The sequence below is a fragment of the Petromyzon marinus genome, unplaced genomic scaffold, assembly GCF_048934315.1.
Source record: "Petromyzon marinus isolate PM22_M1 ecotype Great Lakes invasive population unplaced genomic scaffold, UKy_Petmar_22M1.pri1.0 PM_G_Scaffold_24, whole genome shotgun sequence".
NCBI classification, from domain to species: domain Eukaryota; kingdom Metazoa; phylum Chordata; class Hyperoartia; order Petromyzontiformes; family Petromyzontidae; genus Petromyzon; species Petromyzon marinus.
The window spans coordinates 1,441,861-1,513,949 of record NW_027422806.1 but is presented as its reverse complement, the minus strand read 5'-3'; the positions used below and the strand labels follow the sequence as shown (position 1 = coordinate 1,513,949).

Genomic DNA, 72,089 nt, shown 5'->3' with positions numbered 1-72,089 from the left:
GCATTCACTATGTTATAATAATAATTGCATTTACACGGTGCTTGCTTAACCGCCTCAGCAACTCAGAGTTTTGTGTCGTACCTCGTCTGAAACATCCCCAAGTAGCAGCTGCCCCTGTGGGGCACAAGGTGGTGGCCCTGCACTGGCAAGAGCCTGTCAGTAGGGGGCGATGATTGATGCGTCATCTCATTTGTGTAGTTTGTAGGCAATCTTGATTCGAAGCTTTCGTGACTGCAGGAATCCACACTCTTGAATTCTTTCAGTAAAGTCACCACGTAGTAGAAACATAACAGATCACGGCGTTTAGATCACAACACAAGCAATCGTCATCAGGTGGGACAACCACAGCAAGAGAAACTGCTGAAGTAGTAGGCGCCTACTCCAGCAGTTTCTTCTTCTTGCTGCTGTGCTTGTCCCACCTGATGACGATTGCTTGTGTTGCCATCGAAGTGCCGTGATCTATTATTTGTAGCGTAATGGTTTGAATTTGCTACATTTTGACCCAGGCGCCAGGATGCAACGGCCTACTCGTTTTGAATGACGCAACAATAGTACGTTGTACATACACGGTTAAGCAGACGGTGCGTATTTGTAAAATAACTTCTTGTTAATACGATGTAACGTGATGCAGTCAATTTCGCTGCAGAAATTCAATTTTGTTAATATGCCTGTCAATGATTTAGAATGAATACTTGTCTGATTGTGCGCGTGCATGTAACATTTTGTCTGAGGGTCAAACATTGAATAAGTGATGTTAGGACAAAGTGTGTGTGTGTTTTGGAAGTAACCTGTACAGAGAACTCAGTTGAGATCCGTTGTTCTTGTGATACAGGTCAAAGGGTATTTTTGTGTTCCACGAAGCGTCTGCCTCTGGAGCAACTCATTGTCTTTGAAATAGGGAGCACGCTCGGATCATTCATCAGTTACAAGGCATACCACTTGAAAGTTACACGTATAGGAGGAGGTACATTCTCTACAACACGAATTGTAGTTTTGTCTTACGTGTCGACATAGATTTTGTCTAACTAGGACTAGAAGTGCTCCTTGCTGATTGATGTCTGGATGTTCGTACCTATCGGTTGAAGCAAACCACACTGCTGTTGTTGAGACGCTGTCCACCAATAAGGGTCCAACACATTGACGGCTTTCAGGCCAGGAAAGTCACAACATTTGCACACGAAGGACGCATTCACGCAAGTACCCCATGCTCCATTTTGAAGTTTTAAAATGAAACATCTTTGAATTGTGTTGTGTTTTGAATTAGATGATTTTATTTCTTCATTAAAAGCTTGTCTCAATTTACATCTGGAAGACTTCATTGAAAAGGACATTTCGTGTGAATTTTCTCTCAACGTTAAGTAGACGGCCTTGCCGGGGGTTCGGTTCGATGCGGACTTTCACCTGTTTGGGATTGCGGGATCGAGATAAGGCGACACGGAGCTGCTGGCCGTGCGAGAAGACCGCCGTCTGCAGATCGATTCCAACGTAATCGAACGTCTGTCCCTGCGCCTCTGTCGTCCATGCAGGGGGTGCGTAGGTTTGCAGCGCCCCCTGCATGAAAACAACGGAAGGTGCAGTGCTCATCACAGATAGATAAAGTTGTGCGCTTATATTTAAAATGTTATTCTTTTATAAGGTGATGTTGAAATCGAAAAGTGTTTGGCCAGTTGATGATTTCAATCAGATTGATTCATTTATTATGAACCACATCCGAGCTTTTGTGGTCCTGTTGAGCTAAAGTTGGAAAAAGTCCGTGACTATAACTTCGCTCAATATTGTAAACGTGTTTCTATTATTTAATTATTGTTTAATACGAACTACTTCAGATAATGGGTTTCAAGATGAATTTGAATGGCACGTTCGTTGTTCCGGTGTTTAATGGCTTGGACGTCATGGCAAATGGCTTCCATCGATGTGGAAGTCAATGGTGGATGATAATTTGACATTTCGGTCTTGATTTGGAGTAGATTGTTTAACTGTTGCATACCGGGTGGTGAAATGCTTTGCCGAGTACCTGAACTGTTTGACCAAGTGAATTCATGAAGAGTTCGATACGAGTTTGAGCGTTAATATTCTTGCGGAACGACAAAGATCTGATATTTTAAAGATTCCTGATCGTACGTTTATTGCGACAATGTTCAAGGGGAACACGTGTGGAGGCGGGTTCCGGGTGAAGTCTCCCCTTACCTGGCAACCATGGTGGCTGTCCGCTGATCACTCTCACTCCGTCACAGCTACGAGCTGTAGGGACAGGATTCTCCACCCTGGCGCTGTTTTAATTCACAGCACCAAGAGTGGAGAGCCTCATCCCTGTAGTGCCCTCCTGTTGTGCCGCATCATTTACCGCGTAACGAGGCAACGTTTTCATTTGTGCGTTCCACTACACACCCACACGAGCGAACCATGTGCAACAGTGTGCGTACATACAGACACGAACAAACACGCGGGTGCACATACACACACTAGCGCTTACTTGCAAACACGGACGAGTGGAGACGCAAACACGGGTGTGGTCACCACCTGACTAGCTACACTAGTCACGTGATAACTAGTCTACTAAACTATACACTACACTATACACTACTATACACTACACTATACACTACACTACTATACACTACACTATACACCACACTATACACTGCAACTATACACTACACTAAACACTATTACTGGTAGGAACGAAGTTGTAAACTGAGTGTACCAGCCTGCAATAGATTAATGTGTCCGTCCGTCCCCTTTCAATACTTTAACGAAGCGAAATCTCGTGCTGTTGGGTGTAAAATCAGCAATAGACAGCGCAGAGACTTGTCCTACCAGCCCACCCTGCAGGGACCTGTTATACACTACACTATACACTACACTATACACTACTGGACACTACACTATACACTACACACTACACTATACATTACTATACACTACACTATACACTACACTACTATACACTACACTATACACTACACTATACACTACAATATACACTACACTATACACTACTATACAATACACTATTATACACTACACTATTATACACTACACTAGTATACTACAATATACACTACAATATGTACTACTATACACTACACCATAAACTACACTACACACTACACTATGCACTACTATACACTACTATACACTACACTATACACTACTATATACACTACACTATACACTACACACTATACACTACACTACTATACACTACACTATACACTACTATACAATACAATATACACTACACTATACACACTACTATACACTACACTATACACTACACTATACACTACTATACACTCCTATACACTACACTATACACTACACTATACACTACACTACTATACACTACACTATATACTACACTATACACTACACTACTATACACTACACTATACACTACACTATACACTACACTACTTTATTTTCTAGCTAACTTTAATTTTTGGATAATATGAAAACTCAATCTCGGGATGTTGGAATTTCAACACAGCGTTACATGATACCATCACGATTGCGTTGTTTCACCTCGATAGCGGCACCTGTGGTTAATTCCCGACGCGTAACGCAATCGATCGGTTGTTGAGAGAGAGATTAAAAACAAGCGAACTATTCTATCAAAACCTTAACCTTATAATATGCAAACTCGTATTCTTGAATGATTACACAACACGGCACTCGGTTTTTGATTCGTATCCAATCCTTAACACATTCTGATATGCGAAATTATTATGCTTGAAATCGTCAGCACAGTACCACGGCGATGTTCGTTCATTGATTCATCAACGATTATGCAATTAAAGCGTTCGACTGAAGTAATTCTGATTGCCTCATCAACGTAACTCAATGGGTGGCGATGTTTTTCGTTATCAGCTAATAGTTGACGCAGTTATCATGAGTCTTGTATGTTTAATGGGAGGGTTGTTGATATCTTGCGTTGAGCAAACGCCTAGGTTGATTTCCTTGTAAAAAATGTTTGTTCGTTGTGTAGCGGTGGGGGAGTGAGGAGGGAGTGTGGGGGAGGGGCATACGAACGACTGCCAGTTTCTGTCCACCGCTGGCTGGATGAGTCAGCACGACGCTCGCCGTCGTCGCTCCGATGGGTGTTGAGTGCGGGGCCGCTTCCCTCTCAGCCCTGGTGACGCGAAGTTGCACGCTGTAGCACGCTGGTGGCACGCTGTTGGCACGCGCTGGTGCTGGTGGCATGCTGGTGGCGCGCTGTTGGCACGCGCTGGTGCTGATGCTGGTGCTGATGGCACGCTGGTGGCGCGCGCTCCCTCTCCTTGAAGATGCGCGAACGCGCCCGTGCTGGTTCGCTGATAGCAGTTTCTCTCCACTGCTGGCTGAGCTGCTGCACGCTCTTGCTTGGCGTTGCTGGCCGCGCTCTTTCTCCTTGAAGATGCGCGAACGCGCCCGTGCTGATTCGCTGACAGCAGTTTCCTCCACTGCTGGATGAGCTGCGCCGGTGCGCGCTCTTTCCGCTGCTGTAGTATCTGATGCTGCGCTCGCGGGCAACAGGTCAAGTTCTTCTTCTGCTGAGTGAGCCGAGTCGCACGCGCTCTCTTTGTTGAGGTTGTTGGCGGCTCTCTGACAGCAGGTTTCCTCCACTGCTGTATGACTCAAGTCGCACGCGCTTGGTCACTGGTTTGCTGAAGTTGTTGGCGGCTGCTCGTGCTTTTCCGCTGCTGGTTGAGCCACGTTGCACGTGCTTTCTTTGTGGAGATGCTCGAGCGCTCTCAGCGCTGATTCGCTGATACTTTGTTGGTGGCTGGCCAACCTTTTTCTTCAGTTGAGTGAGTTGAGTCGCACGTGCTTTCTCTGTTGAAGTGCGCGAACGCGCCCGTGCTGGTTCGCTGACAGCAGGTTTCCTCCACTGCTGTATGACTCACTTTTGTTGATACATCGCGACTCAGCGATCCTCACTACTCAGCGAGGCTCGGAGCCAGCCGCTCCATGCGACTGCTCGTCCTGTGGACGTCTTGACTCGCTGATGTCTTGACTCTTGACTTAACTTCTCTGACAGCAGGTTTCACTGAACTTTTGAAAATGCGGCTGACCGTTATATTCAAAGACAATTCTCTCTGCGCAGTGGAAAAGGGGGAGGGCGGGGTCTGTGTGTGTGAGTTCGTGTGTGTACAGATGGCTCCTGCGATAACGATCTGTTTGCCCTGGCGTGAAATTCCTCTCTCGCGCTCTTCGGGAGAGACAAAGGTGGTCGGGAGTACCTATCTCTTTATACTTTCGACTTATTTTTCTCAAATACCATTTGGTCCCATGTTCGCCAAGACTCGTGTTTGTAACTACGTCCTCCCGACACCTCTCGGTTTTACCGAGGTTCGAATTGTTATGATGGAATTATTAAAAAGAAAAATAATTATCATCCTGAGTTTAAGAGGTCCATTTCTTGATTGTTGGAATCCATATCCCTTGGTTCTGTAAGGTTCTATAATGGAATGTCGTGTAAGGTGAACACGTTATTATTAATGTTATATTGCAATTTCTTTAAAACTTTGTTTGCCTGGTTGCCGTGTGTGGGGTGGGGTGTGTCTCCTCATCAAACCCGGCTGGCTTTTCCAGATGGCCCCTTGTGATAAGGTGTAATTCCTGCTTCCCCGCGAGCGAGAGAGGCAAAGGTGGTCGGGGTTGCTTGGGATATTGTTTAAACTCTTTCGCAAGTTTGCCCGTTGTCTCATTCCTTCTCGAAAACCTTTGATGTGACTGTATTTTGTCTCCAAGCTTTGTTTTAACAGTAAGTATTAAAGGTGAAAATCATTTGATAGCGAATTAATCATTGGATAATAATTCACTGATGTGTCTGGTGGCCTGTTCTTAATTGGAGTGAGCGTTAGGACCGCTAATTTCATCTTATTCTTGTTGTTGCCTTTTAATTTTTTTGTTGTTTTACTGGCAAATAAGGAAAAAAATATGTATACGATTTACCCTGTTGGCGTCTCCGTGTCTAGTCTCTTGGTGTTCTGACCTCGGAGGGACCTTTCCTAAGGGGCCCATCAAACTCTTGTTCATCTGGAGATTTTCGCCGATAGCTGTTACATCCTCGCCTTGAGAGTTTTATTATTTCTTTATTTATTTATGGCCTGTTTATGATCTCCATCTGTGTTTGCGGGTTTTTGGGTTTGTGTGTTTTTATGCATTATTTCCTTTATTATTAAAATATATATCGGCAGATATTATTGTTAATATCAATTTTGGAAAAGGCTCATATACAACAAGAGAGAGAGACACGGAGAGAGAGAGAGACACACGGGGAGAGAGACACACGGAGAGAGACACAGGGAGAGAGGGACACGGGGAGAGAGAGACACGGAGAGAGAGAGACACACGGGGAGAGAGACACGGGGAGAGAGAGACACGGGGAGTGAGAGACACGGGGAGAGAGACGGGGAGAGAGACACATGGGGAGAGAGACACACGGGGAGAGAGACACACGGGGAGAGAGACACATGGGGAGAGAGACACATGGGGAGAGAGACACATGGGGAGAGAGACACACGGGGAGTGAGAGACACATGGGGAGAGAGAGACACGGGGAGAGAGACACACGGGTAGAGAGACACACGGGGATAGAGAGACACACACAGAGACTTACACACTCACATGGAGCCATGAACACACATTGACTAACACACACACATCGACTAACACACACAAAGCAACTGACACACACATATGGACTGACACGCACACTTGGACTTACACACATGGATGTACACACACAGACATCTGGCATTGCCCGGGCAAAAAAGACATAGACACACATCGACTTACACACACACACGGACCTAAATGCACAGACATGGACTCAAAGACACACACATCGACTCACACAGCAATCCCCGATGATGCCACAGCTAGACCAATTTTCTCTCTCTGGCGAACCTTAGCGAGGAGCAGTTTGAAAACAAAAGTCTTCCTAGTACTGGCAGGTGCATCAAGGAAACAGAAAAGACTCGATTTGTAGTCTCAATGTCTCCCAAGATTTTCGTTTAGGCTTCTATTTGTGCATCCATAAGCTTTGGTTAATTTTCCTAAGTAAATTTAAGAAGCTGTAAAGCATAACAGCCTATTTAACGTAGGATCTCTTAAGCAAGGGGCATGCAGGTTGTCCCTGTGGGGGCGTTGGTAGTCCCGTAGACGTGAGGTCTTTTCCACCAATGGAGTGCAGTTTTGTCCTGAAGGAGGATGCGGGCCCAGTCTGAAGGTGACATCAGAAAAGTTGACGTCGAGGTTCATCTTCATTGGTTCTTTCGGTAAAGTCACCGCCGTGTAGAGTGAGAATAAAATAATAAAATAACGCGATAAAATTCTCACGACGTTTCGGCCACAACGCAAGCGGCCGTCTTCAGGTGAAAGGTACAGAAACTGTCGGGACGACGTGAGAATTTTATCGCGTTATTTTATTATTTTATTCTCATTCTACGTGGTGGTGACTTTACCGAAAGAACCAAAGAAGATGAATCCTTGCAGTCGCGAAAGCTTCAAGTCGAGGTTTGTCTTTTGCCATCGAGCTCCGTGGAGGATGTCCTCGCTCATTGCCCTCTTTGTATTTTGTGCCAGAGTCCCGCGGGTTTAGATCACAGACTGCCGGGGCAAGCGCTGTTAGCGCCTATCGAGGCCGGCAACGGCACACGCGAGGGGGTTGAATGGCCAACGCGACGCCCGGGCTGTTGATGTCTGCACACGGCACCGGTTACTCAGCCAAGGCCGAGTTTGGTCGCTCGATCTAGGGAAGAATTAGAACCGCCTTTAGATAATCGACGGCGATGTTGGCCAGGAGTGGGAACTAACCTTGGGTGGGCGTGTAGCACGGCGCGCTCACCGCCGCTCCACCGCTGCTCCCCCCAAGCACCAAGGCTTCGGGGATCTGTCGGGGCAGCCGCGGGCTCCTCGCTGTCGAGGTGGGGAGAGAAAAAACTCAACCAGAGGAGCCAGCACTGAGCAAGGTGCCTGCGTGCCCGTCTTTGTGTGGGAGCGTGACGTCTGTCTTTGTGTGCGTGACGTGCCTTTGTGTGCGAGCGTGACGTCTGTCTTTGTGTGCGTGACGTCTGTCTTTGTGTGCGAGCGTGACGTCTGTCTTTGTGTGCGTGACGTCTGTCTTTGTGTACGTGACGTCTGTCTTTGTGTGTGTGACGTCTGTCTTTGTGTGCGAGCGTGACTTCTGTCTTTGTGTGTGAGCATGACGTCTGTCTTTGTGTACGAGCGTGACGTCTGTCTTTGTGTGTGTGACGTCTGTCTTTGTGTGCGAGCGTGACGTCTGTCTTTGTGTGCGAGCGTGACGTCTGTCTTTGTGTGCGAGCGTGACGTCTGTCTTCTTTGGTTCTTTCGGTAAAGTCACCACCACGTAGAATGAGAATAAAATAATAAATTGATAAAACAAAATAACACAATAAAATTCTCACGAATTTTCGGCCACAACACAAGCGGGCCTTCATCAGGCGAAGGGACGAGACTGTCTGATGAAGGCCGCTTGTGTTGTGGCCGAAACGTCGTGAGAATTGTATTGTGTTATTTTATTTTATCAATTTGTTATTTTATTCTCATTCTACGTGGTGGTGACTTTACCGAAAGAACCAAAGAAAATGAATCCTTGCAGTCACGAAAGCTTCAAATCGAAATGTGACGTCTGTCTTTGTGCGCGTGGCCGTGGTGGGGGGGGGGGGGGCGGGGGAGCCACGCCGACAGTATGAGAGGGAACTGGGGGGGCCGTCCGTTTGGAGCAGCGAGGTCTCCGTTGTGCCGCTGGAGTCTTCGCCACCGTCTCGGCGTCGCCGGCCAGGCGGTCTACCGGCTGCCCTGACCGGGAACCGTAGCGAGCAAGTGTGAACTGTTAAGGCCGTTTTAATAAACAGAGCGCCTCCTGCTCTTAGTGTCTCTCCGAGTCAGTTAGTACACCTGCATCGGGAAAGATAAGGCATCGTTTTCCTTTAGCCAGGCGAGGTTTGCGTGTCACGGTCGTGTATTGCAGCACAGTTATTTTGGATTTTGTGTTTGTTTTTGCTGTTGGCCAAGTGTAGATATTCGGCGGAAATCATGCACACCCAGAATGTGTGTGGCCTATAGATGGTCTAAAAAAAGTAGTCCACTCACACCGCAGGCTGAGTCTCCTGTCATTACCCCCCATGGTCACTAGTCCACTCACACTGCAGGCTGACTCTCCTGTCATTACCCCCCATGGCCACTAGTCCACTCACACTACAGGCTGATTCTCCTGTCATTACCTCCTGTGGCCACGAGTCCACTCACACTGCAGGCTGATTCTCCTGTCATTACCTCCCATGGTCACTAGTCCACTCACACTGCAGGCTGACTCTCCTGTCATTACCCCCCGTGGCTCTAGTCCACTCACACTGCAGGCTGACTCTCCTGTCATTACCTCCCATGGCCACTAGTCCACTCACACTGCAGGCTGACTCTCCTGTCATTAACCCCCGTGGCCACTAGTCCACTCACACTGCAGGCTGACTTTCCTGTACCTCCCATGGTCACTAGTCCACTCACTCACACTGCAGGCTGACTCTCCTGTCATTACCCCCCTGTGGCCACTAGTCCACTCACACTGCAGGCTGACTCTCCTGTCATTACCTCCCGTGGCCACTAGTCCACTCACACTGCAGGCTGACTCTCCTGTCATTACCTCCCGTGGCCACTAGTCCACTCACTGCAGGATGACTCTCCTGTCATTACCTCCTGTGGCCACTAGTCCATGCATGGGTGAATGAGTGGGTGTGTGACTGAGTGGGTGAGTGGGTAAATGAGTGGGTGGGTGAGTGAGTGGGTGTGTGACTGAGTGGGTGGGTAAATGAGTGGGTGGGTGGGTGGGAGAGTTGGTGGGTGAGTGGCTAAGTGGGTTGGTCAGTAGGTCCGAGCGTCTGCGTGAGTTACACGCCTGGACATGTGACCAAGTCCAGAGACATGGTCACAATGCCGCTGTCGTGTGTGGCGATTTTGTAACATGCAACCCAAACTGTGGAAGTGCGGAGTGGAACAACAACAACATCAGTTTAACACGTATTTATTCATAATGAGGATTTCTGGGTACGATCGCGTAAGTAAAAATGTGTCGCAAACCTCACACCACCCGACACGGCCAATCGGTAAAAAAAATTGTGACGTTGAAGAGTGAATTAATATTTAAAATTTGAGTGCGACGCATCGCTGGAAATTCCCAATCAACATCATAAACAACGCGATTATATTCTTTGGGTTTTTTGGTAAAGTCGCACAGAACAATAAAATCATAAAGTGAATACAAAAATAATTTAAAATATCACGTTTCGATCGCAACACAAGCGGTCGACATCAGGAAAAGGGTGGCAGGGGAGATCGAAACTTCGTGGGTTTTTTGTATTTTATTGTTCTATCTGCGTGACTTTACCCAAAGAATATGAATTCCTGCGGGCACGAAAGCTTTTAAATCAACAACATTATAAACACCATCAACAACATCAACACCATCAACACCATCAACATCATCATTATCAACAACACCATCAACAACATCAACACCATCAACATCATTATCAACAACACCATCAACATCATCAACACCATCAACAACATCATCATCAACAACATCATCAACAACATCAACATCATCAACATCTCTTCTAGATTTAAAGCTTTCGTGACTGCTAGGATCCATACTCTTTGGTTCTATTGGGTAAAGTCACGTAGGTGAAAATAAAATAACAAAAAATCACGACGTTTCGGCCACAACACAAGCGGCCTTCATCAGGTGAAGGGACGAGACTGTCTGGAGGACAGCGCTGGAGTGGAAGAAGCCACACTTAGATCACGACCTTTAAGCTGTGTGAGAAGAAAAAGACCACGCGCCTTGACAAAGGAATTAGCATATAATTTAGCATTGAAATGGCTCATTGAAATAGCTAAGTTAAAGTATACACATCCGCAGAGGTACCCCTTGACAAAGGAATTAGCGCTGGAGTGGAAGAAGCCACGCTTAGATCACGACCTTTAAGCTGTGTGAGAAGAAAAAGGCCAAGTGCCTTGACAAAGGAATTAGCATATAATTTAGCATTGAAATGGCTCATTGAAATAGCTAAGTTAAAGTATACACATCCGCAGAGGTACCCCTTGACCAAGGAATTAGCATCAAATTTAGCATTGAAATAGCTGAGTAATTAGCTTGTAACTGGTCACAGAAATAGCTATGTTAAAGTTAGAGCATATACATTCACCGAGGCACCTAGTACTCATCAAACAGGATAATTTAGCGAAACACAACCATGCTCAGACATCGTACCTGTGTGCGAGCAAACAAGGTGTTCTGACAAAGAAATTAGCATAAAAATTAGCATTTGATTGGCGGATTTTAGGAAAGAGGTGGTGTACATGCCGGTGGACTTGCAGTTTGGCGTGGGGGGGGGGGAAAGGGGGGATGGGGAGTTTACCTATTGATGGTGTGAAAAGGGGGAATTTATAAGAGCTGCGAAATTTTGGGGTACCACTACTTGAAAAATATACTGTACCACTGAAATTAGTTTAATGTTTAGTTCGATTTAGAACATCTTTCCAATGGTTGCTTAATTTGAAACCATCCTCTCGGTTGAAAACGAATTCTTCGGCCGTAGCTGATCACTGTTACAACGCTGTGGGGGATCACGATATAATTTTCTCCGATACCAAGGTTCTTTGTAAACCCATGGGCTTTTGAGAGATTTGTTCATGAAGCAATTCAGATCTACAAACACAGACACAATTTAAACTGAGAGGATGGTTTCAAATTAAGCAACCATTGGAAAGATGTTCTAAATCGAACTAAACATTAAACTAATTTCAATGGTACAGTATATTTTTCAAGTAGTGGTACCCCAAACTTTCGCAGCTCTTATAAATTCCCCCTTTTCACACCATCAATAGGTAAACTCCCCCTCCCCCCTTTCCCCCCCCCGCCCCGCGCCAAACTGCAAGTCCACCGGCACGTACACCACCTCTTTCCTAAAATCCGCCAATCAAATGCTAATTTTTATGCTAATTTCTTTGTCAGAACACTTTGTTTGCTCGCACACAGGTCCGATGTCTGAGCGTGGTTGTGTTTCGCTAAATTCTCCTGTTTGATGAGTACTAGGTGCCTCGGTGAATGTATATGCTCTAACTTTAACATAGCTGTTTCTGTGACCAGTTACAAGCTAATCACTCAGCTATTTCAATGCTAAATTCTATGCTAATTCCTTGGTCAAGGGGTACCTCTGCGGATGTGTATACTTTAACTTAGCTATTTCAATGAGCCATTTCAATGCTAAATTATATGCTAATTCCTTTGTCAAGGCACTTGGCCTTTTTCTTCTCACACAGCTTAAAGGTCGTGATCTAAGCGTGGCTTCTTCCACTCCTGCGTTAATTCCTTTGTCAAGGGGTACCTCTGCGGATGTGTATACTTTCACTTAGCTATTTCAATGAGCCATTTCAATGCTAAATTATATGCTAATTCCTTTGTCAAGGCAATTTGTGTTTTTCTTCTCACACAGCTTAAAGGTCGTGATCTAAGCGTGGCTTCTTCCACTCCAGCGCTGTCCTCCAGACAGTCTCGTCCCTTCACCTTATGAAGGCCGCTTGTGTTCTGGCCGAAACGTCGTGACACTATACACTACACTATACACTACACTATATACTACTATACACTACACTACTATACACTACACTATACACTACTATACACTACACTACTATACACTACTATACACTATACACTACACTAGTAGACACTACACTACACACTACTACACTACACTATACACTACACTATACACTACATTATACACTACACTACACACTAGTGCTGTACTAGTGACGAATTGGCCACGTTCTGTTTACGTGACAACCCTTACTAGGTGGCTGTGTCGGGTGGTGGTGGGTTTTAACGACACAACATTTATATATTTACGTGATCTAACCCAAAAAAACTCTATTATGTACACTATACACGACTATACACTAACTATACATTACACTACACACGACACGAATATACACTACACTGTACACTACACTGTACACTACACTACACAGAGAGAAGTAGGCGCGCAGTTTCAGGACTCACTGTGAGGAGGAGGGAGGGGTATGAGGAGGGGGGTGAGGGGGAGAAGAGTGAGAAGGAGGGGGTGAAGGAGGGGGAGGAGGAGGTCGAGGAGGGGGAGTAGGGGGGGAGGAGGATGAGCAGGAGGTGGAGGAGGAGGCGAGGATGAGAAGGAGGAAGGGAAGGAGGCTGCTGCTGTATCTGTGAGTGCTGCGACTCAGGACTGACCGCGGGGAGGAGGGAGGGGGAAGGGAGGGGGGAGGGAGGGGGAGAGGGGGTGAGTGAGGGTGTGAGTGAGGGTGTGAGTGAGGGTGTGAGTGAGTGAGTGTGTGTGAGTGAGGGTGTGAGTGAGGGTGTGAGTGAGGGTGTGAGTGAGTGAGTGAGGGTGTGAGTGAGGGTGTGAGAGGGGTGTGAGTGAGTGAGGGTGTGAGTGAGGGTGTGAGTGAGGGTGTGAGAGGGGTGTGAGTGAGTGAGGGAGTGAGTGAGGGTGTGAGTGAGGGTGTGAATGAGGGTGTGAGAGGGGTGTAAGTGAGTGAGAGGGGAGTGAGTGAGTGAGGGAGTGAGTGAGGGAGTGAGGGAGTGAGTGAGGGAGTGAGTGAGAGGGGAGTGAGTAAGGGAGTGAGTGAGGGTGTGAGTGAGAGGGGAGTGAGTGAGGGAGTGAGAGGGGAGTGAGTGAGGGTGTGAGAGGGGAGTGAGGGTGTGAGTGAGGGTGTGAGTGAGGGGGGGTGACAGTGGCCACCTGTTTTACGGGTCGTGATGTGCACGCTCAGCTGGTGCATGATGCAGACTGCATCCTCCACCGCCTGCGGACACAGACAGACCACGGCAGATGAAGGCAAAGATCCCCCGTGTAGCCCGTGGCAGACCGTAGGGGACAGTGCTGTTAGTTGCTCATGAGGGGGTGGATGGCCAGCGCCGCGGACATTACACACACACACGCACACGCAGACATACACACACACATACATACACACACGCACACATACACACACACATACATACACACACATACACACATACATACACACACGCATACATACACACCTACACACACGTGGACATACACACACGCATACATACACACGCGCACACATACATACATACACACATACACACACGTACACATACACACATACACACGCGCACACACACATACACACATGCACACACAAGCACCTTGGTGTGGGGGTCACCTGAGTCTCGGTGTTGTGCCCTTTGAGTGCCGAGCGGATGAAGTGCAGCACGCAGTCCACCAGCCCCTCGCACTGCCGCACGCTCAGCCACATGTTCGAGCTCAACTCCCTGGAACGTCACGAACGTCACGTCAACCACGACGTCACCGCCATGACGTCAACCCTGACGTCACTGCCGTGACGTCAACCCTGACGTCACCACCGTGACGTCAACCCTGATGTCACCGCCGTCACGTCAACCCTGACGTCACCGATGTCACATCAACCACGACGTCACCGCCGTGATATCCGACGTCACCGCCGTGACGTCAACCACGACGTCACAGACGTCACAACAACCACGACGTCACCGCCGTGACGTCAACCCTGACGTCACTGACGTCACATCAACCACGACGTCACCGACGTCACATCAACCACGTCACTCCCATGACGTCGTGGTTGACGTCACCGCCGTGACGTCAACCCTGACGTCACTGACGTCACATCAACCACGACGTCACCGACGTCACATCAACCACGTCACTCCCGTGACGTCGTGGTTGACGTCACCGCCGTGACGTCACCGCCGTGACGTCAACCCTGACGTCACCGACGTCACATCAACCACGACGTCACCGCCGTGACGTCGTGGTTGACGTCACCGCCGTGACGTTAACCACGACGTCACAACAACCATGACGTCACCGCTGTGACGTTGTGGTTGACGTCACCGCCGTGACGTCAACCACGACGTCACCGACGTCACATCAACCACGACGTCACCGACGTCACATCAACCACGACGTCACCGCCGTGACGTCTGCCTCGGCGCGCCTTACCGCAGGCACTTCAGGGTGTTGCAGAATGCCGCGGAGGGCGAGGAAGGCGAGCAGGGCAAGGCGGGCGAGGTGAGCGAGGTGAGCGAGGTGGATGAGGTGGGCGAGGTGGATGAGGTGAACGAGGTGGATGAGGTGAGCGAGGTGGATGAGGTGAACGAGGTGGGTGAGGTGGGCGAGGTGAGCGAGGTGGGTGAGGTGAGCAAGGTGGATGAGGTGAGCGAGGTGGATGAGGTGAACGAGGTGGATGAGGTGAGCGAGGTGGATGAGGTGAACGAGGTGGGTGAGGTGGGCGAAGTGGATGAGGTGAACGAGGTGGATGAGGTGAGCGAGGTGGATGAGGTAAGCGAGGTGGATGAGGTGAATGAGGTGGGTGAGGTGGGCGAGGCTCCCCGGTTGCTGATCCAGCCGCTCTCCGGCACCATCACGAGCTCCACCAGTGCCGGCAGGCAGCACACCAGTGCCACCCTCAGAGACTCGTGGTACGTCAGGTTGCACAGCGTGCCTGGGGCATCATCATCACTGGATCATCATCATCACCATATTATCATCATCATCATTATCAGATCATCATCATCACCAGATCATCATCATCATATCATCATCATCACCAGATCATCATCATCATCATCACCAGATCATCACCACCACCAGCAGGTCACCACGAAGGCTGGTGCGTTGTTACCGGTGATCCTCTCCAGGGCGTGAGGGTTTCGAGTGCGTCCCAGCAGGCTGGCGAGGGCGGCAACGCCGCCCTTGTTGCAAAGCGCCAACGCACCAACACGGCTGGAGCTGAGGGCTTGCAACGCCTCGCACACGAACACACACACCTGTGGGGGCACGCGGAGGTGAGGAGATGCACACACAAGACACACACACATACACACAGACACACACACACACGAACACACACACACCTGTGGCGGCACGCGGAGGTGAGGAGATACACACACAAGACACACACAGACACAACAATAACAACCGCCATTCGCCACTAAGTGGCGGTGACGTCACCACGACGCTTGTGCCAGGCTATGTGCACCCTGAGGCCACGTGAAGTGTCGAACGCCCGCTGGCAGGAGGTCACGGGACAACCCAGGTGCCACGGGTCGACTGACTGAGATGACTGGCTGATGCACCACCTGTGCCCCCTACTGTGCCAACCTGCTGAGCTTTAGCCACCCGGCGCTCCGCTCGCTGTTGTGAGCGTCGCTCCTCCGCCCTCCGTTGTTGTTGGAGGGCGACTACCTCCAACTGCCCAGTAGCATCCTTCACGAGCCTCCTCCACAGAGGCCGATCTTGACACCGCTGGTACCAGTCATCGGCAAGTCCACTCAGCTCCACGTTCCTCCTGGACCATATCACTCCATCTCTTCTCTAGCCCGTGCAGCGCCCGCTTAGCCCCCTCAATCCGGCCGAACAAAAGCTGTTTCGGCATGCGGTGGCTGGGCATGCGGGCTACATGACCCAGCCATCGCAGCCTTGCCCGCCGGAGGAGCTCACCGATGGGACCTTGCCCAGATCTTTCAAGGATTTGTGAGCTCCTCACACAATCCAGTCTGGTTCAACCCGGTATGGATCGTAGGCAGGCCAGCCTAAATGTTTCTAACCGGCGAAGATGTTCCATTAGGGGGGTCCACGTTTCGCAAGCGCAGAGGAGGGAATGACCGTGGCCGAGAAGACCTGAAGCTTAGTGCAGAGCGACAGACCAGGTAGCTTCCACACAGCGTTACGCAACCGATGAAAGGATATTGCCGCTCGACTGATTCGGAGTGAGACCTCTGCTGTTAAACTGGAGCCAGTCATAAGCACACTGCCCAGGTATGGGAAACTCTCCACTTTCTCCACAACTGCCCCATCACCGATTGGGAGTTGTTGGGGGTGGAGTGTCCGATGGTACAAAATACCCAGGCAGGTGCTTAGTTTTGGTGGGGCTGATGGTAAGGCCCCACCTCTTAGTGGCATGCTCCAGTCTCAGCAGCAGCGTCTCCAACTCCTCCTCTGACTGAGCAGCTATTACCAAATCATCAGCATACATAACGTGTTTGAGCAATAGGGAGCCATCCCTTGACCGCACCCGGGCATCGATCAGCCTCCCATTATATCTGTACCATATGGAGATTCCCCCGGTAGAGCTATTGAAGGCTTCACGAACTACGTGGTCAAAATAGATGTTAAATAATGTGGGAGCCAGAGGACATCCCTGTCGCACCCCAAGGTGTACAGGGAATGGCTCTGACTCCCGGCCACGTAGTTTTACCCGGGCCCGCTCACCATCATGAAGGTCCTTAATGATCGTGAGCAGAGGGTCAGGTACTCCAAAAGCACGAAGAACGACCCAGAGCCCAGGCCTACTGATGGTATCATAGGCCTTGACCAGGTCAATAAAGCAGAGATGTCGGTCTTGTTGGAATTCCCTACACCTCTGCTGTAGCAGACGGACAGAAAATATGGCATCTGTGCAGGACCGCCCTTTCCTGAAACCACATTGGGGCTCCGCAAGCCTCTCCTCAGCGTGCCTGGCAAGGCGATGCTGAATAATCCTTGCCAGGACCTTTCCTGGCACACTGAGGAGTGAGATGCCCCTGTAGTTGTTACAGTCTGTGCGGTCCCCCTTCTTAAAAAGGGGGACGACCAGGGCATCCTTCCAATCCTGCAGAACCCGTCCAGTGGTCCAGACTGTTGTTATGATGTCATATAGGGCAGTCTGTGCACAAACGCCACCCTCCCTCAGCATTTCGCTTAGGAGATCATCTCTGCCCGCTGCCTTTCCTGGTCTCAGACTCCGGATCGCCTTCAGTACTTCCTCAGCAGATGTCACCTCAGCCAGCCACTCACAGGGGGTGACTTCTTCCAATATTTGAGGCACCGCAGCCTCAGCAGGGTCATCCTCACTTTGTGCCACGATGTTTTCCTGGCTGAGGGATTTTCCCTCCCCCAGGACCTCACAGAAATGCTCAGCAAATCTGCAAACCTGTTCCTGGGGGTCGGAGATTAGATCACCGTTTTTTCCCCTAATGATGGTAATAGGTGTGGCGCTGCAGGTTACTTTTTTGATGGAGTTAAATAGAGATTTGTGATCACGGGCCACTGAGGCAGACTCCATCTCCTCAGCAACCCACGACCACCACCCATCCTTGCAGCGCCTCACGGCTCTCCGAACCTCCGAGCGAAGGCTGCGGTAAGCCTCCTCATTCTCTGATGTGGGATTCTGTAGCCGATGACAGTGGGCCTGTCGCTTTTTCTCAACCATCCTGAACACATCCTCTGTCAGCCAGGGTCTCTGGGGAGGTCTGGACCGCGTACCTAAAGCAGCCATTGCAGCTGCATGAGTCACAGTCCTAAACCTCGCCCATTTACCCTCGACATCAGGAGGAGTCGGGGACGATGCCAATTCCAGCCGCAAGCGATGATGAAATTCTCGCTTGCAACTTTCATCAGATAACTGAGACCAGGCCACTTTAGGTCGGAATGGGGTCCTGGGTGTACACCCACCACCGGAGTGGAAGAATGGCAGGCACATCTTACAGATGACTAGTCGATGGTCAGAGGGCAGATCAGCTCCACGGTAGGTCCTGGTGTCAAGAACATGGGCTCGCATTCGCTGGTCCGTCACTATGTAGTCCAGCAGATGTTCTTGCTTGGACCCGGCATGCATCCATGATGTTGTGTGGATGCGCCGATGCCGGAACAGCGTGTTGGTAATTACAAGCCCATGGGCTGCACAAAAATCTAGCAGCCTCTTACCGTTGTTATTGAGCTGATCTGGCCCATGCCCTCCAATCACTCCAGACCAGGTGCCAGTATCATGACCAACTCGGGCATTGAAGTCACCCAACATGATGACTCTATCCTGAGGGGCCACTTTAGCCAGCACCTGTGACAGGAGGTCATAGAAGGCATCTGACTCATCGGCTTTGCCTGCATCCCTCCACGGATGTTCATCTTCGGTGGGGGCATAAGTAACCACGACCATTATTCCTCGCCTCCGGTTGATGGGAAGGCGAGCCCAAAGTAGCCTGGGGCTTACAGCTTCCCACACCTCACCGCCACGCTCCCATGCCCCCTTCATTCTTTTGTTCAAAAGAAGACCCACACTCTGTTGTTTGGCAGTCTGCTGCCCCGAGTAGAGGACTGTCCACCCCTCATGGTGGCAGGAGCCAGAGCCGGTCCACCGGACCTCCTGAATGCCGCATAGATCCAGGCGGTACCGGTCCAGCTCCCGACAGAGGAGTGGCAGCCTCTCCTCTGCAGTGAGCGTTCGAACATTCCACGTGGCCACCCGTAGTGGCTTTTCGTTGTTTCTGGAGTAGCCCTGAGGGTAGGTATTCAATCTCCTGGCTCCGCCAATTGGGGTTTGGCCAGGGGACGTCATAGACGCCTGGCCCCCCGGGGCCTCCGGCACAAGCTTATTAGTTACATATTTCAGTTTAACTCGTGGTTTCGTGGTAATTAATTGAAGGTGAAGGGGTTACCAGCCCCTCGCACCCGTCCAGAGCCCCCGTTTAGCCCCTGTGGTGGACACATATGCCATGAGGGGAGGAGCCAATCAAAATTGGATCTTCCCCCACAGCACTGTCCACGACAGAGTTGCCCGTCCGGCACCGCGAGGAGGTCGGGGGTTGTTTTGCCGGACTACACACACACAGACACACACACACAGACACACACACACAGACACACACAAGACACACACACACGAACACACACACCTGTGGGGGCACGGGCAGGTGAGGAGATGCACACACACACAGACACACGCACACACACAAGACACACACACACATACAGACACACACACATACACACACACACACACACCTGTGGGGGCACGCGGAGGTGAGGAGATGCACACACAAGACACACACACACACAAGACACACACACACACACACATGTGAGGGCACGCGGAGGTGAGGAGATGCACACACACACACATACACACAAGACACACACACACACAAGACACACACATACACACACACACACGCACACGAACACACACACCTGTGGGGGCACGCGGAGGTGAGGAGATGCACACACAGACAAGACAAAGATCCCCCGTGTAGCCTTAACAGACTGTAAGGGCAAGTGCTGTTAGCGAGCAGCACCTATGAAGGCCGGAACGGTACACGAGGGGGTGGGTGGCCAGCACTACGCCCGACCGCCTTTGTCTCCCTAGTGGCGATGTTTACACACCACACCAGGTGCTCATTTGAGGCTGAGTCGACCTAGGGGAGGCCCGGGACCAGTTCAGATAATCGTCACCGGTGTTGACCGTGAGCGGGAATCGAACCCGGGTCGCCAGGTTCATAGCGCGGTGTAGCGCTAACCACTACACTACCGCTCCCCACACACACAGACACACGCACACAGACAGACACACACACACAGACACACACACACACACAAACAGACACACACACACACAGACACACAGACAGACACACACAGACTCCCACTGCCCCACACGTGGTCTCACCTGGTCGTCGACCTCACGGGCAGCGAGCAGCGTCAGGAGTTGGCGCAGCGTCCCGGCCGCCCTCACCACCGCCAGCACCAACTCACTGGGTTGCTCGCCAACGCCAACGCCAACGCCACCGCCAACGCCACCGCCACCGCCAACGCCCTCCCCCACGGAGCGGCGCCCTCTCGCTGCCTGCTGCAACACCCTGGTGGCGGCGGTGGTGGTGTTGGTGGTGGTGGTGTTGGTGGTGGTGTTGTTGGTGGTTTTGATGGTTTTGGCGGTGGTGTTGTTGGCGGTGTTGGAGGTGGTGTTGTTGGCGGTGTTGGAGGTGGTGGTGTTAGTGGTGTTGTTATTGGTGTTTTTGGTGGTGTTGGAGGTGGTGTTGTTGGTGTTTTTGGTGGTGTTGGAGGTGGTGTTGTTGGCGGTGTTGGAGGTGGTGGTTTTGGCGGTGTTGTTGGTGTTGGAGGAATTGTTGGTGGTGTTAGTGGTGTTGTTGTTGGTGTTTTTGGTGGTGTTGGAGGTGGTGGTGTTGGTGAAGAGGCGTCTAAAGGTTCCCAGGAAGCAGCTCCACCAGCGGTGCGGGGAGCCAGCAGCAGCAGCAGCAGCGGCGGCAGGGCGCGGGGTCATGAGGGCCGTGGTGGAGGTGACCATGATGGTGGTGGAGGTGACCATGGTGGTGGTGGTGGTGGCTGAGTCCCTCAGTCTGCGGGGGGGGGGAGGGAGAGTGGGGGAGAGGTGAGCGTGTGGGTGGGTGTGAGGGCAGATACTGTACACGGACAGATACTGTACACGGACAGATACTGTGCACTGACAGATACTGTACACGGACAGATACTGTACACTGACAGATACTGTACATGGACAGATACTGTACACGGATGGATACTGTACACGGGCAGATACTGTACACGGACAGATACTGTACACTGACAGATACTGTACACAGCCACATACTGTACACAGAGATACTGTACACAGAGAGATACTGTAAACAGACCGATACTGTACACAGACACTGTACACAGAGAGTGTACAAGAAGAGACAGACTGCGTGTAGAGACAGACTGTGTGTAGAGACAGACTGTGTGTAGAGACAGACTGTGTGTAGAGACAGACTGCGTGTAGAGACAGACTGCGTGTAGAGACAGACTGTGTGTAGAGACAGACTGTGTGTAGAGACAGACTGTGTGTAGAGACAGACTGTGTGTAGAGACAGACTGTGTGTAGAGACAGACTATGTAGAGACAGACTGTGTGTAGAGACAGACTGTGTGTAGAGACAGACTGTGTGTAGAGACAGACTGTATGTAGAGACAGACTGTATGTAGAGACAGACTGTGTGTAGAGACAGACTGTATGTAGAGACAGACTGTCTCTACATACAGACTGTGTGTAGAGACAGACTGTGTGTACACACACAGACTGTATCTACACACACACAGAGTACACCACGTCAGGAACAGAGAGAGAGGGTTCGTGAGAGAGAGCTTGGCGCCTTCCCCTCGGTGAGAGAGGCGAGGGTGAGGAGGAGGTGGTGAGGAGGTGGTGAGAAGGTGGTGAGAAGGTGGTGAGGTGGTGAGGAGGTGGTGAGGAGGTGGTGAGTAACAGAGAGGGAAGGGCGCACACCGTGAGTGAGTGAGAGAGAGCTTGGCGCCTTCCCCTCAGAGAGAGGTGGTGAGAGTGAGGAGGTGGTGAGGAGGAGGAGGTGAGAGTGAGGAGGAGGTGGTGAGGAGGAGGTGAGAATGAGGAGGAGGAGGTGAGGAGGTGGTGAGTGAGGTGGTGAGAGTGAGGTGGTGAGAGTGAGGAGGTGAGAGTGAGGAGGTGGTGAGGGTGAGGAGGTGGTGAGGAGGTGAGAGTGAGGAGGTGGTGAGAGTGAGGAGGTGGTGAGAGTGAGGAGGTGAGGAGGTGGTGAGAGTGAGGTGAGGAGGAGGTAGTGAGAGTGAGGAGGTGGTGAGGAGGTGGTGAGAGTGAGGAGGAGGAGGTGGTGAGGTGGTGAGTAACAGAGAGAGGGAAGGGCGCACACCGTGAGTGTGGTGAGAGAGAGAGCTTGGCGCCTTCCCCTCAGAGAGAGGAGGTGAGAGTGAGGAGGAGGTGGTGAGAGTGAGGAGGAGGAGGTGAGAGTGAGGAGGAGGTGAGGAGGAGGTGATGAGAGTGAGGAGGTGGTGAGAGTGAGGAGGTGGTGAGAGTGAGGAGGAGGTGGTGAGGAGGTGGTGAGAGTGAGGAGGAGGTGGTGAGAGTGAGGAGGTGGTGAGAGTGAGGAGGAGGTGGTGAGGAGGAGGAGGCGGCTGCTGCTACCTCAGCCACGAAAGTTTTAAAGTAAACATTTACCTGAGACCCGTGAAGACAATGGCGGTCGCGCTTGCTGGCGCCAAACAGGAATGAGGCGTATTCTTAGTTTTTTCGGTAAAGTCACGTTGAAGAGAAACAACAAAATAACAAAATATATATAAAACAATAAAAAAAATTCTCACGACGTTTCGACCATAACTCAAACGGTCATCATCAGGTGTGTCGGTTTGCATAAATTTATTTTGAAAACGGCATATTTATTTATATATATATAAAAAAAATAACGTTTGCGTCACGCGCAACGATGGCAGTTTGCCAGGACTAGTCCATCTATTTTTTGAAAAGAGGAGGGGGGAGACGAAATTTGTTTTTATGTATGCTGTCTGAAAGGCACTGTAAGCGTGAACAATCAATCAAGAACTGAAATGATTTATCAAATCTTTCCAATGATTGCTAAGATAGAATCCATCTTCTCGGTTGAAATTGTCTCTGTGTTTGTATATGTGGATAGCCTCATGAACGAATCTCTCATGGAAGCCAGATGGCTTACAAAGAACCTCCGTCTTGGAAAAGTCAATGGCATGTGAGCCTACTGAATTAGAACAATGATCTGCTACGGCCGAGGTGTTGGTCCTACCGTGTTTAAGGTCTGCTTTATGTTCACGAATGCGGTCCGAGATATGGCGTTTGGTTTCTCCAATGTAACTACTACCACAGAGGCAACTTAGTTTGTAGACACCAGGGTATTGTATGTCCGGAATCACATCTTTTACAGACGGAACCAGATCACGGATTTTATGTAATGTGTTGAAACGGACCTGGATCTTGTGTTTATTCAAGATTTTGGAGATCTTTTTTGTGATCCCAGCAATGTAGGGTAAAGTGATGGTTTTGAAAGGCTCCTCAAGAGGGTTCTTCTTCATGGTTTGAGTGATAGCTTTGCGGATTGTATAGTCGGAGTAACCATTAGCCCTAAGAGCTTGGTGTACGTGCTTGAGTTCACTGCTTATGTGTTCCTGGTCGGATATTCAACAAACTCCGGGATAAGAAAGCTCAGCTGATCGAGTCTCTCACCTTCCTGAAGAGATGCCGCGACTCTGGGGTAATACCAATCGCATTTACACTCACCTCTGCTACTGTAACTTCTTCTAATGCGAAACGAATTCTTTTCAAAACTAGCTTAGCTCTTATCTCAGAAAAAATCAGACTTATACGCACAGAACTAGATCAGTTAGACAAGACACTCTACAAATCACACTTATCATTGACGGCAATAATGTCCACATCGGATTGGGAACATGTAGACAATATGACTGCCTCTTCAGCTGCTACTATGTCGACCAAATGTAAGGAAAACCTGATTTCCAAATTTAACCTCCTCTTAAACAAAAGACCGGACCCACACACCAAAAAGTTAGACGTTAATAAAGTCGTAATTAATCGCAGTAACAGTTCTATTTCCGATGGTCTGAAATCCGTTTTAGCTAAAGGTCTAAACTTTGCAGTCACACCTAAACACATACCAGTTAATGATATAATTGCCCAAGTAGACGTTGCTCTCAGGGGCCTGGGTCACATCGCTGCAGACGTAGCAAGATCTGAAATCGCTGCAACCCTCAAAAACGCTAAGATGCCAGCTAGCAACCTCAGCAAAGATGAGCGTTTTGAATTATATAAATTAAAAAAGAGGAATGATATTGTAGTTCTCTCAGCTGACAAAGGCAATGCTACTGTTATCATGGATAAAATAGAATACAACAACAAAATTAAAGAATTACTCGACGATGGTAGTTATACAAAAATAAAAAGAGATCCCACCAACAGCCTCGTCACACAAACCAACAAAATAATTTCTGATTCAACCGCATTAATTGATCAATCTAAACAGTTTTCGTTGAAACCTTCTGCTGCCAGGCCACCAAGATTATACGGCTTACCAAAAATACATAAAGTTGATACACCTCTTCGTCCCATAGTCTCTACTATCAGCTCCCCCACCTACAAACTAGCTCGTTTTTTGTCTGAAATCCTGCGTCCTTTCACTGGAAAGACCACCTCTGCGGTACAAAATTCTACTCACCTGGTATCAACAATCAAGGGTATTTCCCTGTCCCCAGACGACCTGCTTGTCAGTTTTGATGTAGTTTCCTTATTCACCAAGGTTCCTGTACCTGACACCATTGCAATCATTGAAGACTTGGTTCATCAAGGACTAAACATTGAGGTACCCCCCCTGGTGAGACACTGTTTAACCAATACATACTTCACTTGGAATGGAACTTTCTACAAACAAACTGAGGGCACCCCAATGGGCTCCCCCCTTTCTCCAGTTATAGCTAACATTTTCATGGAGAAATTTGAGACTGACGCCATCCAGACTGCCACTCTGCGCCCAACCTTATGGAAGAGGTACGTGGATGACACTTTTGTCATCTGGCCACATGGCCGGCCTGCTCTAGACAAATTCTTCGACCACATCAATTCCATACACCCAGCCATCAGATTTACCATGGAAGTCGAAATAGATGGCAAGATACCTTTTTTGGATGTCCTAATTAAAAAGAGACCTGATGGTTCAATGAGCCACTCTGTCTACAGGAAAGCTACCCATACGGATGCTTATCTGAAACCGGATTCCCACCACCATCCATCACAGAAGAATTCTCTCATCAAGACTCTGTATCATAGAGCCCAATGCATATCCGACCAGGAACACATAAGCAGTGAACTCAAGCACATACACCAAGCTCTTAGGGCTAATGGTTACTCCGACTATACAATCCGCAAAGCTATCACTCAAACCATGAAGAAGAACCCTCTTGAGGAGCCTTTCAAAACCATCACTTTACCCTACATTGCTGGGATCACAAAAAAGATCTCCAAAATCTTGAATAAACACAAGATCCAGGTCCGTTTCAACACATTACATAAAATCCGTGATCTGGTTCCGTCTGTAAAAGATGTGATTCCGGACATACAATACCCTGGTGTCTACAAACTAAGTTGCCTCTGTGGTAGTAGTTACATTGGAGAAACCAAACGCCATATCTCGGACCGCATTCGTGAACATAAAGCAGACCTTAAACACGGTAGGACCAACACCTCGGCCGTAGCAGATCATTGTTCTAATTCAGTAGGCTCACATGCCATTGACTTTTCCAAGACGGAGGTTCTTTGTAAGCCATCTGGCTTCCATGAGAGATTCGTTCATGAGGCTATCCACATATACAAACACAGAGACAATTTCAACCGAGAAGATGGATTCTATCTTAGCAATCATTGGAAAGATTTGATAAATCATTTCAGTTCTTGATTGATTGTTCACGCTTACAGTGCCTTTCAGACAGCATACATAAAAACAAATTTCGTCTCCCCCCTCCTCTTTTCAAAAAATAGATGGACTAGTCCTGGCAAACTGCCATCGTTGCGCGTGACGCAAACGTTATTTTTTTATATATATAAATAAATATGCCGTTTTCAAAATAAATTTATGCAAACCGACACACCTGATGATGACCGTTTGAGTTATGGTCGAAACGTCGTGAGAATTTTTTTTTTTTATTGTTTTATATATATTTTGTTATTTTGTTGTTTCTCTTCAACGTGACTTTACCGAAAAAACTAAGAATATGAATTACTGCAGTCACGAAAGCTTTAAATCAAAATTTAATCGCCTCTACGGGGAGGGTTTTCACATAACTTTAAGATCTTTCAACAAACTCCGGGATAAGAAAGCTCAGCTGATCGAGTCTCTCACCTTCCTGAAGAGATGCCGCGACTCTGGGGTAATACCAATCGCATTTACACTCACCTCTGCTACTGTAACTTCTTCTAATGCGAAACGAATTCTTTTCAAAACTAGCTTAGCTCTTATCTCAGAAAAAATCAGACTTATACGCACAGAACTAGATCAGTTAGACAAGACACTCTACAAATCACACTTATCATTGACGGCAATAATGTCCACATCGGATTGGGAACATGTAGACAATATGACTGCCTCTTCAGCTGCTACTATGTCGACCAAATGTAAGGAAAACCTGATTTCCAAATTTAACCTCCTCTTAAACAAAAGACCGGACCCACACACCAAAAAGTTAGACGTTAATAAAGTCGTAATTAATCGCAGTAACAGTTCTATTTCCGATGGTCTGAAATCCGTTTTAGCTAAAGGTCTAAACTTTGCAGTCACACCTAAACACATACCAGTTAATGATATAATTGCCCAAGTAGACGTTGCTCTCAGGGGCCTGGGTCACATCGCTGCAGACGTAGCAAGATCTGAAATCGCTGCAACCCTCAAAAACGCTAAGATGCCAGCTAGCAACCTCAGCAAAGATGAGCGTTTTGAATTATATAAATTAAAAAAGAGGAATGATATTGTAGTTCTCTCAGCTGACAAAGGCAATGCTACTGTTATCATGGATAAAATAGAATACAACAACAAAATTAAAGAATTACTCGACGATGGTAGTTATACAAAAATAAAAAGAGATCCCACCAACAGCCTCGTCACACAAACCAACAAAATAATTTCTGATTCAACCGCATTAATTGATCAATCTAAACAGTTTTCGTTGAAACCTTCTGCTGCCAGGCCACCAAGATTATACGGCTTACCAAAAATACATAAAGTTGATACACCTCTTCGTCCCATAGTCTCTACTATCAGCTCCCCCACCTACAAACTAGCTCGTTTTTTGTCTGAAATCCTGCGTCCTTTCACTGGAAAGACCACCTCTGCGGTACAAAATTCTACTCACCTGGTATCAACAATCAAGGGTATTTCCCTGTCCCCAGACGACCTGCTTGTCAGTTTTGATGTAGTTTCCTTATTCACCAAGGTTCCTGTACCTGACACCATTGCAATCATTGAAGACTTGGTTCATCAAGGACTAAACATTGAGGTACCCCCCCTGGTGAGACACTGTTTAACCAATACATACTTCACTTGGAATGGAACTTTCTACAAACAAACTGAGGGCACCCCAATGGGCTCCCCCCTTTCTCCAGTTATAGCTAACATTTTCATGGAGAAATTTGAGACTGACGCCATCCAGACTGCCACTCTGCGCCCAACCTTATGGAAGAGGTACGTGGATGACACTTTTGTCATCTGGCCACATGGCCGGCCTGCTCTAGACAAATTCTTCGACCACATCAATTCCATACACCCAGCCATCAGATTTACCATGGAAGTCGAAATAGATGGCAAGATACCTTTTTTGGATGTCCTAATTAAAAAGAGACCTGATGGTTCAATGAGCCACTCTGTCTACAGGAAAGCTACCCATACGGATGCTTATCTGAAACCGGATTCCCACCACCATCCATCACAGAAGAATTCTCTCATCAAGACTCTGTATCATAGAGCCCAATGCATATCCGACCAGGAACACATAAGCAGTGAACTCAAGCACGTACACCAAGCTCTTAGGGCTAATGGTTACTCCGACTATACAATCCGCAAAGCTATCACTCAAACCATGAAGAACCCTCTTGAGGAGCCTTTCAAAACCATCACTTTACCCTACATTGCTGGGATCACAAAAAAGATCTCCAAAATCTTGAATAAACACAAGATCCAGGTCCGTTTCAACACATTACATAAAATCCGTGATCTGGTTCCGTCTGTAAAAGATGTGATTCCGGACATACAATACCCTGGTGTCTACAAACTAAGTTGCCTCTGTGGTAGTAGTTACATTGGAGAAACCAAACGCCATATCTCGGACCGCATTCGTGAACATAAAGCAGACCTTAAACACGGTAGGACCAACACCTCGGCCGTAGCAGATCATTGTTCTAATTCAGTAGGCTCACATGCCATTGACTTTTCCAAGACGGAGGTTCTTTGTAAGCCATCTGGCTTCCATGAGAGATTCGTTCATGAGGCTATCCACATATACAAACACAGAGACAATTTCAACCGAGAAGATGGATTCTATCTTAGCAATCATTGGAAAGATTTGATAAATCATTTCAGTTCTTGATTGATTGTTCACGCTTACAGTGCCTTTCAGACAGCATACATAAAAACAAATTTCGTCTCCCCCCTCCTCTTTTCAAAAAATAGATGGACTAGTCCTGGCAAACTGCCATCGTTGCGCGTGACGCAAACGTTATTTTTTTTATATATATATAAATAAATATGCCGTTTTCAAAATAAATTTATGCAAACCGACACACCTGATGATGACCGTTTGAGTTATGGTCGAAACATCGTGAGAATTTTTTTTATTGTTTTATATATATTTTGTTATTTTGTTGTTTCTCTTCAACGTGACTTTACCGAAAAAACTAAGAATATGAATTACTGCAGTCACGAAAGCTTTAAATCAAAATAGGAATGAGGCGGTTAGAAGCCACTAGCCCCGCCTCCAGGGGAGGGGCCACGGCGGCGGGGGGCGTGGCTTAGGATGGCGTGAGTGGCTTAGAGCGGAAGGGGCATGGCTTAGGACGGCGGGAGTGGCTTAGAGCGGGGGGAGTGGCTTATAGCGGGGGGGGGGGGGGGAGTTGGCTTAGGACGGCGAGAGTGGCTTATAGCAGGGGGGGCGTGGCTTAAGACGGCGGGAGTGGCTTAGCGGGGGGGGGGAGTGGCTTAGAGCGGAGGGGGAGAGTGGCTTAGGACGGCAGGAGTGGATTCGAGCGGGGGGGGGGGAATGGCTTAGAGCGTGGGGGAGTGGCTTAGAGCGTGGGGGAGTGGCTTAGAGCGGGGGGAGTGGCTTAGAGCGTGGGGGAGTGGCTTAGAGCAGGGGGAGTGGCTTAGAGCGTGTGGGAGTGGCTTAGAGCGGGGGGGGGGGGGGGTGCTGTTTGCGCAGTCACACAAAGTCACTTTAAGATGTTTTTTTTTATTCTTAGCTCTTTCGGCAAAGTCACGTTGAAGGGAAACAATAAAATAATAAAATATATATTAAACAATAAAAATATAAAAAATATATATTTTATTGTTTCCCTTCAACGTGACTTTACCGAAAGAGCTAAGAATATGAATTACTGCAGTCACGAAAGCTTTAAATCAAGATGTTTTTCTTGTTCGTGTTTTTGTGTTTTTGTTTGTTGTGGTTGCACTCCGATTCAAGAGCCGAATGGCTCACAGGGCTATAACCAAAATAAACTGAACTTAAAACTGAACCAGCACGCACATAGTAATCGATACTCGCTTCGTATCAAAAATTGCGAATCGATTCTTCCACCATTTCAACAAAGGGGGCGGTGGAATCAATGGTCGATGCTATGAATCGACGATCAATTATGTTGTCGTGTGGGGGAGTGGTGGGTGTAGTGGTTAGCGCTGCACTTTGCTACGAAATTGGCGACCCGGGTTCGATTCCCGCTCACGGTCAAACACCGTCAGTGACGATTATCTGAACCGGTCCTGGGCCTCGTCTAGGTCGACTCAGACTCAAATGAGTAGCTGGTGTAGCGGTGTGTAGTAGTCAACATCGCTAGCACTGGGGAGACAAAGGCGGCTGGGCGTGGTGCTGGCCACCCACCCCCTCGTGTGCCGTGCCGGCCTTCATAGGCGCTGCTACTCGCTAACAGCACTTGCCCCTACAGTCTGTTAAGGCTACACGGGGGACCTTTGTCTTTGTGAGTGAGCAAGAGAAAAAAATTCCAAAAATTTTCTTGCTGTGCTTTTCACACCTGATGATGATTGCTCGTGTTGCAGTCGAAACGTCGTGAGAATTTAATCGTTTTATATTTTTATTATTGTATCGTTTCCCTTCTACGTGGTGGTGACTTTACCGAAAGAACCAAGAATATTAATCCCTGCAGTCAAGAAAGCTTTTAAATCGAAATAAAATAATTGCATTTTAACAACTTGTGCATTCAATATTTAAATGGCAGCTATTCAAACTGGGTTTTTTTGCCGTTGGGTTAGTTATTTGGTCCAGACTTTGGCGCGTTGCAATCAGAATATACTGGGCGAATCTGATGAGCTATGAAGCTCTTGTTCACAGACGTCCAGTACACAGATGAGCCACGGCTAATATTAGCGGGGGAGTGACATCTGCATTGGTCCGGGGCAATGTTTGTATCGAGTGGAAGAGGGCCTAGGCCCTGTTAAGTCTAGGCTCTATTTACAACGAAGCATATTGGTGACCAGCCAAATACTCTAGATGATTACACTGAATGATTTACAGCATTTCTGTCGCATGCTTAGTTTAACATTGGTCTGTTTTGTTTAACAGCGCAGGTGTCAGTGCCACAGCCGTCATTTGCAGATTCAACATTCAAGTGCGTTCACTTCGAGCCCTTTGTCAGAGCTCTTGATAGAACATCGCGTTGCACGAGTATTTGAAGTGCCCATCCGGTCTTCTTTGGTTCTTTCGGTAAAGTCACCACGTGGAATGAGAATAAAATAATAAAATAAAGCAATCAAATTCCCGCGACGTTCCGTTTCATTTCATTATTTTATTCTCATTCTAGGTGATTACTTTACCGAAAGAACCAAAGAAGATGAACCCTTGCAGTCGCGAAAGCTTCAAATCGAGATGTCCACCTATCTGGTGTTCGTTTCACCACGTAGCAGGTGCCCAAATGCATTACCTGGGAAACCACGTGGCATGTTCATGCCAAGGGTCGTCACCTTGTTCCCAGTTGGGTAAACCGCAGTCACAGTGGAAGCACTTCACGCCGTCGCCATCGCCTGTGACCACACACACATATATACCGCACGTTATTCTCCTGCGCTGCATTTGACCTATCTCATGGACACGCACGCAGACATTGCTGGAGGGATACACAGAAAGTAACAAAAAAAAGCGTATGTGCATATTCGATATTAATATTGTCTCGATGAATCATGTTTATGCTATGATATGCAGAGGATATTTCAATACGTTTTAATTTGTAGCTATAGATACTTCCTGAGGCACCACTGCCGAGGGAAAAATGCCCTCAGTAACACAACTAAGGATATGAGTAGAAACAGGGTGGGGGGGGGGGTGTTAATGGCAATTCCAACTCCTAATGAAGGTCAACTTTTAAAAAAATCCAAAGCAGAAGTAAACACAATCAAATATTTCATTGCCTACCCCTAATCAAAGGGACCCCCAGCTATTAGATTCCTTCTAATCAGCGACACTGGAAAGTATTTCCCAAACACCGGATTGCCAAAATAAAACGACAAAAGATAATTGGTAATAGTGCGGCGAGTTCGACCCAGTCGCAGACGTACCCTTTGGAGGCAATGCTTTTATTAACGCCAATCACACGCGATGGTGACTGCCCCTTAGCAGGACAACAACCTGTGGTGGTGACCACCGGGCTAACTACACTAATTACTCCGCCACTAGCTACAACGCACCGGACCACAGCCCGGGTGGTCCCGGTCCACGTGCAGGAGACTCTGCGGCGACGTGGACGAAGCTTTCTTCAGGACGAACAAACAGCGCCGGTCCCTCCGGGGGACGCGGCCGACATCCCCTCCGCCCCTCGGCCATGACCGCCTTCCTGGAATCCTCCGGCAGAATCTCAACCCTGACACGTGACCGCCCCTAGCCCCCCCCCCACTCGGGGCCCCCGCGTAGACTTCGGTGTCCCCTGGGGTCAACCGAGAGTGCCACGGCCTACAGTGACCCCGTCTCTCCGCGGCCGGCACTCCCGCAGACCCCATCCTGTAGGGACCGGCGCTGCACGCCGAGCGTGGTGCCATCCAGCGCTCTAGGGCCGGTGCCGCACCCACACCCAGGTGGTGTCCGCGATGTCGCTACACCGCACGCCTCTCTAGGGCCGGCACCACACACTGACATCCCGCCATGTCACTACAGTAGTATTCAACATTTTTTATTTGCTGACAAGTCCTTGTTAGAAGTGTAGTGACATGGAACGGGCCGCCATGGCGCGTAGCGCTGGCTGCTGGCAGAGAAGGGGATCCGCCGTTGTAGCAACCCTGTCCGCCAGCAGGTCACGTGATAAGCCGGAGAGAGGGAAGTGGGGCAAAGGTGACAGAGGCAAAGCCCGGGAACCTTCTGGTAGCTTCTAGAAGGAGGGGAGTGGCCGAGGGCGGAGCCGTCGGTTGAACCGAGGTCCTTGCTGTGCCCGCGGGCTGTGGCACGCCGACGGTCATTGGGGGTTACATATCCCCGGCGGCCGGGTCATTGCCATGCATTCGCGATCATTTTGTAATCGTTCCGGTTACTTACTGTTCTCGTTAATTTAGCTCGCGAGCGGGGATGATGGTTGCCGTTGTTGCGTTCGTTGTCCCGCCGCTATGCGAGGTGCGGAGGTCAGCCGGGATGGCTGTTTTTCTTCGCGGGGGGGGGAGGGGGGGGGGCGATGTAGCGCCGTGTGTTGGCAAGGAAGGGGGTCTTGGCCCTCGGTTTAAAAAAAAAACAGGGTTAGGACCACCACACATTTACACGTCAGAGAATGTTCCCGCCATACCAGTGTAACAGAAGCCAGCGATCGCAAGTCGCTGTGCAGCTACACAGGCAGTGGACGGCCAGGGCTGGTAGGTTGCAAGCCGCGCCACCACCGAATGCATTTCTGGATTCCTGGCCCTCGTCCTCGCCGTGGGAGATGCGGAGCGCGCACTGTTTTGAGCGTCCGGCAAAAATGAGGCCTGCTAGAAGACGCGCACCAAAAAATAACACGACTACTCATGGAATGTAACATTCTTATTGACGTTCAGCACTTTCTGTCAAGCGATGTCATCCGGATTCAACAACGTACGGGGTGATCCAGTTATAAATACCCCACCAAATAAAATGGAGAAATTAGGGAGAAACGTGATTTCAATACACTCGTTAGATCGTTTAACACTCTCCTCTGTAAGATATGGAGGCATGGCTTTCACAATATTCACTCTGACCTGTTGGGAAGAGTTATAAAAAAAATCAGTAGGGTGTCTATAAACGCAAAGCAAGACATGGCCCAAATGTCGTTATTTTGTAGGATAAATGTAAAAGACATCATCCTGGGTAATGCAAATTAAGGTATTGACCGTGCCCGGTGCCAATAAAGCTATTGAAATCTGGTTACACGTCATTAAAGTGGCCATGGCAGCAATAAAGGCCATATACCTAATTCTAAAATTCACCCTCAACTTACTGCTTTTAATTGTCGATTTAAAGCTTTCGTGACTGCAAGGATTCATCATCTTTGGTTCTTTCAGGAAAGTCACCACCACGTAGAATGAGAATAAAATAATAAATTAATTAAAAAAATAACACAATAAAATTCTCGCGACGTTTCGGCCACAACACATGTGGCCTTCTACAGGTGAAGAGACGAGACTGTCTGGACTGATGCTCCTGTAGTTTGTGGAGTGACTCATGCAGCTGGAGCTGCAGCGCTGTCCTCCAGACAGTCTCGTCCCTTCACCTGATGAAGGCCACTTGTGTCGTGGCCGGAAACGTCGTGAGAATTTTATTGTGTTATTTTATTTTATCAATTTATTATTTTATTTTATTGCTTTCAAGCACAGGAAAGATAGTGCATCTTACAACGCAGAGAACACGGTTACGGGCAAAAAATTCAACAATTGAGAAGCACACGCACGAGACCATTTAGCAACACCCACCTGGGCCTGAGCGAGTTGGACGTCACCGGCGTTGCTGCTGCCCATCGCGAAAGCGCTGGTTGAGAAATGTCGCTCGTGCTCCTTCACAGGGACATCTCCCTCCTTACTCTTTGGTTCTATTCGGTAAAGTCACGTAGGTAAAAAAATACCTACGTGGTGACTTTACCGAATAGAACCAAAGAGTATGGATCCTTGCAGTCACGAAAGCTTCAAATCTAGAACATCTCCCTCCCTCCTCCCAGTGAGACATTTCGCCGGAACAACAGAGGCAGGACCACCCGGTCGCCGGGACCCACGTAGTACAGTCCGGCGCGTGCTAAGTCCTCAGGCCGAACGGGAGATGACTTCTGGCCACGTGGAGAATGAGAGCGGCCGGTTTGCTTCGACGCGCATCTTCCAGTTGGACGGTGCCCCTGCCTTCACGTGCGGCAGGGAAGTCGGAGCGTTTTGCATAGGCGGTTCGTTCGTGGCAATCGGAGGTTGGCAGAGAATGATGATGATGACGGGTGATTTCGGATGCATCGTTGGTAGCCGCCGCAATATGTCTCGGTGCAGATGCTCCGCCGGAGGTCTGAGCATTTGCAGCTTGTGCCAGTGACCGAGCAAACGTACAATTTGTAAAACTCTGCAAATTTCGATTTGAAGCTTTCGTGACTGCAAGGATTCATCTTCTTTGGTTCTTTCGGTAAAGTCACCACCACGTAGAATGAGAATAAAATAATTCTCACGACGTTTCGGCCACAACACAAGCGGCCTTCATCAGGTGAAGGGACGAGACCTGTCTGGAGGACAGCGCTGGAGCGAACACAGCCACGCTCAGATCGCGACCTTTAAGCCGAGTCACCTGGCTTCCAATTACCGATCACTCCTTTGCAGGAGAAGCATTCAACAATGTCTTACCTTTCCGATGTAAAAACAAATCCAGCTTTGGCCACATCCTGTATCAGTGGCTGTAAATTTGATGGGCAATTTACAAACCGGCCAAGGCGATAAATGTGTTTTGAAAGGTCGTCGATGGGAAGGGACATGCTTCCTTTCTTCACTTTGAGAACTCCTACAAATGGAAAACAAGTTGGATGAAAGTAATTAAGAACCAAGAATATGTTTCAGTCACTTTAAATATTTTGTTTTAAAAAATATATATTTTCATTGGTTTCTGTAAGGCTTTGAGCACTATCCTTTATAAACCAACTTTCTAAACGTTTACAAAAAATAAACAGTCAATAACACTGCCTGAAATGAAATATACAGGGTGATATTTATTTTAACAAATCACATCGGGGTAATTTAATTTATTTTAACAAATAGTTCAAGCTGACTTCCATTAACGTTAATGCACGTGTGAATTCTGAGGAGGGGCTGAGAAGAACACACACAGTCACACCACACAGTCACACACCACACACACCACACATACACAGTCACAGACACACACCACACACAGGCACACCACACAGTCACACACAGACACACCACAGTCACACACACCACACACACAGTCACACACACCACACACACAAACACCACACACACCACACACAGACACACCACACACACAAACACCACACACCACACATAGACACACCACACACACAAACACCACACCACACAGACACACCACACAGTCACACACACCAACACACACAGTCACACACACCAACACACACAGTCACACACACTGACACACAACACAGTCGCACACACCACACACACACAGTCACACACACCACACACACCACACACATACCACACACACACAGTCACACACCACACACACAAACACCACACACACCACACACAGACACACCACACACACAAACACCACACACCACACATAGACACACCACACACACAAACACCACACACAGACACACCACACACACCACACACCACATACAGACACATCACACACAGACACACCACATACAGACACACCACACAAAGACACACCACACACCACACCAGATACACCACACACCACACACACCACACACAGACACACCACACACAGACACACACACAGACACACCACACACAGACACACCACACATAGACACACCACACACAGACACACCACACACACCACACACAGACATACCACACACAGACACACCACACATAGACACACCACACAGAGACACACCACACACACCACACACCACACACAGACACACCACACACACACCACACACAGACACACCACACACACACCACACACAGACACACCACACACAGACACACCACACACGCCACACACCACACCAGATACACCACACACCACACACACCACACACAAACACACCACACACACCACACACAGACACACACACAGACACACCACACACAGACACACCACACATAGACACACCACACACAGACACACCACACACAGACACACCACACACAGACACACCACACATAGACACACCACACACAGACACACCACACACACCACACACCACACACAGACACGACACACCACACACACACACAGACACACCACACACACCACACACAGACACACCACACACACCGCAAACAGACACACCACACACACCGCACACAGACACACCACACACAGACACACCACACACTCCACACACAGACACACACACCACACACACACCACACACACACCACACACAGACACACCACACACACACAACACACAGACACACCACACACACAGTCACACACACACCACACACACACACTACACACACACCACACACACAGTCACACACACACCACACACACACATCACACACACACCACACACAGACACACCACACACACCACACACCACACACAGACACACCACACACACACACCACACACACAACACACAGACACACCACTCACACAGTGCGCTAACCACTGCGCCACCGCTCCCCACACACACACAGTGCGCTAATCACTGCACCACCGCTCCACCGATGTATCGATTGGCTCGGCTCACCGTGGCTGCTGCACCACGTGACGAGGTGGAGGACGAAGAGTTTCCGCATCGCCATTCACAACACGCCAAGTCACGTGCAGAGACAATCGATTTAATGTTCGATTAAATATACACGCGTCGATTCCCAATGGGATACAATTAGGAATCTATTATAGTAGAGTTATGGATGTATGGAGTCGATTTCCTTTGGTATAACATGGGAATCGATTTATAGTGGATTAGGCTAATGAAATCGATTTCCGTTGTGATAACATGGGACTCAACAGTGGTCTAAAATGAACCTTCATTAATCGATTCTTACTGTAAATACGTGGGAATCGACCGTGTTAGACGATCACGTGTGTGGGCGTGGTCTCCCAACGTCAATCAACCAGGTAGGGTGTTGACTGTTGTGTGAGACGTCTCTGTGTGTGTTTTATTGAATTATATTAATATTATTAACTTTACTAGGTTCGTTTTCTCTTTAATTTAAACCTGATCATGATCGAAACGTCGTGTTGCCATTATTTAATGTATTATTTTCTCGTTTCTACGTGGACTTTCACGAAATAATCGAGTTTGACCACGAGTTTTTGTGAGATATGCCGCGTAAAATATTTATTATTATTATACCGTGATACTTACAAATTGCTTCTTCGTCTCATCATACGACGGCTTTGAAATAAATTGAACAGAACAAAAGATTCTACGAGACAGTAATTTTGAAGTTTTTTTGTGCCGTTTGACGGAAGCCTAGGGGTTAATTTGGCGCGCGTCCTAACCGCGCGGATGACGTCATGTTGTTGTTTAAATGTGACGTCATGTCGTTTAAATGTGATGACGTTTAAATGTGATGACGTTTAAACGTGATGTAATCGCCCGCTCGCAGCTGGTATGAAATAACCAATTAATTATTTCACTAAGCCGTCGTGTCAACAAGCCGCCCGGCGGCTCGGAATCAATTAATTAAAAATTAAATAGCGGTCGCCTATTTAATTATTTAGTTAGTACGTGGGATCACGTGGTACCCGCACTGATCGGAGTCGCCCACACGCACAGCGGTGACGCCGATCGCTGTCCCACCGCTCCTTTGAGTCCTCTTCACGCGCAATGCGTCGGCCGGCCAACCCTGCCCCAAGGTTTTTACTCCCGGCGTGAATAGCGACCCCTTGGCTTGCGGGCCTCCCCTCCAGCCGGCTCCCTGCGGACCGCGCCCTGACCTCTTGCCGCCTCCCCTCGGCGGAGAGCGACCGTCCCCCCGGCTGGGGCTCGCCGCGAACTGGGCCCGGATCGGCCACCCGTGCTCGCTCGCCTTTCCAGCTGCGTGCCGGCGGGGGGGGGCGTTGTTGGGGGAAGACGCTCGCCTCGGAGACTTTGCCCCGGGCGGTCGTCGTCGGCCGAACCCGGCCCCGGAGGCGTCCCCCGCGGACCGCCGAGGGCGGCTGGTCTTCTCTCTCGCCGCTCCAGAAGAACCCCGATCCCAATTTGCCCTCCCGTTACGTTCTCAAAGCCCGTCAATCCCCGGGTCACGTGTCCTTCCCGCGGACGTTTTGAGCGCTCTGCGTTCCCCCGCCACCGCCGACTCGCCGACAGTCCCCTCGGTCCCTCGCTCTCTCAGATCCTCCTCCTGTCCGCCTAGGGGCCGTTCCCTCCCACGCCGCCGTGCGCCCTGCCGCAGGGAGCTCGCCTCGGGTCACCGTCCCCCGTGCTGCGCGTGCTTCGTCGCCGCCGGCCCTGTCAAGCTCTACGCCCCCTTTTAGGGGGGGCCGCCGTTTAATTCGGTCTGGGGGGGGCTCGGACAATTTCCCGGTCCGGGGAAACCGCGGGACGTCCCCGCTAGCGGGGGCCCTCGGGTGAAGACCCATCGTGCCGGGTAGATCCCTCCTCGAGACCCTACGGGGGTGCGTGCGGGTGTTTAGTGGGGCGTGCGTGCGGGTGTTTAGTGGGGCGTGCGTGTGGGTGTCTAGTGGGGCGTGCGTGTGGGTGTTTAGTGGGGCGTGCGTGTGGGTGTTTAGTGGGGCATGCGTGTGGGTGTTTAGTGGGGCGTGTGTGTGGGTGTTTAGTGGGGCGTGCGTGTGGGTGTTTAGTGGGGCGTGCGTGCGGGTGTTTAGCGGGGCGTGCGTGTGGGTGTTTAGTGGGGTGTGCGTGTGGGTGTTTAGTGGGGCGTGCGTGTGGGTGTTTAGTGGGGCGTGCGTGTGGGTGTTTAGTGGGGCGTGCGTGTGGGTGTTTAGTGGGGCGTGCATGTGGGTGTTTAGTGGGGCGTGCTTGAGTTCGTGGGGGGGGGTGTGACGAGAGGGGACCGCCGGCCCAGTTGCTCCCCAGCGGTGGAACCACACTTCGCGTTGCTTCCGTCAAACGTCGTGATTTAATTTGATTATTTTTTTTGCGTTTCAATTTAAAGCTTTCGTGACCGTGAGGGTTCATCCTCTTTGGCTCTTTCGGTAAAGTCACCGCCACGTAGAATGAGAATAAAGTAATAAAATAAAACGATAAAATTCTCACGACGTTTCTGCCACGACCCAAATGGCCTTCTTCAGGTGAAAGGAACAAACCTGTCGGGACGACAGAGCTACAATGTAGCTCTGTGAACAGAGAAGAGGCTCTGTCGTCCGACAGGTCTGTTCCTTTCACCTGAAGAAGGCTGCTTGTGTTGTGGCCGAAACGTCGTGAGAATTTTATTGTTTTATTTTATTATTTTATTCTCATTCTACGTGGTGGTGACTTTACCGAAAGAACTGAAGAAGATATTTTTTTTCCGTTTAATTTTTTCACCTTCGCGCGGCAGGCAAACGCAGCGGCGTACTACGAGGTACGAATCTTGGCGAGTGCAGCAGAATGCGATACGTTACGATACGTTCAGTGCGTGTACGGTACGTAGAGTACGGTACGTGGAGTACGGTACGTGGAGTACGGTACGTAGTGTACGGTACGTACAGTACGGTACGTAGAGTACGGTACGTACAGTACGGTACGTAGAGTACGGTACGTACAGTACGGTACGTAGAGTACGGTACGTAGAGTACGGTACGTGGAGTACGGTACGTAGAGTACGGTACGTTTAGCGATTTCATGTTAGGGTTAGCACGATACTATACGTTAAATGCGCGTAAAAAGTTTTTTTTTATAGCAGATAGGTTTGTTTCCTGAATAAACTTTCTATTAAATTGCAGTTGACCTAGGTAGGCGAAGAATTTACCTTGTTTTTTTACTTTACATTTTACTGTGCAATACAGTATTGTAATTAATAAATACATACAGTATATAGTTTACACAGTAGGGTACTGTAAATAACTCTGTCTTGCTAAATATTCACCATTCTTTAAGACTCCCGGGTAGGCCAAGGCCATCTTAGACTTAACGATATTTTAGACCTGCGATGAGGGTCGTCGTAACGCATCTCCGTTGTGAGTGGAGGACCGCTCGACGTGTATCGTGAAATGCGTCGCGTTTAATACTTACACTAGGACTAGCGACGGGAAGGCCACGGTGGTTTGACGGCTCCACAATCTGCAGCGAGGACGGTGCCGACCAAATGTTGCCACGGTGTCTGGTGGTGCTGCTCCTCCTCCTCGCCTCCTTCTCCTCCTTGCAAGGTGATGATCGCCATCATGTACGTCGTCACACTGCAGTGCACAGCGGCGGCATCACTACTATACACTACACTATACACTACACTACTATACACTACACTACTATACACTACACTATACACTACACTATACACTACACTACTATACACTACACTATACACTACACTATACACTACACTACTATGCACTACACTATACACTACACTATACACTACACTACTATACACTACACTATACACTACTGCACACTACACTATACACTACACTACACTATACACTACACTATACACTACACTATACACTACACTATACACTACACTATACACTACACTACACTATACACTACACTATACACTATACTACTACACTATACACTACACACTACACTATACACTACACTATACACTACACTATACACTACACTATACACTACACTAGGAGTCTGCGTGCGGTGATCGTGGCAGGTGGCCATGCAGCGATCTCCATCTCCGTGAGGCCGCTGGTCGAGGTGGAACTGGGACGCCCTTTGGTGGTCCCCTGCACGTACAACGTCTCCGTGGCTAGCGGCGTGGTCACCCAGTGGTACATCGTGAGTACCGCCACCCCACCCCGCACACCTCCACTTGTCACGGGCGGCTACGTACGGTGAGCAAATGACTCAACACTGCCACCCATAGACTCAACACTGCCCATGGACTCAACACTGCACCATAGACTCAACACTGCTACCCATAGACTCAACACTGCCACCCATAGACTCAACACTGCCACCCATAGACTCACCACTGCCCATAGACTCAATACTGTCACCCATAGACTCAGCACTGCCACCCATAGACTCAACACTGCTACCCATAGACTCAACACTGCCACCCATAGACTCAACACTGCTACCCATAGACTCAACACTGCCCATAGACTCAACACTGCTACCCATAGTCTCAACACTGCACCATAGACTCAACACTGCCACCCATAGACTCAACACTGCACCATAGACTCAGCACTGCACCATAGACTCAACACTGCCACCCATAGACTCAACACTGCTACCCATAGACTCAGCACTGCTACCCATAGACTCAACACTGCTACCCATAGACTCAGCACTGCCACCCATAGACTCAACACTGCCCATAGACTCAACACTGCCATCCATAGTCTCAACACTGCACCATAGACTCAACACTGCCCATAGACTCAACACTGCTACCCATAGATTCAACACTGCCACCCATAGACTCACCACTGCTACTCATAGACTCAACACTGCTACCCATAGACTCAACATTACCCATAGACTCAACACTGCTACCCATAGACTCAACACTGCTACCCATAGACTCAGCACTGCCAATTATAGACTCAACACTGCCCATAGACTCAACACTGCTACCCATAGACTCAATACTGCTACCCATAGACTCAACTCTGCTACCCATAGACTCAACACTGCTACCCATAGACTCAACACTGCCCATAGACTCAACACTGCTACCCATAGATTCAACACTGCCACCCATAGACTCACCACTGCTACTCATAGACTCAACACTGCTACCCATAGACTCAACATTACCCATATACTCAACACTGCTACCCATAGACTCAACACTGCTATCCATAGACTCAGAACTGCCAACTATAGACTCAACACTGCCCATAGACTCAACACTGCTACCCATAGACTCAACACTGCTACCCATAGATTCAACACTGCCACCCATAGACTCACCACTGCTACTCATAGACTCAACACTGCTACCCATAGACTCAACATTACCCATAGACTCAACACTGCTACCCATAGACTCAACACTGCTACCCATAGATTCAACACTGCCACCCATAGACTCACCACTGCTACTCATAGACTCAACACTGCTACCCATAGACTCAACATTACCCATAGACTCAACACTGCTACCCATAGACTCAACACTGCTACCCATAGACTCACCACTGCTACTCATAGACTCAACACTGCCACCCATAGACTCACCACTGCTACCCATAGACTCAACACTGCCACCCATAGACTCAACACTGCACCATAGACTCAGCACTGCTACCCATAGTCTCAACACTGCTACCCATAGACTCAACACTGCCACCCATAGACTCAACACTGCACCATAGACTCAGCACTGCTACCCATAGTCTCAACACTGCCACCCATAGACTCAACACTGCACCATAGACTCAGCACTGCTATCCATAGACTCAGCACTGCCAACTATAGACTCAAAACTGCCCATAGACTCAACACTGCTACCCATAGACTCAACACTGCTACCCATAGACTCAACACTGCTACCCATAGATTCAACACTGCCACCCATAGACTCACCACTGCTACTCATAGACTCAACACTGCTACCCATAGACTCAACATTACCCATAGACTCAACACTGCTACCCATAGACTCAACACTGCTACCCATAGACTCAGCACTGCCAACTATAGACTCAACACTGCCCATAGACTCAACACTGCTACCCATAGACTCACCACTGCTACTCATAGACTCAACACTGCCACCCATAGACTCACCACTGCTACCCATAGACTCAACACTGCCACCCATAGACTCAACACTGCACCATAGACTCAGCACTGCTACCCATAGACTCAACACTGCTACCCATAGACTCAACACTGCTACCCATAGACTCACCACGGCCACCCATGGACTCACCACTGCTACCCATAGACTCACCACGCTGTCATCCGCCCGACCGCCGTCGCCAAACCCCCCCCCGGCGCAGACTTCGACAACTTCGCGAGTGAGGATATCGTACCGCGACTTACGTCGCTTCGTGGCCGACGGGGACACCGGCTACACGGACCGCATTGATGCCCAACGCGATGATTCCGCACTGGCGCTGGACGCGACGGTGGTTGCGGATGAGCGAGACTTCATCTGCCAGGTGTTTGCGGGGCGGGCCGGCGTGGCAGAGGCGACCACAAGAGTGCGGCTGTTTTGTAAGCGAGCTCACGGTCGGGGCTACTCACTTTAGAATGACGCGCTGTGGGGGGGGGGGGGGGGGACGTCCCCTACGACGTGGACCCCCCTTACTTACGGACGTTGCGACGGAGACTCCTTAGTGGACATTACGAGGACCCCTCTTACTTACGGACTTTGCTACGGAGACTCCTTAGTGGACATTACGAGGACTCCCCTTACTTACGGACGTTGCTACGGAGACTCCTTAGTGGACATTACAAGGACTCCCCTTACTTACGGACGTTGCTACGGAGACTCCTTAGTGGACATTACGAGGACCCCCCTTACTTACGGACGTTGCTACAGAGACTCCTTAGTGGACATTACGAGGACTCCCCTTACTTACGGACATTGCTTCGGGGACATTACGAGGACTCCCCTTACTTACGGACGTTGCTACGGAGACTCCTTAGTGGACATTGCGAGGACCCCCCTTACTTACGGACGTTGCTACGGAGACTCCTTAGTGGACATTGCGAGGACTCCCCTTACTTACGGACGTTGCTACGGAGACTCCTTAGTGGACATTACGAGGACTCCCCTTACTTACGGACGTTGCTACGGAGACTCCTTAGTGGACATTACGAGGGCTCCCCTTACTTACGGACGTTGCTACGGAGACTCCTTAGTGGACATTACGAGGACTCCCCTTACTTATGGACATTGCTACGGAGACTCCTTAGTGGACATTACGAGGACTCCCCTTACTTACGGACGTTGCTACGGAGACTCCTTAGTGGACATTGCGAGGACTCCCCTTACTTACGGACGTTGCTACGGAGACTCCTTAGTGGACATTACGAGGACTCCCCTTACTTACGGACGTTGCTACGGAGACTCCTTAGTGGACATTACGAGGACCCCCCTTACTTACGGACGTTGCTACGGAGACTCCTTAGTGGACATTGCGAGGACTCCCCTTACTTATGGACATTACGAGGGCTCCCCTTACTTACGGACGTTGCTACGGAGACTCCTTAGTGGACATTACGAGGGCTCCCCTTACTTACGGACGTTGCTACGGAGACTCCTTAGTGGACATTGCGAGGACTCCCCTTACTTACGGACGTTGCTATGGAGACTCCTTAGTGGACATTGCGAGGACTCCCCTTACTTACGGACGTTGCTACGGAGACTCCTTAGTGGACATTACGAGGACCCCCCTTACTTACGGATGTTGCTACGGAGACTTCTTAATGGACATTACGAGGACTCCCCTTACTTACGGACGTTGCTATGGAGACTCCTTAATGGACATTACGAGGACTCCCCTGCTTACGAACGTTACTGCGTGACGCCTCTACTTACGAATGTTACCGCAGTGACTCACTCGCGAACATTTTTGCGTGGTCTCTACTACTTACCGACGTTACTTCTTACGAACGTTACCCACATACGAACAAGCCGGGATCCAGAGGGCCCACGTTCGTTAGTCGATTTTGCCCGTTAGTCCAACTTCGCTCCCGTCAATTCCACACGCGTTGCACGGCGTGCACAGCGCTGCTGCTGTACGTGACGCACTGCCCGACCACATTTCGGAGTGAGGTCGGACTCACGAGCAAGTGGCCGATGACGGCCCCGCGACAAATTGACGCACGGGACGGCCCCTCCCCTCGCTTCCCTTCCAGCGGCCCCCACGGTGGCCGTGACGGCGAGCAGGCGGCCCGTGCTGCTCAACGGACAGCGCCACGAGGTGAGCCCTTGGCCTACGTTGACATTCTCTTTGGTTCTATTCGGTAAAGTCACCACGTAGGTAAAAAAGTAAAACGACAAAAATCACGACGTTTCGGCCACAACACAAGCGGCCTTCGTCACGTGAAGGGATCAGGCTGTCTCGAGGACAGTGCTGGAGTGAAACACAGCCACGCTTAAAGGTCACGGTCTGAGCGTGGCTGTGTTTCACTCCAGCACTGTCCTCGAGACAGCCTGATCCCTTCACCTGATGAAGGCCGCTTGTGTTGTGGCCGAAACGTCGTGATTTTTGTTGTTTTATTTTTTACCTACGTGGTGACTTTACCGAATAGAACCAAAGAGTATGGATCCTTGCAGTCACGAAAGCTTTAAATCTAGAATACGTTGACATTTTTTTATTTCAAATTCCTGTTGCTCCGTCCGCTGACGGTCATTTAAGGGTTGTTTTTTTTTTTTACCTTCACGGCGTCCCCTTCGCGAAAACGGCCGCACGCCAACGGCTGTGCTGTAGACGCCACCGATTCGTGCGTAGATTCAAACGTGGTTTAGTTTTAGTTAGGGGATGTTGACTACCTCGCCTGGTACGCAGGAGGTCGTGGGTTCGATCCCGACGTGGACAACGCTACTACCCTGGCAGCCCGGGTTCGATTCCCGCTCACGGCCAATACCGGTGACGATGATCTGAACCGGTTCTGTGCCTCCCCTAGGTAGACTCGGCCTCAAATACCTGGTGCGGTGCGTAAAAACATCGCTAGCACCGGGGAGACAAAGGCGACCGGGCGTGGTGCTGGCCACCCACCCCCTCGTGTGCCGTTCTGGCCTTCATAGGTGCTCGCTAACAGCACTTGCCCCTACAGTCTGTTAAGGCTATACAGGGGTTCTTTGTCTTTGTTGTGTGTGTTGGTCTGTTTCCCTCTCTTGCAGATTGGTGAATATTTCGTGCACAACGCTTACCCAGAGCCCCAGATCACCTGGTACAAGGCTTCCCTGCCCCTGTTGCCATCACCTGGTAAGTATATCTGCTGGTGAATATATCTGTTGGTTAATGTATCTGCTGGTGAATATATCTGCTGGTGAATGTATCTGTTGGTTAATGTATCTGCTGGTGAATATATCTGCTGGTGAATGTATCTGTTGGTTAGTGTATCTGCTGGTGAATATATCTGCTGGTGAACGTATCTGTCGGTTAATGTATCTGTTGGTGAATACGTCTGCTATAGTGCCGTGTATTGCATAGTGTACACTATTACGTGGTGCAGTGAGTAAACATCGCTAGCGCCACGGAGACAAAGCTGGCGGGGCGTGGTGCCGGCCGCCCACCCCCTCGCGTGTCGTGCCGGGCTGCCACTCGCTAACAGCACTTGTCCCAACGGTCTGTTGAGGTCCACACGGGGGATCTTTGTCTTTGCGTGCGTGCGCGTGGCTAGACGTGAAAGTGACGCGGACGGTAGCGACGGAGGCCAACGGCACCTTCGCCGTGACATCCGTCCTGAGCTACAAACCGGAGGAGCGGGATGTGGGAGCCGGGTACCGCTGCGTGGTGAACTACACGATGCCGGGCGGCAGGAGCGAGGCCGTTGCCTCGGAGACGATCCACGTGGCGGTGCATTGTGAGTACACGGGACACCAGGCAGACGCCGGTGCACAACGGATGCGTGTGACGTGCACAACAGACATGTGTGTGATAAGCACAACAGAAAATACATGCCTGACGGACCATCTTATTGGGTTAAGGTCAAATTAAACACAGAGACTACCACTACCTATGAACATTTGACTTTTGAACGTTCAGAGAGACGCTCAAACCTGTTTGTAAGTCCAGTTGCCTGTTCGGAACGAGAGTTGTAAGTTCAACCGCCACGCAATAGATGGCGGTGGTGGCTTTTACATCTGTAGAACATGAACAACCAGTGGCATCTACATCTACAGAACGTGAAGAACCAGAGGCATCTACATCTACAGAATGTGAAGAATCAGTGGCATCTACATCTGTAGAATGTGAAGACCATTGGCATCTACAACTACAGAACGTGAAGAACCAGTGGCATCTACATCTGAAGAACACGAAGAACCAGTGGCATCTACATCTGCAGAACACGAAGAACCAGTGGCATCTACATCTGCAGAACGTGAAGAACCAGTGGCATCTACATCTGAAGAACGTGAAGAACCAGTGGCATCTACATTTGCAGAACGTGAAGAACCAGTGGCATCTACATCTGCAGAACATGTAGAACCAGTGACATCTACATCTGCCGAACGTGAAGAACCAGTGGCATCTACATCTACAGAATGTGAAGAACCAGTGGCATCTACATCTGCAGAACGTGAACAACCAGTGGCATCTACACCTGCAGAACGTGAAAAACCAGTGACATCTATATTTGCAGAACGTGAAGAACCACTGGCTTCTACATCTGCAGAACGTGAAGAACCAGTGACATCTACATCTACAGATAGTGAAGATCCAGTGGCATCTACAGAACATGAAGAACCACTGGCATCTACATCTGGAGAACGTGAAGAACCAGTGGCATCTACACCTGCAGAGCGTGAAGAACCAGTGGCATCTACATCTGCAGAACGTGAAGAACCAGTGGCATCTACATCTGTAGAACGTGAAGAACCAGTGGCATCTACACCTGTAGAACATGAAGAACCAGTGGCATCTACATCTGCAGAAGGTGAAGAACTAGTGGCATCTACATCTGCAGAACACGAAGAACCAATGGCATCTACATCTGCAGAACGTGAAGAACCAGTGGCATCTACATCTGAAGAAGGTGAAGAACCAGTGGCATTTACATCTGCAGAACGTGAAGAACCAGTGGCATCTACATCTACAGAACGTGAAGAACCAGTGGCATCTACATCTGCAGAACGTGAAGAACCAGTGACATCTACATCTACTGAACGTGAAGAACCAGTAGCATCTACATCTGCAGAACGTGAAGAACCAGTGACATCTACATCTACAGAACGTGAAGAACCAGTGGCATCTATAGCTGCAGAACGTGAAGAACCAGTGGCATCTACATCTACAGAACGTGAAGAACCAGTGGCATCTACATCTACAGAACGTGAAGAACCAGTGGCTTCTACATCTGCAGAACGTGAAGAACCAGTGGCATCTACATCTGTAGAACGTGAAGAACCAGTGGCATCTACATCTACCGAACGTGAAGAACCAGTGGTATCTACATCTACAGAACGTGAAGAACCAGTGGCATCTACATCTGCAGAACGTGAAGAACCAGTGACATCTACATCTACAGAACGTGAAGAACCAGTGGCATCTACATCTACAGAACGTGAAGAACCAGTGGCATTTACATCTGCAGAACGTGAAGAACCAGTGACATCTACATCTACAGAACGTGAAGAACCAGTGGCATCTATAGCTGCAGAACGTCAAGAACCAGTGGCATCTACATCTACAGAACGTGAAGAATCAGTGGCATCTACATCTACAGAACGTGAAGAACCAGTGGCATCTACATCTGCAGAACGTGAAGAACCAGTGACATCTACATCTACTGAACGTGAAGAACCAGTGACATCTACATCTGCAGAACGTGAATAACCAGTGACATCTATATCCACAGAACGTGAAGAACCAGTGGCATCTATAGCTGCAGAACGTGAAGAACCAGTGGCATCTACATCTACAGAACGTGAAGAACCAGTGGCATCTACATCTGCAGAACGTGAACAACCAGTGGCATCTACACCTGCAGAACGTGAAAAACCAGTGACATCTATATTTGCAGAACGTGAAGAACCACTGGCTTCTACATCTGCAGAACGTGAAGAACCAGTGACATCTACATCTACAGATAGTGAAGATCCAGTGGCATCTACAGAACATGAAGAACCACTGGCATCTACATCTGGAGAACGTGAAGAACCAGTGGCATCTACACCTGCAGAGCGTGAAGAACCAGTGGCATCTACATCTGCAGAACGTGAAGAACCAGTGGCATCTACATCTGTAGAACGTGAAGAACCAGTGGCATCTACACCTGTAGAACATGAAGAACCAGTGGCATCTACATCTGCAGAAGGTGAAGAACTAGTGGCATCTACATCTGCAGAACACGAAGAACCAATGGCATCTACATCTGCAGAACGTGAAGAACCAGTGGCATCTACATCTGAAGAAGGTGAAGAACCAGTGGCATCTACATCTGCAGAACGTGAAGAACCAGTGGCATCTACATCTACAGAACGTGAAGAACCAGTGGCATCTACATCTGCAGAACGTGAAGAACCAGTGACATCTACATCTACTGAACGTGAAGAACCAGTAGCATCTACATCTGCAGAACGTGAAGAACCAGTGACATCTACATCTACAGAACGTGAAGAACCAGTGGCATCTATAGCTGCAGAACGTGAAGAACCAGTGGCATCTACATCTACAGAACGTGAAGAACCAGTGGCATCTACATCTACAGAACGTGAAGAACCAGTGGCTTCTACATCTGCAGAACGTGAAGAACCAGTGGCATCTACATCTGTAGAACGTGAAGAACCAGTGGCATCTACATCTACCGAACGTGAAGAACCAGTGGTATCTACATCTACAGAACGTGAAGAACCAGTGGCATCTACATCTGCAGAACGTGAATAACCAGTGACATCTACAGAACGTGAAGAACCAGTGGCATCTACATCTACAGAACGTGAAGAACCAGTGGCATTTACATCTGCAGAACGTGAAGAACCAGTGACATCTACATCTACAGAACGTGAAGAACCAGTGGCATCTATAGCTGCAGAACGTCAAGAACCAGTGGCATCTACATCTACAGAACGTGAAGAATCAGTGGCATCTACATCTACAGAACGTGAAGAACCAGTGGCATGTACATCTGCAGAACGTGAAGAACCAGTGACATCTACATCTACTGAACGTGAAGAACCAGTGACATCTACATCTGCAGAACGTGAATAACCAGTGACATCTACATCCACAGAACGTGAAGAACCAGTGGCATCTATAGCTGCAGAACGTGAAGAACCAGTGGCATCTACATCTACAGAACGTGAAGAACCAGTGGCATCTACATCTACAGAACGTGAAGAACCAGAGGCATCTACATCTGCAGAACACGACGAACCAGTGGCATCTACATCTGCAGAACGTGAAGAACCAGTGGCATCTACATCTGAAGAACGTGAAGAACCAGTGGCATCTACATTTGCAGAACGTGAAGAACCAGTGGCATCTACATCTGCAGAACGTGTAGAACCAGTGACATCTACATCTGCCGAACGTGAAGAACCAGTGGCATCTACATCTACAGAATGTGAAGAACCAGTGACATCTACATCTGCAGAACGTGAACAACCAGTGGCATCTACACATGCAGAACGTGAAAAACCAGTGACATCTATATCTGCAGAACGTGAAGAACCACTGGCTTCTACATCTGCAGAACGTGAAGAACCAGTGACATCTACATCTACAGATAGTGAAGATCCAGTGGCATCTACAGAACATGAAGAACCACTGGCATCTACATCTGGAGAACGTGAAGAACCAGTGGCATCTACACCTGCAGAGCGTGAAGAACCAGTGGCATCTACATCTGCAGAACGTGAAGAACCAGTGGCATCTACATCTGTAGAACGTGAAGAACCAGTGGCATCTACACCTGTAGAACATGAACAACCAGTGGCATCTACATCTGCAGAAGGTGAAGAACCAGTGGCATCTACATCTGCAGAACACGAAGAACCAGTGGCATCTACATCTGCAGAACGTGAAGAACCAGTGGCATCTACATCTGAAGAAGGTGAAGAACCAGTGGCATCTACATCTGCAGAACGTGAAGAACCAGTGGCATCTACATCTACAGAACGTGAAGAACCAGTGGCATCTACATCTGCAGAACGTGAAGAACCAGTGTCATCTACATCTACTGAACGTGAAGAACCAGTGGCATCTATAGCTGCAGAACGTGAAGAACCAGTGGCATCTACATCTACAGAACGTGAAGAACCAGTGGCATCTACATCTACAGAACGTGAAGAACCAGAGGCATCTACATCTGCAGAACACGACGAACCAGTGGCATCTACATCTGCAGAACGTGAAGAACCAGTGGCATCTACATCTGAAGAACGTGAAGAACCAGTGGCATCTACATTTGCAGAACGTGAAGAACCAGTGGCATCTACATCTGCAGAACGTGTAGAACCAGTGACATCTACATCTGCCGAACGTGAAGAACCAGTGGCATCTACATCTACAGAATGTGAAGAACCAGTGACATCTACATCTGCAGAACGTGAACAACCAGTGGCATCTACACATGCAGAACGTGAAAAACCAGTGACATCTATATCTGCAGAACGTGAAGAACCACTGGCTTCTACATCTGCAGAACGTGAAGAACCAGTGACATCTACATCTACAGATAGTGAAGATCCAGTGGCATCTACAGAACATGAAGAACCACTGGCATCTACATCTGGAGAACGTGAAGAACCAGTGGCATCTACACCTGCAGAGCGTGAAGAACCAGTGGCATCTACATCTGCAGAACGTGAAGAACCAGTGGCATCTACATCTGTAGAACGTGAAGAACCAGTGGCATCTACACCTGTAGAACATGAACAACCAGTGGCATCTACATCTGCAGAAGGTGAAGAACCAGTGGCATCTACATCTGCAGAACACGAAGAACCAGTGGCATCTACATCTGCAGAACGTGAAGAACCAGTGGCATCTACATCTGAAGAAGGTGAAGAACCAGTGGCATCTACATCTGCAGAACGTGAAGAACCAGTGGCATCTACATCTACAGAACGTGAAGAACCAGTGGCATCTACATCTGCAGAACGTGAAGAACCAGTGTCATCTACATCTACTGAACGTGAAGAACCAGTGGCATCTACATCTGCAGAACGTGAAGAACCAGTGACATCTACATCTACAGAACGTGAAGAACCAGTGGCATCTATAGCTGCAGAACGTGAAGAACCAGTGGCATCTACATCTACAGAACGTGAAGAACCAGTGGCTTCTACATCTGCAGAACGTGAAGAACCAGTGGCATCTATAGCTGCAGAACGTGAAGAACCAGTGGCATCTACATCTACAGAACGTGAAGAACCAGTGGCTTCTACATCTGCAGAACGTGAAGAACCAGTGGCATCTACATCTGTAGAATGTGAAGAACCAGTGGCATCTACATCTACAGAACGTGAAGAACCAGTGGCTTCTACATCTGCAGAACGTGAAGAACCAGTGGCATCTACATCTGTAGAATGTGAAGAACCAGTGGCATCTACATCTACAGAACGTGAAGAACCAGTGACATCTACATCTACTGAACGTGAAGAACCAGTGACATCTACATCTGCAGAACGTGAATAACCAGTGACATCTATATCCACAGAACGTGAAGAACCAGTGGCATCTATAGCTGCAGAACGTGAAGAACCAGTGGCATCTACATCTACAGAACGTGAAGAACCAGTGGCATCTACATCTGCAGAACGTGAACAACCAGTGGCATCTACACCTGCAGAACGTGAAAAACCAGTGACATCTATATTTGCAGAACGTGAAGAACCACTGGCTTCTACATCTGCAGAACGTGAAGAACCAGTGACATCTACATCTACAGATAGTGAAGATCCAGTGGCATCTACAGAACATGAAGAACCACTGGCATCTACATCTGGAGAACGTGAAGAACCAGTGGCATCTACACCTGCAGAGCGTGAAGAACCAGTGGCATCTACATCTGCAGAACGTGAAGAACCAGTGGCATCTACATCTGTAGAACGTGAAGAACCAGTGGCATCTACACCTGTAGAACATGAAGAACCAGTGGCATCTACATCTGCAGAAGGTGAAGAACTAGTGGCATCTACATCTGCAGAACACGAAGAACCAATGGCATCTACATCTGCAGAACGTGAAGAACCAGTGGCATCTACATCTGAAGAAGGTGAAGAACCAGTGGCATCTACATCTGCAGAACGTGAAGAACCAGTGGCATCTACATCTACTGAACGTGAAGAACCAGTGACATCTACATCTGCAGAACGTGAATAACCAGTGACATCTATATCCACAGAACGTGAAGAACCAGTGGCATCTATAGCTGCAGAACGTGAAGAACCAGTGGCATCTACATCTACAGAACGTGAAGAACCAGTGGCATCTACATCTGCAGAACGTGAACAACCAGTGGCATCTACACCTGCAGAACGTGAAAAACCAGTGACATCTATATTTGCAGAACGTGAAGAACCACTGGCTTCTACATCTGCAGAACGTGAAGAACCAGTGACATCTACATCTACAGATAGTGAAGATCCAGTGGCATCTACAGAACATGAAGAACCACTGGCATCTACATCTGGAGAACGTGAAGAACCAGTGGCATCTACACCTGCAGAGCGTGAAGAACCAGTGGCATCTACATCTGCAGAACGTGAAGAACCAGTGGCATCTACATCTGTAGAACGTGAAGAACCAGTGGCATCTACACCTGTAGAACATGAAGAACCAGTGGCATCTACATCTGCAGAAGGTGAAGAACTAGTGGCATCTACATCTGCAGAACACGAAGAACCAATGGCATCTACATCTGCAGAACGTGAAGAACCAGTGGCATCTACATCTGAAGAAGGTGAAGAACCAGTGGCATCTACATCTGCAGAACGTGAAGAACCAGTGGCATCTACATCTACAGAACGTGAAGAACCAGTGGCATCTACATCTGCAGAACGTGAAGAACCAGTGACATCTACATCTACTGAACGTGAAGAACCAGTAGCATCTACATCTGCAGAACGTGAAGAACCAGTGACATCTACATCTACAGAACGTGAAGAACCAGTGGCATCTATAGCTGCAGAACGTGAAGAACCAGTGGCATCTACATCTACAGAACGTGAAGAACCAGTGGCATCTACATCTACAGAACGTGAAGAACCAGTGGCTTCTACATCTGCAGAACGTGAAGAACCAGTGGCATCTACATCTGTAGAACGTGAAGAACCAGTGGCATCTACATCTACCGAACGTGAAGAACCAGTGGTATCTACATCTACAGAACGTGAAGAACCAGTGGCATCTACATCTGCAGAACGTGAATAACCAGTGACATCTACAGAACGTGAAGAACCAGTGGCATCTACATCTACAGAACGTGAAGAACCAGTGGCATTTACATCTGCAGAACGTGAAGAACCAGTGACATCTACATCTACAGAACGTGAAGAACCAGTGGCATCTATAGCTGCAGAACGTCAAGAACCAGTGGCATCTACATCTACAGAACGTGAAGAATCAGTGGCATCTACATCTACAGAACGTGAAGAACCAGTGGCATGTACATCTGCAGAACGTGAAGAACCAGTGACATCTACATCTACTGAACGTGAAGAACCAGTGACATCTACATCTGCAGAACGTGAATAACCAGTGACATCTACATCCACAGAACGTGAAGAACCAGTGGCATCTATAGCTGCAGAACGTGAAGAACCAGTGGCATCTACATCTACAGAACGTGAAGAACCAGTGGCATCTACATCTACAGAACGTGAAGAACCAGAGGCATCTACATCTGCAGAACACGACGAACCAGTGGCATCTACATCTGCAGAACGTGAAGAACCAGTGGCATCTACATCTGAAGAACGTGAAGAACCAGTGGCATCTACATTTGCAGAACGTGAAGAACCAGTGGCATCTACATCTGCAGAACGTGTAGAACCAGTGACATCTACATCTGCCGAACGTGAAGAACCAGTGGCATCTACATCTACAGAATGTGAAGAACCAGTGACATCTACATCTGCAGAACGTGAACAACCAGTGGCATCTACACATGCAGAACGTGAAAAACCAGTGACATCTATATCTGCAGAACGTGAAGAACCACTGGCTTCTACATCTGCAGAACGTGAAGAACCAGTGACATCTACATCTACAGATAGTGAAGATCCAGTGGCATCTACAGAACATGAAGAACCACTGGCATCTACATCTGGAGAACGTGAAGAACCAGTGGCATCTACACCTGCAGAGCGTGAAGAACCAGTGGCATCTACATCTGCAGAACGTGAAGAACCAGTGGCATCTACATCTGTAGAACGTGAAGAACCAGTGGCATCTACACCTGTAGAACATGAACAACCAGTGGCATCTACATCTGCAGAAGGTGAAGAACCAGTGGCATCTACATCTGCAGAACACGAAGAACCAGTGGCATCTACATCTGCAGAACGTGAAGAACCAGTGGCATCTACATCTGAAGAAGGTGAAGAACCAGTGGCATCTACATCTGCAGAACGTGAAGAACCAGTGGCATCTACATCTACAGAACGTGAAGAACCAGTGGCATCTACATCTGCAGAACGTGAAGAACCAGTGTCATCTACATCTACTGAACGTGAAGAACCAGTGGCATCTATAGCTGCAGAACGTGAAGAACCAGTGGCATCTACATCTACAGAACGTGAAGAACCAGTGGCATCTACATCTACAGAACGTGAAGAACCAGAGGCATCTACATCTGCAGAACACGACGAACCAGTGGCATCTACATCTGCAGAACGTGAAGAACCAGTGGCATCTACATCTGAAGAACGTGAAGAACCAGTGGCATCTACATTTGCAGAACGTGAAGAACCAGTGGCATCTACATCTGCAGAACGTGTAGAACCAGTGACATCTACATCTGCCGAACGTGAAGAACCAGTGGCATCTACATCTACAGAATGTGAAGAACCAGTGACATCTACATCTGCAGAACGTGAACAACCAGTGGCATCTACACATGCAGAACGTGAAAAACCAGTGACATCTATATCTGCAGAACGTGAAGAACCACTGGCTTCTACATCTGCAGAACGTGAAGAACCAGTGACATCTACATCTACAGATAGTGAAGATCCAGTGGCATCTACAGAACATGAAGAACCACTGGCATCTACATCTGGAGAACGTGAAGAACCAGTGGCATCTACACCTGCAGAGCGTGAAGAACCAGTGGCATCTACATCTGCAGAACGTGAAGAACCAGTGGCATCTACATCTGTAGAACGTGAAGAACCAGTGGCATCTACACCTGTAGAACATGAACAACCAGTGGCATCTACATCTGCAGAAGGTGAAGAACCAGTGGCATCTACATCTGCAGAACACGAAGAACCAGTGGCATCTACATCTGCAGAACGTGAAGAACCAGTGGCATCTACATCTGAAGAAGGTGAAGAACCAGTGGCATCTACATCTGCAGAACGTGAAGAACCAGTGGCATCTACATCTACAGAACGTGAAGAACCAGTGGCATCTACATCTGCAGAACGTGAAGAACCAGTGTCATCTACATCTACTGAACGTGAAGAACCAGTGGCATCTACATCTGCAGAACGTGAAGAACCAGTGACATCTACATCTACAGAACGTGAAGAACCAGTGGCATCTATAGCTGCAGAACGTGAAGAACCAGTGGCATCTACATCTACAGAACGTGAAGAACCAGTGGCTTCTACATCTGCAGAACGTGAAGAACCAGTGGCATCTATAGCTGCAGAACGTGAAGAACCAGTGGCATCTACATCTACAGAACGTGAAGAACCAGTGGCTTCTACATCTGCAGAACGTGAAGAACCAGTGGCATCTACATCTGTAGAATGTGAAGAACCAGTGGCATCTACATCTACAGAACGTGAAGAACCAGTGGCTTCTACATCTGCAGAACGTGAAGAACCAGTGGCATCTACATCTGTAGAATGTGAAGAACCAGTGGCATCTACATCTACAGAACGTGAAGAACCAGTGACATCTACATCTACTGAACGTGAAGAACCAGTGACATCTACATCTGCAGAACGTGAATAACCAGTGACATCTATATCCACAGAACGTGAAGAACCAGTGGCATCTATAGCTGCAGAACGTGAAGAACCAGTGGCATCTACATCTACAGAACGTGAAGAACCAGTGGCATCTACATCTGCAGAACGTGAACAACCAGTGGCATCTACACCTGCAGAACGTGAAAAACCAGTGACATCTATATTTGCAGAACGTGAAGAACCACTGGCTTCTACATCTGCAGAACGTGAAGAACCAGTGACATCTACATCTACAGATAGTGAAGATCCAGTGGCATCTACAGAACATGAAGAACCACTGGCATCTACATCTGGAGAACGTGAAGAACCAGTGGCATCTACACCTGCAGAGCGTGAAGAACCAGTGGCATCTACATCTGCAGAACGTGAAGAACCAGTGGCATCTACATCTGTAGAACGTGAAGAACCAGTGGCATCTACACCTGTAGAACATGAAGAACCAGTGGCATCTACATCTGCAGAAGGTGAAGAACTAGTGGCATCTACATCTGCAGAACACGAAGAACCAATGGCATCTACATCTGCAGAACGTGAAGAACCAGTGGCATCTACATCTGAAGAAGGTGAAGAACCAGTGGCATCTACATCTGCAGAACGTGAAGAACCAGTGGCATCTACATCTACAGAACGTGAAGAACCAGTGGCATCTACATCTGCAGAACGTGAAGAACCAGTGACATCTACATCTACTGAACGTGAAGAACCAGTAGCATCTACATCTGCAGAACGTGAAGAACCAGTGACATCTACATCTACAGAACGTGAAGAACCAGTGGCATCTATAGCTGCAGAACGTGAAGAACCAGTGGCATCTACATCTACAGAACGTGAAGAACCAGTGGCATCTACATCTACAGAACGTGAAGAACCAGTGGCTTCTACATCTGCAGAACGTGAAGAACCAGTGGCATCTACATCTGTAGAACGTGAAGAACCAGTGGCATCTACATCTACCGAACGTGAAGAACCAGTGGTATCTACATCTACAGAACGTGAAGAACCAGTGGCATCTACATCTGCAGAACGTGAATAACCAGTGACATCTACAGAACGTGAAGAACCAGTGGCATCTACATCTACAGAACGTGAAGAACCAGTGGCATTTACATCTGCAGAACGTGAAGAACCAGTGACATCTACATCTACAGAACGTGAAGAACCAGTGGCATCTATAGCTGCAGAACGTCAAGAACCAGTGGCATCTACATCTACAGAACGTGAAGAATCAGTGGCATCTACATCTACAGAACGTGAAGAACCAGTGGCATGTACATCTGCAGAACGTGAAGAACCAGTGACATCTACATCTACTGAACGTGAAGAACCAGTGACATCTACATCTGCAGAACGTGAATAACCAGTGACATCTACATCCACAGAACGTGAAGAACCAGTGGCATCTATAGCTGCAGAACGTGAAGAACCAGTGGCATCTACATCTACAGAACGTGAAGAACCAGTGGCATCTACATCTACAGAACGTGAAGAACCAGAGGCATCTACATCTGCAGAACACGACGAACCAGTGGCATCTACATCTGCAGAACGTGAAGAACCAGTGGCATCTACATCTGAAGAACGTGAAGAACCAGTGGCATCTACATTTGCAGAACGTGAAGAACCAGTGGCATCTACATCTGCAGAACGTGTAGAACCAGTGACATCTACATCTGCCGAACGTGAAGAACCAGTGGCATCTACATCTACAGAATGTGAAGAACCAGTGACATCTACATCTGCAGAACGTGAACAACCAGTGGCATCTACACATGCAGAACGTGAAAAACCAGTGACATCTATATCTGCAGAACGTGAAGAACCACTGGCTTCTACATCTGCAGAACGTGAAGAACCAGTGACATCTACATCTACAGATAGTGAAGATCCAGTGGCATCTACAGAACATGAAGAACCACTGGCATCTACATCTGGAGAACGTGAAGAACCAGTGGCATCTACACCTGCAGAGCGTGAAGAACCAGTGGCATCTACATCTGCAGAACGTGAAGAACCAGTGGCATCTACATCTGTAGAACGTGAAGAACCAGTGGCATCTACACCTGTAGAACATGAACAACCAGTGGCATCTACATCTGCAGAAGGTGAAGAACCAGTGGCATCTACATCTGCAGAACACGAAGAACCAGTGGCATCTACATCTGCAGAACGTGAAGAACCAGTGGCATCTACATCTGAAGAAGGTGAAGAACCAGTGGCATCTACATCTGCAGAACGTGAAGAACCAGTGGCATCTACATCTACAGAACGTGAAGAACCAGTGGCATCTACATCTGCAGAACGTGAAGAACCAGTGTCATCTACATCTACTGAACGTGAAGAACCAGTGGCATCTATAGCTGCAGAACGTGAAGAACCAGTGGCATCTACATCTACAGAACGTGAAGAACCAGTGGCATCTACATCTACAGAACGTGAAGAACCAGAGGCATCTACATCTGCAGAACACGACGAACCAGTGGCATCTACATCTGCAGAACGTGAAGAACCAGTGGCATCTACATCTGAAGAACGTGAAGAACCAGTGGCATCTACATTTGCAGAACGTGAAGAACCAGTGGCATCTACATCTGCAGAACGTGTAGAACCAGTGACATCTACATCTGCCGAACGTGAAGAACCAGTGGCATCTACATCTACAGAATGTGAAGAACCAGTGACATCTACATCTGCAGAACGTGAACAACCAGTGGCATCTACACATGCAGAACGTGAAAAACCAGTGACATCTATATCTGCAGAACGTGAAGAACCACTGGCTTCTACATCTGCAGAACGTGAAGAACCAGTGACATCTACATCTACAGATAGTGAAGATCCAGTGGCATCTACAGAACATGAAGAACCACTGGCATCTACATCTGGAGAACGTGAAGAACCAGTGGCATCTACACCTGCAGAGCGTGAAGAACCAGTGGCATCTACATCTGCAGAACGTGAAGAACCAGTGGCATCTACATCTGTAGAACGTGAAGAACCAGTGGCATCTACACCTGTAGAACATGAAGAACCAGTGGCATCTACATCTGCAGAAGGTGAAGAACCAGTGGCATCTACATCTGCAGAACACGAAGAACCAGTGGCATCTACATCTGCAGAACGTGAAGAACCAGTGGCATCTACATCTGAAGAAGGTGAAGAACCAGTGGCATCTACATCTGCAGAACGTGAAGAACCAGTGGCATCTACATCTACAGAACGTGAAGAACCAGTGGCATCTACATCTGCAGAACGTGAAGAACCAGTGTCATCTACATCTACTGAACGTGAAGAACCAGTGGCATCTACATCTGCAGAACGTGAAGAACCAGTGACATCTACAGAACGTGAAGAACCAGTGGCATCTATAGCTGCAGAACGTGAAGAACCAGTGGCATCTACATCTACAGAACGTGAAGAACCAGTGGCTTCTACATCTGCAGAACGTGAAGAACCAGTGGCATCTATAGCTGCAGAACGTGAAGAACCAGTGGCATCTACATCTACAGAACGTGAAGAACCAGTGGCTTCTACATCTGCAGAACGTGAAGAACCAGTGGCATCTACATCTGTAGAATGTGAAGAACCAGTGGCATCTACATCTACAGAACGTGAAGAACCAGTGGTATCTACATCTACAGAACGTGAAGAACCAGTGGCATCTACATCTGCAGAACGTGAAGAACCAGTGACATCTACATCTACAGAACGTGAAGAACCAGTGGCATCTACATCTACAGAACGTGAAGAACCAGTGGCATCTACATCTACAGAACGTGAAGAACCAGTGGCATCTACATCTGCAGAACGTGAACAACCAGTGGCATCTACACCTGCAGAACGTGAAAAACCAGTGACATCTATATTTGCAGAACGTGAAGAACCACTGGCTTCTACATCTGCAGAACGTGAAGAACCAGTGACATCTACATCTACAGATAGTGAAGATCCAGTGGCATCTACAGAACATGAAGAACCACTGGCATCTACATCTGGAGAACGTGAAGAACCAGTGGCATCTACACCTGCAGAGCGTGAAGAACCAGTGGCATCTACATCTGCAGAACGTGAAGAACCAGTGGCATCTACATCTGTAGAACGTGAAGAACCAGTGGCATCTACACCTGTAGAACATGAAGAACCAGTGGCATCTACATCTGCAGAAGGTGAAGAACTAGTGGCATCTACATCTGCAGAACACGAAGAACCAATGGCATCTACATCTGCAGAACGTGAAGAACCAGTGGCATCTACATCTGAAGAAGGTGAAGAACCAGTGGCATCTACATCTGCAGAACGTGAAGAACCAGTGGCATCTACATCTACAGAACGTGAAGAACCAGTGGCATCTACATCTGCAGAACGTGAAGAACCAGTGACATCTACATCTACTGAACGTGAAGAACCAGTAGCATCTACATCTGCAGAACGTGAAGAACCAGTGACATCTACATCTACAGATCGTGAAGAACCAGTGGCATCTATAGCTGCAGAACGTGAAGAACCAGTGGCATCTACATCTACAGAACGTGAAGAACCAGTGGCATCTACATCTACAGAACGTGAAGAACCAGTGGCTTCTACATCTGCAGAACGTGAAGAACCAGTGACATCTACATCTGTAGAACGTGAAGAACAAGTGGCATCTACATCTACCGAACGTGAAGAACCAGTGGTATCTACATCTACAGAACGTGAAGAACCAGTGGCATCTACATCTGCAGAACGTGAAGAACCAGTGACATCTACATCTACAGAACGTGAAGAACCAGTGGCATCTACATCTACAGAACGTGAAGAACCAGTGGCATTTACATCTGCAGAACGTGAAGAACCAGTGACATCTACATCTACAGAACGTGAAGAACCAGTGGCATCTATAGCTGCAGAACGTCAAGAACCAGTGGCATCTACATCTACAGAACGTGAAGAACCAGTGGCATCTACATCTACAGAACGTGAAGAACCAGTGGCATCTACATCTGCAGAACGTGAAGAACCAGTGACATCTACATCTACTGAACGTGAAGAACCAGTGACATCTACATCTGCAGAACGTGAATAACCAGTGACATCTACATCCACAGAACGTGAAGAACCAGTGGCATCTATAGCTGCAGAACGTGAAGAACCAGTGGCATCTACATCTACAGAACGTGAAGAACCAGTGGCATCTACATCTACAGAACGTGAAGAACCAGAGGCATCTACATCTGAAGAACGCGAAGAACCAGTGGCATCTACATCTGCAGAACACGACGAACCAGTGGCATCTACATCTGCAGAACGTGAAGAACCAGTGGCATCTACATCTGAAGAACGTGAAGAACCAGTGGCATCTACATTTGCAGAACGTGAAGAACCAGTGGCATCTACATCTGCAGAACGTGTAGAACCAGTGACATCTACATCTGCCGAACGTGAAGAACCAGTGGCATCTACATCTACAGAATGTGAAGAACCAGTGACATCTACATCTGCAGAACGTGAACAACCAGTGGCATCTACACATGCAGAACGTGAAAAACCAGTGACATCTATATCTGCAGAACGTGAAGAACCACTGGCTTCTACATCTGCAGAACGTGAAGAACCAGTGACATCTACAGATAGTGAAGATCCAGTGGCATCTACAGAACATGAAGAACCACTGGCATCTACATCTGGAGAACGTGAAGAACCAGTGGCATCTACACCTGCAGAGCGTGAAGAACCAGTGGCATCTACATCTGCAGAACGTGAAGAACCAGTGGCATCTACATCTGTAGAACGTGAAGAACCAGTGGCATCTACACCTGTAGAACATGAACAACCAGTGGCATCTACATCTGCAGAAGGTGAAGAACCAGTGGCATCTACATCTGCAGAACACGAAGAACCAGTGGCATCTACATCTGCAGAACGTGAAGAACCAGTGGCATCTACATCTGAAGAAGGTGAAGAACCAGTGGCATCTACATCTGCAGAACGTGAAGAACCAGTGGCATCTACATCTACAGAACGTGAAGAACCAGTGGCATCTACATCTGCAGAACGTGAAGAACCAGTGTCATCTACATCTACTGAACGTGAAGAACCAGTGGCATCTACATCTGCAGAACGTGAAGAACCAGTGACATCTACATCTACAGAACGTGAAGAACCAGTGGCATCTATAGCTGCAGAACGTGAAGAACCACTGGCATCTACATCTACAGAACGTGAAGAACCAGTGGCTTCTACATCTGCAGAACGTGAAGAACCAGTGGCATCTATAGCTGCAGAACGTGAAGAACCAGTGGCATCTACATCTACAGAACGTGAAGAACCAGTGGCTTCTACATCTGCAGAACGTGAAGAACCAGTGGCATCTACATCTGTAGAATGTGAAGAACCAGTGGCATCTACATCTACAGAACGTGAAGAACCAGTGGTATCTACATCTACAGAACGTGAAGAACCAGTGGCATCTACATCTGCAGAACGTGAAGAACCAGTGACATCTACATCTACAGAACGTGAAGAACCAGTGGCATCTACATCTACAGAACGTGAAGAACCAGTGGCATCTACATCTGCAGAACGTGAAGAACCAGTGACATCTACATCTACAGAACGTGAAGAACCAGTGGCATCTATAGCTGCAGAACGTGAAGAACCAGTGGCATCTACATCTACAGAACGTGAAGAACCAGTGGCATCTACATCTACAGAACGTGAAGAACCAGTGGCATCTACATCTGCAGAACGTGAAGAACCAGTGACATCTACATCTACTGAACGTGAAGAACCAGTGACATCTACATCTGTAGAACGTGAATAACCAGTGACATCTACATCTACAGAATGTGAAGAACCAGTGGCATCTATAGCTGCAGAACGTGAAGAACCAGTGGCATCTACATCTACAGAACGTGAAGAACCAGTGGCATCTACATCTACAGAACGTGAAGAACCAGTGGCATCTACATCTACAGAACGTGAAGAACCAGTGGCATCTACATCTACAGAACGTGAAGAACCAGTGGCATCTACATCTACAGAACGTGAAGAACCAGTGGCATCTACAGAACGTGAAGAACCAGTGGCATCTACATCTGCAGAACGTGAAGAACCAGTGGCTTCTACATCTACAGAACGTGTAGCATCAGTGGCTTCTACATCTACAGAACGTGAAGAACCAGTGGCATCTACATCTACAGAACGTGAAGAACCAGTGGCATCTACATCTACAGAACGTGAATAACCAATGGCATCTACATCTACAGAACGTGCAGAACCAGTGGTTTCTACATCTACAGAACGTGAAGAACCAGTGGCATCTACATCTGGAGAACGTGAAGAACCAGTGGCATCTACATCTGCAGAACACGAAGAACTAGTGGCATCTACATCTGTAGAACGTGAAGAACCAGTAGCATCTACATCTGCAGAACACGAAGAACTGGTGGCATCTACATCTGTAGAACGTGAAGAACCAGTGGCATCTACATCTGTAGAACATGAAGAACCAGTGGCATCTACATCTGTAGAACGTGAAGAACCAGTGGCACCTACATCTACAGAATGTGAAGAACCAGTGGCATCTACATCTACAGAACATGAAGAACCAGTGGCATCTACATCTACAGAACATGAAGAACCAGTGGCTTCTACATCTACAGAACGTGAAGAACCAGTGGCTTCTACATCTGCAGAACGTGAAGAACCAGTGGCTTCTACATCTGCAGAACGTGAAGAACCAGTGGCATCTACAATAGGTGGCATCCTGAGACGGAATGGCGTGTTGTACTATTTGAGTTGTTGTTTCGTTGTTGTTGTTGTGTTGTTATTGTTTTGTTGTTGTTGTTGTTTTGTTGTTGTTATTTTGTTGTTGTTGTTTTGTTGTTGTTTTGTTGTTGTTGTTGCTGCTACGAGGCAGGAGAGATGCCCTGGCCCAGCAGTCGAACCCACGTCGCCTGGGGACGACTTTCCTCGCGCTGAACCGTCGCCTCTCGCGCGTCGCGCGTTGGGGGAATCCCGGTGGGGGTGGGCGCGACGGCTCGTTCCACCCCGTTCCACCTCGCATCGTCGTTCCACCCCGTCCCACCTCGTGCCACCGCGTTCCACCTCGTTGTATCGTCGTCGTCGTTGTCACCGCGAGACGAGGTGGAGGCGACCCCGACTTGGACGTCTGGGACACGCCGAGAGCCCCGCGGCTCCGCGGATTCCTCCGCCGGCGGCTCCTCGGGGGGACGTCGCGAGCGGGCGGCGCCGCTTGGCCGCGAGTGAGCGGGCGGTCGTCTTCTTCGGTCCTTTCGGTAAAAGTCGCCGCCGCCGCGTGGAATGAGAATGAAAATAATAAATCGATGAAATAAAATGACGCGATGAAAATTCTCACGACGTTTCGGCCACGACGCAAGCGGCCTTCGTCAGGTGAAGGGACGAGACTGTCTGGAGGACAGCGCTGGAGCTCCAGCTGCATGAGTCACTCCACAAACAAGAGACAGTCTCGTCCCTTCACCTGATGAAGGCCGCTTGTGTCGTGGCCGAAACGTCGTGATAATTTTATCGCGTTATTTTATTTTATCGATTTATTATTTTATTCTCATTCTACGTGGTCGTGACTTTACCGAAAGAACCAAAGGAGATGAATCCTTGCAGTCACGAAAGCTTCAAATCGAGATTTCAGCGGGGGGTTGTCGTCTGTCCTCCTCGCCAGACCCGGACGACGTGAGGCTCGGCCCCACCGGGGCGACCCAGGTCACGGCCGGGGCGACCCAGGTCACACCCTCGTCGTCCGGGATACCGACTACAAGTGCGCAGAGGTACCCAGTCGCTGTGTCACGATCACCACCACCACCACCACCAGCGTGCCACCACCACCGTGTCACCACCACCACCACCACCGTGTCACCACCACCACCACCGTGCCACCACCACCACCGTGCCACCACCATCACCACCGTGCCACCACCACCACCGTACCACCACCACCACCAGCGTGCCACCACCACCACCGTCACCACCGTCACCACCACCACCACCAGCGTGCCACCACCACCACCGTGCCACCACCACTGTGCCACCGCCACCACCACCACCGTGCCACCACCACCGTCACCACCGTCACCACCACCACCAGCGTGCCACCACCACCACCGTGCCACCACCACCGTGCCACCACCACCGTGCCACCACCACCGTGCCACCACCACCGTGCCACCACCACCACCTGAGTTTGATTCCCGCTCACAGCCAACAGCAGTGATAGCAATTATCTGAACCGGTCCTGGGCCTCCCCTAGGTCTACTCAACCTCTAATGAGTACTTGTAGTAAACATCGCTAGCACGGGGGAGACAAAGACGGCGGTGGTGACGGTGGTGGTGACGTTGGTGACGGTGGTGGTGGTGACGGTGGTGACGGTGGTGACGGTGGTGACGGTGGTGGTGACGGTGGTGGTGACGGTGGTGACGGTGGTGATGGTGGTGGGTGACATTTACAAAGATGAGAATGAGGTGAGTGGCACAGTAGGGGGTACAGGTGGTGCACCGTGCCAGGCATCTCAGTCGACCCATGGCACCGTGGCACCTGCTGGGTCTGCCTCGTGAACCTCCTGCCCGCTGGCGTTCGACACTTCATGTGGTGGCCTCGACGTGCACACGGCCTGGCGCGAGCGCCGCGGTGACGTCACCGCCGCTCGGCGGTGACGTCACCGCCGAGCGGCGGTGACGCGTGTGGGCGCGTCGTCGCGTGTCGGTGAGCGTTCGCGTGTTGGTGAGCGTTCCGGGGGGGGGGGGGGGGTGGTGTAGCGGAGAGAGCACCCGACGCTCCGTGGAGCCTCACGGCCGTCGCCTTCCCGGCGCTCTGCGTGCCTCAGGCCGGGGAGGCGGTGTCCGGCGGGGCCACGGCGGCCCCGCGGCACGCGAGGCCGTCCGGGGGGAGCGGCGGCGACGGCCGCTCCCGGTGCGTCACCTCGCCGCCCTCCGTGCCGGGCCTGGTGAGGTCGCGACCCGTCAAGGTCACAGTGGAAGGTAACCAGGGCGGCAGGAGTCCGACGCGACGATGACGCTGAGTCTCTCTCTCACTCTCTCTCATACCACTAGCAGAGACGCCACTCTCTCACTCTCTCTCCACTCTCTCTCCACTCACCACTCTCCACTCTCTCTCTACTCTCTCTCCACTCACTCTCTCCACTCTCTCTCACTCTCTCCACTCTCTCTCACTCTCTCATACCACTAGCAGAGACGCCACTCTCTCTCTCCACTCTCTCCACTCACCACTCTCTCCCCACTCTCTCCTCTCTATCTCTCTCCACTCTCTCCCCACTCTCTCCTCTCTATCTCTCTCCACTCTCTCTCCTCTATCTCCTCTCTATCTCTCTCCACTCACCACTCTCTCCTCTATCTCTCTCCACTCTCTCTCCTCTCTATCTCCACTCTCTCCACTCACCACTCTCTCCTCTATCTCTCTCCACTTTCTCCACTCTCTCTCCTCTCTATCTCCACTCTCTCCACTCACCACTCTCTCCTCTATCTCTCTCCACTCTCTCTCCTCTCTATCTGTCTCCACTCTTTCCTCTCTCTCTCCACTCTCCACGTTCTCTCCTCTCTCTCCGCTCTCTCCACGTTCTCTGCCCACGCCGTCTCTCTCCACTCTTTCCTCTCTCTCCACTCTCTCTCTTCTCACCATTCTCTCCTCTGTCTCTCTCCACTCTCTCTCCACTCTCTCTCCTCTCTATCTCTCTCCACTCACCACTCTCCCTCTCTCTCTCTCCACTCTCCACTCTCTCCACTCACCACTCTCTCTCCACTCACCACTCTCTCCTCTATCTCTCTCCACTATCTCTCCACTCTCTCTCCTCTCTATCTCTCTCCACTCACCACTCTCTCTCCACTCACCACTCTCTCTCTCCCCTCGCTCTCCTCTCTATCTGTCTCCACTCTTTCCTCTCTCTCTCCTCTCTCCACTCTCTCTCCTCTCTATCTCTCTCCTCTCTATCTGTCTCCACTCTGTCCTCTCTCTCCACTCTCCACGTTCTCTCCTCTCTCTCTGCTTTCTCTCCACGCTCTCTGCCCACGCCGTCTCTCTCCACCCGCAGGAGGAGCGGAGGAAGCGGAGGAGTCGGGACGTGGGCTGCCGTGGCTCATCATCATCCTCACCATCATCTTCGCGATCGTCCCCCTCCTCGTCGTCATCATTTGGGCCCTTCTTCACGTTTGCTCGGGAGAGTCGGAAGAGGAGGGATCGGGAGGAGGAGAGGCGGTGATCGCGGTCGGCTTCGTCGCGATCGAGGAGGAGTAGGAGGGCGGTGGCGGTCGTCACTGACGAGACAGCAGCGGTGTTGACGGCCTGCCGCTGCCTCCAAGACACACGGAGCCGTGAGGCAGGCCTGCAAGTGGGCTCCTCGCCACCGCCGCCGCCACCGCCGTCATCGCTATCGTCAGCACCAACACCACCGTCGTCAACATCGCAACCATCGTCCCCACCACCACCATCATCATCACCATCATCATCACCATCATCATCACCATCATCATCACCTTGTGTCTTTTGTGTTTGAGCTCAGGTCGCGAACACGGATCGGGCCGTGACATTTTGAAGATCAGTGTCTCTTATTTGTTTAAACACGAATCTAACTGTGACATTTTGAAGGTCAGTGTCTCTTATTTGTTTAAACACGGATCTAACCGTGACATTTTGAAGGTCAGTGTCTCTTATTTGTTTAAACACGGATCTAACCGTGACATTTTGAAGGTCAGTGTCTCTTATTTGTTTAAACACGGATCTAACCGTGACATTTTGAAGGTCAGTGTCTCTTATTAGTTTAAACACGGATCTAACCGTGACATTTTGAAGGTCAGTGTCTCTTATTTGTTTAAACACGAATCTAACCGTGACATTTTGAAGCTCAGTGTCTCTTATTTGTTTAAACACGGATCTAACCGTGACATTTTGAAGGTCAGTGTCTCTTTGTTTAAACACGGATCTAACCGTGACATTTTGAAGGTCAGTGTCTCTTATTTGTTTAAACACGGATCTAACCGTGACATTTTGAAGGTCAGTGTCTCTTATTAGTTTAAACACGGATCTAACCGTGACATTTTGAAGGTCAGTGTCTCTTATTTGTTTAAACACGAATCTAACCGTGACATTTTGAAGCTCAGTGTCTCTTATTTGTTTAAACACGGATCTAACCGTGACATTTTGAAGGTCAGTGTCTCTTTGTTTAAACACGGATCTAACTGTGACATTTTGAAGAACTGTGAGCAAACAGCCAAGGAACAGGGAAAGCTGATACGCTTAGACAATGCAATTTGTTTTTACGCAGAGATGGTTACAGTAAAACAAAGAGTACAGTTACTTAATTAATTTTCCAGTAGGAAACAGCAAGTTTCACCTTAGACTCCACCCTGATTAGCCAAATGTGTCTGAGCACATGTTTAATGTGCAGTTGTATTTTTTATTTTACTATTTTTCTGAATGCTTAACTATTTATGTTCCGAATTGTAATATCGAAGCCAATACACAAGGCAGGGAAATTCCTACTGGCAGCAGATCGATGTCTCAATTATTAAAGATGCCACAAGAAACACCACGAGAATATCTTCTGGCATCTCTTCAAGAGGTCACACTTAACCAGCACATCCCTGTGCTCCATTAGAGCAGTTCAATGCGTGTCAGTCATCTGACATGTGCTACTTATATCTCACTCTCAGAGTTGGTCGAATCCAAATTAAGTGAAAAGAAAAATGCAAGGTGGCTCTCTGATGTAGGTGTAACAATGATGTCACTAGTTGCACCTCGTGATTAGATGAATTGCTGCAATTTAAATAAAATCATCTATCCGTTTTTTATAACATTGTAGTGAATTTAGCAGTGGTCTTGGGCCCATTGCATAAACATTCAGATAAAAATAATCCATTGTTTTCATATTCGATTCAATGCATGCTTAATTAAATGCGAAATCGATATTGATATCAATGGATTACATTCCATTTTACTGTCTGTCATTAAAAACGGTGCTGGCTCATTCTAATGTGGGTATTAGCTACCCCAAGTGATACAGCCAACTTCGAGGGATGGATGAGTAAAGAATCCGCTTATTTCTCTTCTTTGGTTCTTTCGGTAAAGTCACGTAGAATGAGAATAAAATAATAAATAGATAAAATAAAATAACACAATAATATTATTGTGTTATTTTATTTTATTTTTATTTTATCAATTTATTATTTTATTCTCATTCTACGTGACTTTACCGAAAGAACCAAAGAAGATGAATCATTGCAGTCACGAAAGCTTTAAATCGAAATTTAATCCGCTTATTTGGCTAATCTTAGCAAAGGTCAAGGCAATCGTCGAGAAGACTTAAACCTATCACCTGGCTCACCTGTGGAGTCACGCCGTGAAATAGGTGGCGTTGGGTCATTACGACGTCTTCCTTCTATTTAAACAGTAACATGAAAGTAATATATAGACTGTACACAAGCAAGTGGAACAAATCTTGGCAACAAATCTCAGCAATGATCACTTGCATTGTCTTTAGTCACAGAAACAGTAATCTGAGATGCACATTGAGTAATGGAAGGTGATTTAATCCTTTGAGCAAGTAATTTATTTCTTCAAAAGATGTAATTTTTCATACAGTTAGCTTGCAAAGAAAAAACACATTTTCATTTTGAACTCATCTATATTCCCGCATTGTTATTTATTAGCATTATTGGTTCGTGCCTTTGAAATTAAATGAAGTAGCATTTGATTTACGATCAGGTATAACCTTCATTAAAACTGCGCAGGGCTTAGAGTGAATAAATAAGGTTGGTTACTGTGTCCATACTCTTTGAAGTCTATGGGAGACTTTAGCATTGAAGTCTATGGGAGACTTTAACATTGAAGTCTATGGGAGACTTTAACATTGAAGTCTATGGGAGACTTTAACATTGAAGTCTATGGGAGACTTTAACATTGAAGTCTATGGGAGACTTTAGCATTGAAGTGTTTGGGAGCCTTTAACATTGAAGTCTATGGGAGACTTTAGCATTGAAGTCTATGGGAGAAATTAGCATTGAAGTCTATGGGAGACTTTAACATTGAAGTCTATGGGAGACTTTAACATTGAAGTCTATGGGAGACTTTAACATTGAAGTCTATGGGAGACTTTAACATTGAAGTCTATGGGAGACTTTATCATTGAAGTCTATGGGAGACTTTAACATTGAAGTCTATGGGAGACTTTAACATTGAAGTCTATGGGAGACTTTAACATTGAAGTCTATGGGAGACTTTAGCATTGAAGTCTATGGGAGACTTTAACATTTAAGTCTATGGGAGACTTTAACATTGAAGTCTATGGGAGACTTTAACATTGAAGTCTATGGGAGACTTTAACATTGAAGTCTATGGGAGACTTTAACATTGAAGTCTATGGGAGACTTTAACATTGAAGTCTATGGGAGACTTTAACATTGAAGTCTATGGGAGACTTTAACATTGAAGTCTATGGGAGCCTTTAACATTGAAGTCAATGGGAGACTTTAACATTGAAGCCTATGGGAGACTTTAACATTGAAGTCTATGGGAGACTTTAACATTGAAGTCTATGGGAGCCTTTAACATTGAAGTCAATGGGAGACTTTAACATTGAAGTCAATGGGAGACTTTAA

General features: G+C 48.6%; 1 protein-coding gene across 1 annotated transcript; it reads left to right on the top strand.

The window, feature by feature from the left end:
• Nucleotides 1–40,750: 40,750 nt before the first annotated feature.
• Nucleotides 40,751–70,524, top strand: LOC142913303 (basal cell adhesion molecule-like). The gene is made up of 9 exons (XM_076060837.1): nt 40,751–40,878; nt 41,340–41,464; nt 43,645–43,861; nt 45,512–45,576; nt 46,500–46,584; nt 47,003–47,185; nt 66,148–66,253; nt 67,307–67,460; nt 68,528–70,524. The coding sequence occupies exons 1-8, from the start codon at nt 40,818–40,820 to the stop codon at nt 67,428–67,430; spliced, it is 966 nt and encodes a 321-aa protein (XP_075916952.1). The 5' UTR covers nt 40,751–40,817; the 3' UTR covers nt 67,431–67,460; nt 68,528–70,524.
• The last annotated feature ends 1,565 nt before the right edge of the window (nt 70,525–72,089 follow it).

What these genes read in the sequence shown, in the direction of transcription:
- LOC142913303 (XM_076060837.1), top strand. Translation starts at nt 40,818, where the DNA reads ATGTTGCCACGGTGTCTGGTGGTGCTGCTCCTCCTCCTCGCCTCCTTC. An exon ending in CACAAGAGTGCGGCTGTTTT is followed by an intron (nt 43,862 to 45,511) that starts GTAAGCGAGCTC and finishes CTTCCCTTCCAG; the next exon opens with CGGCCCCCACGGTGGCCGTG. An exon ending in CCGACTACAAGTGCGCAGAG is followed by an intron (nt 66,254 to 67,306) that starts GTACCCAGTCGC and finishes TGCGTGCCTCAG; the next exon opens with GCCGGGGAGGCGGTGTCCGG.